Here is a 72,089-nt window from a genome sequence, read left to right on the forward strand (position 1 = left end):
TGTCCGCATCTATACCCCGCACATAGTCACAGTTGCTTCGCGGCGCTAACACTGAATTAAGAAAAAGCTTGGTGAGAGGGGTAGGGATTATCAGAAGTTTGTCGACATCATTATCATCTACCTCCACAAAAACTTGGTAGTGAACGATAACGCGCTTCCCGTCGTGCGTTCTGGATTGAATTTGGTTTCGTGCTGTTGTGTTGTTAAACCCTCATACCTTAGAATTAGGTCTACACAAAAAGGTGTTGGCTGAAAGGTTTTGCGGAAATTTGTCTGTGCGTGTTGAGGCGCCGATTTTCTTCCGTTTGATATCACAATCTCTCACATATTGCTCGCTGTTCGCTGAAAAATACGACCTTAACGAATATTAGCGGAAACTTCACCAGGATTGCGTCCCGTGGAACGCCGATATTCACTTCCGTTCTCCGTTTTCGAATGCTTTGGTTTCAACTTTGGTATGTTAGCGGTCTTGTCTTCTTTTCCTATGAGTTTATATATAAATTACATTGATAAGCACTGGAAACGCGAAAGTCACGGGTGCAAATACTATGCCGAGCTCTGCTCGCTGAGACACCGGGCGGGCCGCATAACAACAGGGAGGCCGATCCATTTTTCGATCTGCCCGGGCTGGGTCGGTCCCACAAAAGTCTGCTTGTACGGGGATCTAAGGTAGTTACCAAGGGGTCTGCTCGTTCCTGCTTCTCGCGCCCTCATGGTCAATGACGCCATGTGCAAAGAACACCTGGGAGTGCCCTGGAGTACCCGCGATGGGCGAAATTGACGCAATCCACGGGAGATATAGGGAAAAAAAAAAGAAAAAGTGGGCGTGCTGATACGTTACGCTTCACCGATGATTACGACAGACGTACGAGTTTCGAGTTTTCACTTATGGTGGTGTAGGAAGCGTATCAATGCGCGCCAAGTCGCTCACTTATCTTCCGTTTTTAAACATTGGAGAAGGTTGCTGACATTTTGGTTGAAGGATTTTTGACACATCATTGTTGTCTCAACATAATTTTGACGGATGGTGCAATGATACAGTGGCGCATTATGTATAGATTTTTGGGCAGGAAATCTTGACCATCGTGATACACACTGTGAAAATCGCACAAAATCCTCGCCATTCTTGCTGAAATTGTTTTAACCGCCATTTCCGATAACAGCGACAGGTACTAATACATGCGGAATATTTGAAATTCTAAATGAGATGCCTAAACCACCCTTTGACATCAAATTACGCGAGCTGGAAAACGTCTCGTTATTAGCCTCTCAGCATGTAATCGCGTCGTAAGCCACGCAAATGTCGCGGTGAACTATGTATGAGTCGCGAACGTCTTAGTAAAGGTATTGGAAGGTGACGTGCTGTTCAGACAAAAAGTCGCATCCTGTAGCAGCACTCTGTGTCTTTTATGCCTTTTTCGTACAAGCCAACACGTTCGCTTACGAGTTCAGGACAGGGCTTGTACACTATGTCACTGCTTCCCCTCCTCAAGCTTTTCTCCACAAGCTTTCGCTTGCAGTGCATGAACAGCAATGCACAAAATTGACGCCGAAATTCTATTTGACAGTTAATATAATCATGGTGTGTCAGCTGTGCTAGAAAACATCACACCAAGGGAAAAAAGAAAAAGACGTGCCAGCAGAAGTGACTCCTCCCTCTGGCTGAAATGAGGTTGTTTGGTAGAGAACAGTTTCTCGAAACGAGGGCACAGTTTCGATACAATAATCCTCGTGCCGGCTCCTTCATGCTGTGCAGCGCCCTGTACTTTGTTTTCATCGACGCCACCACAGAGAAGCCAAGTTCGCAAAATACATCAAGGCACAAAAAAAGAGAACTTTCATGACCTTAGTGCTCAGGAGTCCTACTGCTGCTGTGCAGGAGTTGTACTGCCCTAGCAAACCCGTCCAAAGTCTGGAAAGTGGCTTGAGCAGAACCAGCAGCCCAGAAGTCAGTTATTTATCTCGACGCCATCTACCCCTTAAAACACCAAATGTTTGGCGACTATCAACTGGTAGGGTGCAAGTCGCTCATACACTTTTACTCAAGCAGGACCAAAAATTTTGAGAACGATAAATTTGACAACACTGCCGCAAGTATGTACGAATCCGCCCATTTGTTTGTTTGTTGTTTGTTTGTGTCTTATAAAGGGGCGTTAAATACGGTGTGTCGTGTGCTCAGCTTTGGGTGCACATTAAAGAAACCTCAGGTGCACAAAATTGATCCACAGACCGACCATTGCCGCGTCGCTCCTGATTATAGTTGTATCAGGATATAAACCAACATCTTATCAACGCAAGCAACGACTTTGTACTGCGCAAGAGCTTGTGATTGCACGCTTGCCCCCCCCCCCCCCCCCTCTCGGAAAGAAATCCTGGGAATGCCCATGGATGCAAGTATGAGGACGAAGAATCAATACAAGAACACTACTTTTTGGGGGGTTCTGTGAGGGCTTCGAAACATATCGGAAAGGTGATTGTGTGGCAGAGTACCCCCGTTTGCGTGAGGCAATCTACAAGGCATCTTTGAGGACGTTAGAAGTCTGTATTTGGAAAGTACAAGGCAAGGCGTGGGTTCCTAGTTTCGTTACACAACTGCACAGGCTGGCTGAGACCTGTGACTTTGGTTCACACAAAGATAAGCTGATCCGGGATCGTCTAGTGGTCGGACTCCGCCACAAGGCACTCAACGACAAATTGCAGCTCGACACTCAGTTTTACCCTGGACAAGGCGGTCACAATGGCGCGTAACTCGGAAGGTGTGACGCTACTGCAGACAAGACAAGAGCAGTGATGAGATTGCTGGCACATTGCTCGATCCGTTATCAGCAGAGATGTCCCATGCCAAGTCCCGCAACGGGAAGGATGCTACGAACAACGTTTGATCTCCTTGTAGATGGTGCAGAAGCACTCAAGACCATCTAAAGTCACAGTGCCCTGCACAAGGGAAGAGGTGTAACTTACTCAGTCAAAAATCTGAGCGGAAATCCGAAGTGGATCAACTTGTGAAATATGTGGAATAACTTGGGAAATAGAATGCAACCAGTTTGTCTTTCAAGTGGATCCACTTGGTTCCAACTCAAATTTCTGCCTGGGTATGCAAGAAGATGGGGCACTTCGCATCGGTATGCCTGTCGTCAAGCGTCCGCTCGTCCGCAGGGGCCCAAGTGATCGTCAGCCGCAGAAACAGCAGCACTCTCGACACCCAGTCCACCGTCGACCAGGCGCAGTTGAGGAGGGCCGAACTAAGCAGCAAGACATATGCGCAATAATCGTCGTTCACGCAGCACGCCCTTCTGGGCCGGCCTGCAATCGTGGAGCTTGGCGTCTTGGCTCATCTCCTACAATTGAAGACGTTCCGGACAACGATCCGATTGCATCCAATTCCATCAATTCCTCGATTTACGGTGAACTCGGACGGATGAAGACTGCCTACCACATTAAGCTAATCCCCGTGGCAAAACCATATGCTTTGGCTGACCCCAGCTGTGTCCCCGTTCCTCTTATTCCGCAGACCCAGTTAGAATTGGAAAGAATGGAACGGCTCCAGGTAATTAACAAGATGGTCCACGCGACCTAATGGCGTGCACTTATGGTTGTCGTGATAAACAAAGATGGCAAGCTACGAATCTGCGTAGATTTCATGGAACTTAACAGGCAGGTCGTACGAGGACATGTCATCATTCCTACCGTAGACGAGAATCTTGCAAAGATTCATAGCGCGAAGATTTTTAGCAAGTTCGGCGCTAATGCGGCCTACTGGCCAGCTTCCCTTTTGCATGCCGGTCAAGAGCCAACCACCTTTACTATGCCCTTGGGTCGGTACCAGTTCCCCGGTCGCCGTTTGACATTGCATTCGCACCGCATTTCTTTCAGCGCCAGATGTTCGGAATCCTGCATGGTCTGGTCGGCGTTTTTTGTCACATGGACGATATTTTGGTCTATGTAGAAGACGTGCAGAAACGCTTTTGGAAACGTTAGAAGTCTGGGGCTGTTATCAAAGCTAATTTCGTAGGAACATACGGTTCTAGCGAGTTCAAGTACACCGTTTGCATTGCTTTTGAAGTAGAGGGAACCGCTGTCGTACTTCACTGGAACCGCTGATGGCTTGCACATAAATCAAACCCATATGTTGCTCGAGACCACCAGTTGGTGTGCTCCACCGTTAGCTCACACTACTGTAGTATTGTATTCAATACGCCAGGAAAACTGCTCAAGAGGCATAGATATAAATGAATTTGACCAACTTCCACGAATAGACGTTCCGCAAATGCACGTTCGTTTCACTTCTATGGCGAAGTTAGGTATGAGGTAGATAATCTTCTTTATTTGTGAAACTACCAGAATCTACATTTTGGAAGCGCTAACCCACACATAACCTTTCGCTAGGGACGTCGTGCCTACTATAGCATAGCTAGCGAAAAGCAGTGCGCAGTGCTGTATTTTCAGTCAATTAGGGCAAGTTATTGAAATGCTCTCACGAGAGCGTGATTCTATTTATTGATTTTCTTGTTTCTCCTTCGATTAACATTCATCACTTTCGTTTTGTCAATTCCAGTAAATTCCAGTTGAAACTGCTACGTGCCCGCGTTATGCTGTTTATCTATTTGTCGTTGATAACGCCAGATTCACGCACTGACAATAACTAAAAACGACGCTGTGGTCATTCATTGTGATGTGTCAACCACTTGTCATTGTATGTTCAAGATAGCAGACACCTGTCGTTTTGCTTATAGCTGTCGCTCTTTCTTTGCAGAACAAGAGTAAGTACAAAATCAAGGCAATCAAATAGTACCGGAGCTTGAAGTTTCCAGCCTTCAACAGTGTCCTTTTATATAACTACAGTTCATTAATGACCGATTGTGTCGTGCTCTCATTCTGTGGGTGCTGCAGAGCGTTGGTGGGCTGGATTTGGCCATGGACCTAAGCAATTTTGACAAAGAGAGGTCGAGTGTCCAGTTGATTCAGAGACATGGAGCGGTTATTTGGGAAGGTCGGTAGTCTATGCAATGAAGAAGTACGTGCACTAGCCCTTCCAGATCACCGCAGTGACGAACCCTAGGTTAGTGAACTGGCTCAAATGGTAACGCCACTGAGCTGCAAAAGCCGCATTGGGAGCCGGTGGTGGGAGTGTGCGCCAAAACACACGGGACTTGCAACTGAAGTTTATTGAAATCATGTAAGCGTTTAAGTACCGCACCTTATCCACCAACGTTCAACCCTGACCTAGCCGTACTGAAATCATTGACAGACGTTGGACGATACAGGAGCGTCTCTTCGTGGATGAGCATAACTGTGACAGCATCAATACATCTGCCCTTGCCGTTCTTCACGACTAGATGCGCATCTGCTATCACTCTAACCTCTCTAGCCTGTGTTTTTCTGCGATGTTTCAAGTGTTGCCTGTTTAAACAACCGCATAGAATCACAAGTATGACAATAGGTGGCAAGACGCGCTGCCTTGTAGGGAAGTGGCGTGCTCCTTAGGCATAACATTTACGGGCCCTCTGTGTGGCAAACAAACGCTTGTCCACAACTGAATCGAATGTATACGTATATGATTTCGGCACTTCACAAAACGCTTGTTCTGAGAGATTTGGCACCTGGCATTTGATTAGGCCTTCTATACTCAGCACGCAGGTTTCCTAACTTAACAGGAACGGTAATGACTACAGGAACATCGAACTTATTCCGTAACCCTTTTAGATTGCGGGTTAACCTGTGGATGTAAGGTAGGCGACAGTGCTCTCCGTGGCCAAAAACTTTTCGCTTTACCTGAAAGCCTTTCCAGGACACTCGTGACGATGTCCTGCCAGTATCACCCGTGGCGATGAAACTCCCAATTCATCACGATTCAAATAATGTTGCTGTTGTACTGGGGTAGCTTCCCTTCCACAATGTGTCTATCTGTCCCTGGGAGCTGGCTTGCGCTTTGTATGTACAGGTGTTGCCAAAAGTGTTTTTGCAGTGAGCAGAATGATACGGTAGCAACCCTTTCTTGACGAAAAATCTGTATTCCCGGCACACATGGTTACTTCCTTGAGCTATGTGTAGCTCCAGGAATTGTAACTTGTTGCAGGTGGGTTGGTCGGACGTGTAGCCTAGGCCTAGGGGATTTTTTTAAAACATGTACAGGTTTTCCCGCCCATTTTTGTCCAAGTGCCATTTAAATTAGTCCAGGTGCCACCCGAAATAATCCAGACGCCATTCAGTTTAATCCGGGTGCCATCTGAATTCATCCATGGTGTTGTTAAGCACTATAACCGTATATTCCGACAAGGGACGTCCTCGGGGAATATTCCACAGACATGTAGTGTCAAGAAAAATAAAAAGCTGCTGATGGGACTGAAGTTCTGCAGCGTCTTATGTTGAGCATGCGCCGAGATATCGAGAGTTGGGGAGCAGAAGTATAGCAGAGGACACCATTGGTCATGTCGTCTGCTACGGAATATCTTGTGACTGATCTGCAGGATATTCCCCGCGGTTAGCAGAGTGCGAAAAGGCATGATGCACATAGCAGACGACACCATTGGTCCTGTCATCTGCGAATGAATATATTGTGACTGATCTGCAGGATATTACCTGCGGTTAGAAGATAGCGAAAAGGCATGACGCACATAGCAGACGACACCATTTGTCCTGTCATTTGCTACGGAATATCTTGGGACGCCCTGAAAGACATGACGCGCATCCTGCATCTGAGTCACAAGATGTTCCGTAGCAGACGACAGAACCAATTGTGTCGTCTTGACGTCTTGTCGTCAAGTTGACGACACCATTGGTGCTGCCGTCTGCTACAGAATATCTTCCGACTGAGCTACAGGATATTCCCCGCGCTTAGAAGAGCACAAAAAGGCATAACTCATATAGCAGACGACAGGACAAATGGTGCCGTCTGCTACACGCGTCGTCTTTTCATGCTCTTCTAAGCCTGGGAATATCCTGCAGATCAGTCACAAGAGATTCCGTAGCAGACGACAGGACCAATTGTCGTCTGCTATGTGAGTCATGCCTTTTCGTGCTCTTCTAAGCGAGCGGAATATCCTGCAGCTCACTCAGAACATATTCTGTAGCAGACGACAGCACCAATGGTGTCGTTTGCCATACTCCCGCTTCAACTCGTCATGGGAATGCTGAACATAAGACGCTGCAAAACTTCAGTCCCATCAGCAGTTCTTTTTCTTTTTACTTTTTGTTCCTGTATAATATTCTGCGGGTGATGTCCCTCGTGTGAATACACGGTGCTTAAAATGATGGAATGATTAAATGAATGATAGCAATGGATTAATTCAAATGACACCCGGATTAAATTGAACAACACCTGGATTACTTCAGATGGCACCCGGATTAAACTGAATGGCGCCTGGATTATTTCAGATGGCACCTAGATTAAAATGGGCGGGAAAACCTGTAGTACGTCGTGTATTTCACCTCCTGACCGTTCGTCCTTGTAAAAGGTGAAATAGTCATGCACATAACAAATAAACATTGCGAAACTTTTATCTTCACAACAACGTAATCTTTTATCATTATGTCAGAGTTAAAAAAAAAATGCCGATAAACCTTGTACCACATTCATCGTCATGAAGTTTTAGAATTACCTACTGTTACTACTCAAATGCCTCTCTTCTGAATGTGTGCTTTGGGCTTGCGTAAAACGGCGGTACATAATAGATATTCCTTATCGTTCTGGAACGCAACCTCCCCGTGTCCCTTTTTTTCTGTTTTTCGACTGTTTTGAACAGGGAGTCATCTGGTACTGAATAACACAAATCCTCCGCATCGATATTCATGCTCTGCATAACACATTCATGCTCTTTGGTTTTCCACCCTAACGTACAAAATGATTCTCAGAGACTCTGAAGCGGGCACCCTTGGAGACTACCTTCTCATGTTTATCTGCCTCGTTGCTGCAATCGGGCTAGGTACGTGTTTCACGACAAGCATAAGCGTCTATCTTAAAGAAATGCGCGTTTCCTTTTTTAGCCGTGGCAATCCGATACTCATGGATGAGTGACGCCTACACGGTGGACGAGAATGGCGACAACTGGGAAGAATATGGAGAAGGCAACGAAGCATACGGAGTTCAATCGCATGATCCATCACCCGACACTGGATACTCACCGGCAACACTGCGTATGCTTACGACGACGGACACAACCAGCAACTTCACCACTTCTGGAAACGACACGTCATTGACAATCATCAGGATCGTTAAAACTATAACCGTAACGGTTACAACGATAACGTCGGGAATAACGCAGACAACAACGACGACGACGACCAGGACAACCACGTACCACTCGGTTGCGTTACCACGTACTCCTGGTAAAGGAATTTACTTACACAGTTCGGCTTTGCGGTACTAATAGCCCGTCATATTGCGAAAAATGTAAGCGTAAAGTAGATGTCGGCGCCTCTCGACACCAACTGAACGCACTCTCCGGAGTAATGAAAATTCAAACGCGTCACTGGTATCAAAATTGTTTTGCTTATTACCACGTACAACAAGTAGTAACCCATTACGAGGAATCGCATGTAGCCTCTTTAAGTGTAGAGGAGCTGCACGCACCCTGTACGTCCCATAAGAGCTATTAGTCCAAAGCGTTGTCGTAGTTTAAATCAGTTAGCAGTGGCATCAATTGAAAAACCCAAGTGCAACGCAGAGGAAAGTCAGCATGTAGCGTCATCAATTGCACCAGTGTCATTTGCGTTTATCATTTGTCCTACAAGCTCTTGTATAACATGCAGATACCTTTTATTACAGCCGTTGCGCAAAACCCTCTGGACTGGACAACACTTTCAACAGTTCTCTCTTCGGAAGATCTGTGCAAGTTCTCCTTCTACCAGAGCTATGTCGCTGAAGGTTTTGACTTGGAAACCCTCATTGCTCGCATTAGGGAAGCGCAAAGGGAGACAAAGTGTAAACACAGTGGAGCGTGAGTACCCTTACCACAAAGCAATACAGTACGTAACAACGCTACCACTATGTTCCCTAGAGCTGCAGCTGCTTCAGAGTGTAGCACCGCTGCACCTTAAATTGGTAGCAGAAATGTACTAAAAAAAAAAAAGACTCTCTCAGTTATCCTAAGGCTACCTAATAGATGCCCACCGCCTGTGTTTGCGTACGCTGACGATGTCTCCGTCATACTACCGCGCGAGAGTTCCCTAGAGCCAGTGTTCAAAGCATTTGAAGACTATCGTACAGTTTCTGGGGCACGATTGAACAGATCCAAAAGTGTCGCTCTTTTTATAAATGTTCAGTCAACCTGTGCTGCACCGTTTCAAGTCCCTGTCAGACCTTAGGTTAAAATCCTAGGAGTAGTGTTTGACAGTGCAGGAGTCTCAGCTCTCAGCTGCCTCGAGTATTCAGCCGCTGTAGTGCTGTGCTGCGGGAGCTTAAATTTGTTGATCAGCCTTTTCGGGCACGGCTGTTAGCAGTATATGGTGCAGTCGCTTGTGGTTTTTAGCGGCTGTTTCATCCCCACCAGCGGTAATACAAGCTGCAATCACACGACACGCGTTCCGCTTTCTGTGGGGCGGACGCGTTGAATCGATCCGTAGGTCTCAACTCCATGGAAGCCGTGATCTGGGTGCATTGGTAGCAGAAATGTACTCTCGTTCAATTCAATATCGTGCAATATCACAAAGCGTGATCCTTTTTTCCGCTACCAATACAGCCACTTTACACGAAAAGAAGAGAGAGAGAGAAAAAAAAAATGACATGCAGGCAAAGTTGCGTTTTCCTTCTGTCGTTTCTTTTAATGCAGAATAAATAGTGAACAGGTCAAATACAACTTAACCACACAGCACGCAATTTGTCACATTCCAAATGTTTTTGTTATATCTCCTGGCTCATCTTAAGATCTTCGCAATTTTGGACACCTTGAATTTTGCTTTAAACGGATAGTAGCGTGCAGTGACTCGCTTCGAGAGATATCACCGTCCGATTACCCGTAGCTTGAAATGTAAGCCTACAAATTATTCCGCAACAAATCGGCATTTGTATCAAGAAAATCAATACGAATTATTCACAGCGCGTTCTCAGCACAAACATCTGCTTGTAACAACAGCCACCAGTTACGTTCTAGAGAATCACCGCTGATTGGTTGTTTGAAAGATCCCGAATGGTGCCCAGGCAGATGACGTACGGCTAGTGTTTCCGTCTGCTTATGTGCTCCTTTCCGAAGCTTGAAATGCTCCCCGATTTTTCTATGCGGCATTTTTCTTTTTTTTTTCAAAGATGTCGGATGATAATGTCTGCAGAGTGCCTACGTGCAAGAATACCTGAATGAGTAATTCGAACATCTCGTTTTACAATACCCAGAACGACGATGTACGGAGCAAAAGTGCCAAGCGGCAATTGTGTGCTACCAACCGCATGGGATAAAACTGAAAACAGTGTCCCGCGTGTGTTCGATGGGCTTCTCAGAAGACGCGTACATAGTACGAGGTAGTGACATCTTCAGAGCAAGAGTGAGTGTGCCATCGACAAAGAAGAAAAGAAAAAGTCTCTAAAAGTGTATGCTTTGCCAACCGTCTTTTTACCAATCGTGTGGAGGAAAGATGGAGGTAAGATTACCGTACAATTGTGCATAATCCAGGGCCGCTTGCATTAACGAAATAAAGATGATGTAGTGTGGAAGAAATATAGTAGTTGTAATCTGGTGTTGCGCTTTTGCTTTTAGAATGAAGCCCATTCCAAGCACATCGAAGGAGATTCGTGTTTGACACAATGGCAGGTATAAACGTTAGACTTTCTGAAGTACATGCGTTCGAGGTTTCGCGAACACTAACTGAATTAAAACCACTACGGCAGTTATGATTCAATTGTCTAGCTCTTTTCGTTTCCCGGCGCATCAAATCATTATTTTACGCCTCTTATTTTCGTTTTCCTGTGTACGTTAAGTTGTAGCACTGGACGAACTATGTCTGGAGCCCTTAATATGCCCTACCAAACTGTAAGTCAGTATGGATTCCTTTTAACACTTGTGTCACATCAGCAGCGACATGAAAAAGCTAAGCAAGTGCATAAGACAACACAAACAGCAGTCCCAACTTGCACTGTTGGTGCCAGCCCTCTAATATGTCACAATCGTTCACATTTACCATTCGCTTGTGATTTATGTATCATTTACAACATGTGAGGCTTTCTTTCAGAGCTGCTCAGAGTATAGGTTCATCGAACGCCTCAACACAGACTGGATTGGGTCTCAATCCTTCATGCGCATCAGCTCAATGACCTGGTATGGCACAAACGACACCAGAATACAGGCAGGAGTGCTGCAGCTGGAGACAACTGCTACTCACAACACATCAGCACTACGCAGTGTCAAGCAGCGCCTTCTGTATCTACATACTTCGATACTACTGTACAATCTGAAGGGTAAGCTGTACAGGCCTTGTAAAGGTTTGATGATACAGATAAGCCAGAAAAAAGTCTCAAGAGCGGAACATGTGCATGCATGCTTAATATAGGATATTTATCACTCATCATTCCATATGTGTTCACTTGTTTCCAATGTACAGCACATGTGACCCAAGGGACATAACCTTTCACCTCTGTGATGTGAGTGACATTGATGAGCAAGCTCAGAAATTTAGGAAAGTGTGTAATAATTTCAAGGGTACAAATATAAGATGTGTATTTCAGTAATGTCTACCATTGGGAGGGTACACTGAAGCCAGTGGGGAGCACTGTCATACGAGTGTATCAAAAATGTTTGCATGTCAGCCACCTGCTTTTCACCTGTGCAGTCGTACATGTCTTCCCAGTCAGACCATGTCAGGTGTGGTGACTGTACTCTCTCAGTTAAGTAAAAACATAATGGGCCATCGTCCCTGCGATGGGGCTGCCTGCTGGACACACTGAGCTTGATGAGTACTCTTGGCAGCATAAGGTGGTAGTAGCACCGATCATACGCTATAGGTCACATATGTAGCCCCGAAACTAAACCTGAATAGAAAGAGGCAGATTTTGAAGAGAAGTCAAAGTACATTAGTTCACAGAAGCTAACAATATTTGAGCATGAATCGTCATGGTCATCTCATACTAAAGTAATGTAGAAGACACTTGGGCGATGAAGGAAAAAAATACACAGTCCGGACTGGTAGTAGTGGGTAGTTCAACTTTGTCAGTTTAAGATACACACAAAAATATGTTGTGTGTGTTCAGCTGATGAAGTGCACGTTCTGCACGAAAGCTTGTGGATATTAATTTTATTCCAAAGAGCGCTTCATTCCGTGGACTTAATGTAGAAGACATAAGATACAGACTAGATGGTTATACATGGTGGATGAAAACTCCGAGACTAAGGAAGACGCAAAATCGTTGCCTTGTGTTGCATCTTGCTCTGTCTCGGAGTTTCCTTCCACCATACCAAAGTAAAGTGACGAGGGAGAGGAAAGATGCATATCTTTTTTTAAATCGGCCTGCTCGAAATGAACTCGTTGTATGAAAACTCTTTGTGAATTTGCTGGAGTAACTAGGCATTACACTCATTCATGACGAGTGCTAATCCTGTTGTCGCAGCACAGTCTTCCGTGGTAGTGTCATCCTCGTAAAACGAGAAACTGCTGTGTGAGTTTCAATATGCTGTGCGTTTCAGTTCAAGACTAATTTCAATACTGTCCACCAAAGTGAAACAATGTACATTATATTGCAGCATGTCAATAAGCACAGCACCACAAAGGATACTGACCTGAGGACTGTTTTATAGGCCGTGCACTGAAAGACACAGCCCACCCGGGGGCAGACACGTTATCAAGCGGCCTCTCTCCATTATATGAAGACCGGCTCCCCTTTGCCTCCCTTCGCCGCGTATGCGAATTTGAAGGGAGACCAGAGCATAAAAAATTAGTCTGTCTTGCACACGACATGATGCAATGCACAAACTTTCTTCTTCTTTTCTTTTGCTTTTTTGTAGGCTACACATAGGTGCTGGGACTTATACGGATGCGACCTAAGTTCAAGATGATCAACGAAGCTCTGGAGTTTGAAGTGCTCCTTGCTCGTGCATCTGGTGGCAAACTGATTCATGGCGAAGCTGTGGAGAAACAGAGCGAGGTAGGGTCAAACGAATGACACATACACGCCCAAAAACAGAGAGAGAGAGAAAAAAAAAGAAAAGGAAAGGTATTATCTAACCATTTACAACCAATTGCGTTTAACCCTCCTTGTAGGGTTACATAGATGAAGAGTCTAATACTGCTGACCACCTGTGCGTGCCACTCTGAGACCTACCAGCACAGCTATTAAAAAAAGGTTCCTTTCGTGCCACCCCGCAATTCTACATGGAGATAGCGCTGCAGGAAGAACCTAGCTAAAACCCATAAAGTGCATTCAGTTAAGCCTTGTGTCCGTCTCTTCTTTGTTCAATACCTGCATACCTGCATTTTCCCTACAGTAATGAAAGAAGCTGCAGTAGTGACAGCCCACTTGAGTGCTGCAGCTGGAGAAATATGTCGGCTTCAATTCGCCCTTTTGGTCTCAGGAAGCAGATCCTAACAGCATCTATGGTGACCTAATGTGTCTCTATCCCAATAAACTGTACACCCTTGTATACTCAATTAGGTGTGTACACTCCGCATGCGAAGGAAGTAACAGGCGACAGCTAATGTCACTTAGATGGAGCACTAGGGTATTGCTAATAAGTAACTAAATAAATAAGTAACCAACCAAATCTCGTTTGGGAAACTGAAATATGGATGCGCAAAATTTCAATTCTCCTGAACTTCTAGGTTTACACAAGGGCGGTTTTGATTATGACCTACTAGCTGCTATATCTCTGTGAAATTAAACTGTCATTTCTGTTTTGTTGTTTTTAGTCCTCTTCAATTGCAGCTGCACTTTTACGTTTTGATTTGTCCTCTCCGGTTAAAAATAAAATAGAAAATCGCTTTTGCACAGTTTCACAAGCCTGAAAATTCTTAGAACCCCTCATTGTGTAGATGCTGCATGCAATACATTTACGTTATACGTAAGATAACACTTTTCTATAATGGCTGGAATAGCAGCACAGAAATTGGGCTCTCCTGTAGATTACCCTTCCTTCAAGGGAATACCGCTTGGGATATAACTTTGAAAGAGGTGTGTCATATCTCTTCAGCTTTGTTTTCTGTGCATTGTCAAAATACTATATTGTTTGCCATGCAACAATAGCAATTTATGGTTTGAACCAAACTCTCCCTTGTCAGGAACCAAAAGCAGCTTTGTGTCTGTCTCGAGTAGCTATTTTGAACCGCATTAACCTGCATGTGAGAGCACAGCAAGGGAGATATCGAGATTGCGAAATTTCAAGGGGACTGGTCTCCTGCCTCATTTATTTATTGCCATTCATGTTGATATCAGACTTTGTGGAAAGTGATTCAGTGCCGCGGTCCACTTTAAGTTACTGAGAACTTGATTCATTAGGCGCTGGATTGTAGCGGGCGCATTTCAGAGACCAAGGGGGAGCCTTTTGAACTCGTACAATCCGTCTGGGGCTGCGAAATCATTTTTTTCGGCGTCGTTATGGTCGAGTCCGACTGCTAGTCTGTTCAAGGCGTCATCAAGGCTAAGCAAAAGGTAGATATCCATTTCTGTAACGTTATTTAACTTGCGGTAGTCAACGTAGAAGTGCCATCCTTTTTGAGCATCAGGACAACTGGGGACGACCATGGGATGGTTGACTCGGAAACGGCTCCTTGTTCCAACATCGGAGCAACATGGGTGCGAATGATTTCCCTTTCTGAGGGGTGTACGCGCCGTGCGTGCTGACGAATTGGTCCGCTAGACCCTGTGTTGATGATATGACAAGCAAGGGATATGCAATCGATATCCGTCGGGCTTGTTGCGACGCATTTACGATACTTCAGGAGGAACCGTTGTAAGTCTTCTCTTTCGGAGGGTGCGAGCTGATTCCCGAATTTGTCTTCGTGCCATGGAATTGGCTGAAGATGTTCCGCGGAAGGCTCCAGCGTCATATCGGACGTCACCGTGGCTACTGCATGTCCATGCGAGAGCGATAATGCCTCGCCGATGGTTTCGCGGCGTGTAAGTGGGATTCGCCCTGTGTGGAACGTGCTACGAGGAACGCGCTAATTTCACTGTTGGCTCACGTTAGGATAGCCCCGGTGCGGGTACGAATGCTTCACCGGCCCTGGCTGAATCCTGGCTGGGATGTGCATTACGTCCCCGTTTTGTGCTGGCATTGTAGCAGTCACCAAGGTGGCTACTAAGGGAAGACCTGTTTGGGTTTCCCTGACGACGACTGAAAGTGGTCTGTCTGTTGTTGGCTCGTTGTCCGTCGTTGGCGTAAGCGTTCGCAGAGTCGTGTGGCATACCTCTGCAATTTGCCATCTTTTGGGAAAGGGACTCCGCCAAAAACGCAAAGCTTGGAACACCCCAAATACTCCATGAATGAAGCATCTGACACGTATGTACACTGTGGTAGCATTGTAATTTCGGGATCTGGGCGTCTCACTCTGAGACTGTACAGACGGAGTGACTCTGAACGATATCGACACCTGTACAAGACGAAACCCATCGCAACCCAGCAACAGAAGGTACAATGGCTTCGAGACGACTAAAACTCAATCATTACAGTTCTTCCCGCGGCTGTCACTGGCAGTGTGGTTATGCCCTGCGGCATCACAGCAGAGGTTGAGGCTGTTATAGGTGGACCAAGACTGGGCCGTATTTGGACCTGAGCTGGAACGTACCAGGAGGCTGACTACGCTGACTACCGCACCAGTGCCCACAACAGCTCTTGGTTTGTTTCCTGTAGAACAGCCGGGATGCACGGGACATGGTCGTCGGTAGAAGTGGTCGGCGAAGTTGATGCACCGAGGATGAGGGGGACCTGTGTGTCTAGCCCCCTGGTTTGCCCGCTCTTTTCGTTTCCCGCGGACGGTACTGTACAGTGACAAGAGTAGTGACCGTATGCTCCGCAACCGTAGCATTGGACTGGCCGCAAATGATGTTGCCACAAAGTGCAGTTTGATGCCACACTACCTGTGGGGTTATGAGCAGCTTCATGTAACCGTGGTGACCGACAGGATATGACAGCCTGTGTAGACTGTTGGGCTGCGTCGATTTCCCACGCTGGAGCAAGGGCTTGGCGTAGCGTAGCTGGTCGCGCGAGGCGAAGAAGGTGTTCAGTCACTTAATCCTAGAGAGCATCCGTGAAAGCCGTTACACCTATGATGCCAAGGCTGCAGGGCGGACAGAACGGGAAACCCTTACTGGTCGAGCCATCAAGGTCAGCTGCGAGGGTAGCGAGTGCTTCGCCAGGTTGCTGACTGCGATAGAGAAGTTGAGCGTGGTGGATGTGCTGTAGACGTTTGTCGCCGAACTTCTGGTTCAATGCGTCCATTAATGCGCCGAAGGTCAATGTATTGACTGCATCTGTGGCTGTAAGCCGAATTTCGGAGGCTGATCCGTGAAAATGTGCCGCTAATGCCGTCACGAAGTCTCTTCACTCCAATTGTTCGCCTGGGCAACAAGGGTGAACTGTTCTAGACAAGCATCGAGCGATCCAGGACCGTATAACGTTGGAAGCTTCGATGCGGCGCTTAGCTAAGACTGGGATGCAGGATTCGCTAGTTGGGGACGTGTCGGCGATGGACCACCTCTGTGCTGTCCGAGGGCATCTGGGCGATGCAACCCCTTGACGTTGTTCGACGGCATCTATCCGCTGTCCCATCTCCGATAATGCGTCCGTGAGGACCGCCGAGAGCCCTGGGAATTGTCGGGCAAAAACAGCTGACTGCGCTGCTGTGCACTGCGATACCGTTTCTTGGACACTGCTCACTCATAGGCCACCCTCTGTCTGTGCACCCTCTTCCTGTGCCGGCGCTGCCGTAGCCGGGGCGCCTTCCGACGAAGGGATTTGTCGTGACTGGAACCTCGTTGTAGGGCCTCGCTCCCCAGTGGGCTCCGCTGGGTCTTGTAGATTCATCCCACCGTTGCCACCAAAATCTTACAGGCCGAAATACTGGACAGGAACATCCAACATCCCAAGGTGCTCGCGCTCCTCATCCTTATCTACGGCGATCGCCAACGTTGTAACAGTCTCCCCCACCTGGGTGACAACCGTCCGGTGGCATTTAGATCACGCGTACGGCAGTGTACAAGGTTCATATCCGGATCAGATACGGCTTCAGGTGGCCGACATGAGCCGAAAATGGCCGACGTGGCTTTACCCCGGATCGTCGGCCTTCTTGGGATTTTCGCACTTGATAGGTCGTAGGTCGGAGTTGGCTTTCGACGCGAAACGGGAATCAAACGGCTTTAAATGATTACGCAGAGACGGCACTGAAAGAACCAGCCGTTTAAACCTGTGCAGTTCATTGGTTTAGTTTTGTGCCTCTGTGTCATCCTTTCTCTTCGATGCATGCTTCCACGACAGCAAGTAGTTGCATCAGTGACACTTCAGTTGACCCAACTCAATATCGTATCTTTAGAAACCTCTCTTTCATCCTATGCGGTGCTTTGTGATTTCAGCATGCATCAGTTTTCCAACAGCTCAAATGTAATACGAACAGAGAGTCAAGAGGTTATGTCCAACTTGCACTGTGAAACACTGCACTTAAACTGCAACACAACCTCCACATTTCATGAAATGCGAGAAACAGAATAAGAAATAACGGGAATTCATTGCCAGCGAATTCCTCCAGCTCTGTCCCTAGAAGCACTGCGATCTAGCACCTAGACAATTAAAGGTCACCAATGCCGATATCCCAAATAGTCGAAACGGTTGTGATATTCTGAAAGCCCGCATCCACCTCTCCCCAATATGCACTTTCTTTCTCTCAATTCGGTACAGTAGCATGTCGAAAAGATAGATAATTCATTCCGAAACACACGTGGGCGCAGCCATTTTTATGACGTAGATGCACGCGAACGGGCATTGTGACGTGTACGCGCCTTCGTACTTGTCAGTGGATTCCAGCTACGCCAGCTACGGCTTCTCGCGGCCTCACGTATCTGTGCTTGAAGATGGCGGAGAGCCGGGTTCCACCGTTCCGCGATAAGTAAACAGTGCAGCAGCTGCGAACTCATTCGCGAACCAACCTCTGTGCGATGTTGTGACTGGAATTCGTCGTTTGTGTTTTGTGAGCACGCACAATTTGTATCAAGTCGCGTCTGCGTTAGCCCCTTTACAGCACTTGCCCATTGTAGAGACTAACGTTTGGACAGCCGTTTTAGCAAGAAAATGCCGACAGCGTTTTATTCTTGCAGGAAAAAATTGTGCTATGTATTTAAGAAACCGCATACTGCTATGGGCCAAGTTTTACGTACGATTTATCAATGTGCAACACCGTCGACGATGGTATGGAACGACGAGCGAAGTAAAACGAAATACAAGTCACATTTTAAACTTTTTGTGGGATTCTGTGCATTTTCCAGAAGCTTTCTTTGAATAACACACTCCCATGTCACGCTGCGTTGTGTGGCACGCTACAGGCTACTGTATTTCATGTCTAACATCTGGATATTGTTTATAATGAGCACTGTAGCACAAAAACATGCACACGAAAGCTCCAGAAGCCATGTGGTCGCACACTATGCAGACGCAAAAGAAGTACCAGAGCACATATTGCCACTTAGAAGTGGTGTTTTTAGAAATGTGGGATCTGAAGAGTTAGGGCATAGCATAGATTCTAGAAATCAGGTGCACCTTATCCTTCTGTAGAGTGCTGTTTCAATTCACAACTCAGTCCATGGGGTGTAAAAGTGTTAGAGGCAATTATGTGACTTGTCATCCTGGGTGACATCACTGGCCAGCCTCGGAATTAATTCCGTGCTCAGGAATTATTGTACAAATCACTTTGTATTTCATATTTATCATGTAGGACATGATGAGCAATATGTAAGTTGCAACCCTGTCTGCAGCATTCTCGATTGCCTCTTACCTTTACAGTTAGAGACACGTTACCAAACCATTTGCAAAGGGCACTCTTACAGGGGCTGTGTAACTTGAGTTTTCAATTTATAAAATTTATAAAAAATAAGTATACAATAAGTAATATAAAATTTATATAAAATAAAAATCAAATTTATAAAAAATAAATAAAAAGGCTTCATGGAAGCAATGCGTTAGCATACCCATTGCACATGAAGCACAATTATATATGCCTGGACATCATCTAATTGTGGCTGCATACAAAATTTTTTATGCGCATGCTCTACCTTCCTATTCCTACATGTGCGCACGAATAACAGTGAATATATGTGAAGTGGCAAAAAGCAATGCTAGACTCTACCATCATTGTGCCCCTTTAACTTTTCCACATTTATGTCTGGTGAACAGGGAATATCTCACTAGAAAAGAAGACATTTGTGCATTGTTTGGCAAGCAAATAAATATACTTATTTACATTTTCCATCAATCAACAATGTTGTGACCTGGTGCAAATATTAATGTCAACAAGGAAAGTACTTACAAATTATTCCTATGTACTCAAATGCAGATATGACAATTTTCTTTTTGTACCTCAGCACAGTACAGTTTCAAAATTAACAAACTGCACAGCATCAGCAATCTTAAAGTATCTAAAGAAGGGAATCACATAAAGCTCCAATAATAGACTGTGCAAACAAAGCTAAAAAAAAAGTACTTCAAGAAAAATCTGAATAATCGGTTACCATTGTGATATGTACTACTATGCACAGTTCATTAATGGCGCATGTTACCTCATTGCATTGCCTCCGTGTGAGCACTAGAAGAGGCAGCTTTTTAGGTCGCTCTTTTCGTGTTTTTCTATGGTCTTTTTTTGTTTCCTGTTTTTGCAATAGCAAGCATGCCCTTAGTGAAACACAAGCAGCCAAGGACAGGATGAGACATCTACAATGCGACTGCTAGCTCTCAACTGATATATTTATTAGCAGACTCTGGAATATACACATATATGCTGCTAAGCAAGTGTCAATTTAACCAATAGAATAACAGACAAGAAAAAAGGGTTATATATCTCCTCCTCTCCTCATTCTATTTCACAGGCAGCCCTAGTATCATTCTGAGTGTGCCCGTGCGTCCTCTTTGAGATAACGTATGTCGTACAGAAGCAAATCCCACAGCGGACTGCTTACACATGCAACTGTCTTGGATTTCTCTAACCACTTGTTGTCTAACCGCTGCCTTGAGCTCTGTGTTCTGGAATTTTAGGCAGCATCCAGAGTCCCTGCAATGTGTTGCCATGTTTCTCGAGGGCATCAAAGGTCTGTCATTGGCTGCCTGTGTTTCACTATGGCTCTCAGATACAAACTATCCCATTTCAACACAGTAGGAAACACAGATTTGTAAATAGCATCTGTTGATTGCACTGTACATACCCCCCATATAAAGGATCATAGTGGATGCTACATTTTGTGCGATAATGTCAGGAAGACAAAAAAGCTAGATTTGAAAGCACTCTTACGTCGTAGTAGTAGTATTTGTGTGAAGCTACGCAATTCCTGTCCTGCAAATAATTTAAACCATATGTTTCATCTGCCAGGGTGATGATCCCCTGAAAAGCAATTCATACTTGGCCGGAAATATCGGTTCTGAAACCTATCCCTGACATGTGTAGCCATCAGGGAGGAAACTCAAGGGCTGCGGTGGAAAAGACAAACACACACGGGCTATGTTCTCACTGTGTATCAGCTGCTCTGGCTACTAAGAACATGTTCCAAATTAATATAACATGGCTTGACATCATACGCCGGCGAAAGCTAACCAATAAAATTAGTAGTTAAATGTACAATACATAAACACTTGCCATAACATGACAGTTTCCTTTCTGCATTCATGTGCTACCATTCAACCCACAAAAAGAGTGTACTGAATTTTTTTATAGCATTACACGCTCGTTTGACAGAACTTGAACAATATTACATAGCACACGATAAAAGTAGAGTGAACATAATGTGCAGAAAAAATGGCTAGGAAGCAAGCGAGCTGGTGAAGATGATGCATGATGTAAAACCACAAGACTAGGGAACACAAAGGGACGTGTTTGTGTCTGTCCCTTCGTGTTCCCTAGTCTTGGGGTTTTACATCATGCATAATGTGCAGCTTTCCATTCACGCTTAATGGCCGTAGCAGTAATGTATGAAGGCCACTGCTAAGTTGTGTTCGGAAACACCACTTTATGTTTGCCATGTCTAAATGAAACGTACCTGACCTGATCCAAATTAACCGTTCTGAGTCTGGAACACACAAAGAGAAAAACGCAACACACGCCACAACATTAACAGATAGGCAAATGAGCTGTGGCGAGCTCCACCTTGGGACAATGTCAACAAGTAATTCACCAAAAGTCAATGAGTGCCTGAAATGTAACATCTCTGACTGGTAGCAGGACGGTCCACATTCAATTCCTGATCCTAGCACTGACTGGCTTTTCATGAATTATTTGTTGAAGTTTCGATGTGCTTGAGAACATGAACCATTCGTCAACCATTGTATCCTCATGAGGTGATGAGGGTTTGTCATCCCAAGGAGACTCCCTTTCTGGCATGTGCCCTTATGGTTGCTCATCACTGCAGAAAAAAAAAGCATTTAATGACAAGAAATGGATAGTCATATTTACTTTATAATGACTGTGCACAACAGAAAGACGACTTTCCCACAGAAGGCTGTACTTCTTGTGGTCTAACACAGGGGTCGGAACCGGAACTGAACCGTAACCGAAAACCGCAAAAAAACTTATTTTTTGCCGAACCGAACCGTAAACATTTTTTCTCCCTTCTTGAACGAACCGGAACTGACCCGAAAAAAAATATGACGCGGTAGCCGGTTCGCGAGACGGTAAAAACGTCTATACCTTCTCACTCGACTGTCGCGCATAAGCTCCCTGCATCGCTCGGAATCTTGCCGAATTTATAGAACAGACAAATAAATAAACTAAGAACTGGTTAGTCCATGCACCATCTACAGCTTCACCTCCAAAAGGTTCACGACATCCCTGTAGACTTTTGTAATTCGAGGTGTAAAAAAAGATGTGCCACAAGACAGCAACATTTTGTATTATTGCCTCGGCGGCTTCCTTTCATTCAGCACCGCAGTGTGAAGGCGGCATACATTTTAATAGTTCACAGTGACATCCACAAGCAACGCAGACCTCTAGCGACGAAGGGAAACAGGCTGGCGTGTGGTCCAGAGCATGGAGGAAGGGAACACAGGAGCGGCTTCCCGCCTTCTTTTCAGCGGGGAGCGTGCTGGCCTGCGCATGGGACTCTGAGATACTCCTATCTACCACATGACTACTTTCTTCCTTTTTTTCTTGAGAAATTGGCGATAGCCTTTTGCAATGAAGTTCAATGGTACGCTGTGCGTCATTTCCGAGCACTTTTCAGTACAGTAAAGGATGATCTTCTGTGAACTGCATGGTTCTCTGTCGAGGGAGTAAGATGTAGGAACGAGGAGCAAGCCGTCGCCGGAACCTGGTATTACTTCTCACATGTGATACACTAATTAGCATAGATAGAGAAGTTACCCGTCAAAAAGAACTCGTTAAGAGTTAAGTTACCGTATGAAAAACGTAACTAAGGTAATATCCAAGTTCTTCAGCCTGAAATGTAACCCGCAGTTCCTTAGAAAAAAGAACGAGTTACTTCCAAGTTACTTCGGACACAAAATAGCACTACAGAGCTGCTGGGCATGTGAGCAGTTGAGTTCAACGTTCAGCTGCCTGCGGAGGAGTGCAACACGCTTCGATTGTTTTCATTTATGCCCAACAATACGAACGCTTTGCATCTTAGTCCCTGTGGGTGCACAATGGTTCACCTTCATTTCAATGGCAGCGGCTCTTACTTCCTGAGTAGAGTACAATCATTGATTAAATATCACGTTTTATGGCCTAAAATGCCTTGAAAGAACTGGAAAGAAAGCAAGAAAATAAGTGTACGCGAGTGAAAAAAGAATTAAAAGTAACTTGCAACTTAGTTCAAGTTACTTTGATAAAGTTACCTGAAAAAGAAACGAGTCCCTCTGAAAGTTACAACGGCGTAAAAGTACCGAGTTAAGTTACAAGTAGGGTTCCGGGTTTTATTTCTAGGCTTTACCGAATGATATTTTTCGGAGTTTAGTGGTTTTTCGAAGAACGAAGTTTTTCGGAATGTATGGTTTACAGCTCAGTTAATATACGAAATTTGGAGAAAACTTGACGGCGCACGCACGGTTGTGCAACTAAAACGCAACACTAAAGAGACATAGGTTTAAGAATACATTTTGTGCTACGCGCACTAAAGTGTTCCACAAATCCAAATGCACCCTTTCCGTGTACTGTAGTCACCGGCATAGCAGTGCTTACTTACGACAAACTCTACATTGAGATCTCGGGACGATGCGAACTCCTCGAAATCAGAGTACTGCTTGACGTAGTCTCAGTGCAGCTTTCTTTTGCGCCCCATCTTCCCGTCAGCACTGCAACTAGTTGCCGTATAACCTCGGTTCGATGCTCATTTTAGTGCTTAGGTCAATGTAGGACAACGAAATACAGAAACAGACTGGGGAAAAACCCGGGCTGTGAATCCTCAAAGTGGCCGGTATGACCGCGGAAGAAAACGCTAGGTCGCGGAGACCATTATCATATTCCGGCGGGGACGGTATCCGAGGGCAGAAGAAACCCAGGACACAACAGGAGGCCAAGAACAATAACACGGCTATCAGAAGAAAAAAGTTGAAAGAAACATCTGCCAAGAAGAGTTTTTCGGATTAATGCGAATTGCTTAAAAGTTTACCGGGCTATGTGTTTTTCGCATTTTTTCGAATAAATCCGACAACCCGGGACTCTAGTACAAGTCACTAACAAAAGAAACTTAGTTAGAGTAGCAATTTACCTCGCACTCTGCTGATTAGTACAGCAGACGTCACCCGGTTCGAACCGATATTTATCGGTTGAAACCGTTATTTTGGCTGCGCTGAACCCGAACCGAACCGATAACCTTGAACCGAAACTTGAACCGAACCCCAAAAAATAACGGTTCCGAGCCCTGGCTCCAACATCAAGTTACAAAATTCCAGAATATATAAGACATGTTGTCAGGTAGAGAACAAGTAGAGTTACTGAGTTGTTGAGTTGAGTCGTTGAGTTGAGGGGGGAGTTGTACCCCCTTTCTATTTTATTATATATGATTGTATAATTATTTTTATGTCTGTACCAACCCTCGCTCTCTGCATTACAACATGTTCTATATATTCTGTGATTTTGTAACTTCATGTTAGACATTAACAAGAGCAGCCTTGTGCACGCAAGTCCCGTCTGATTAAAATTTAGATGCTCTCAACAGCCTTCTTTCTGTTGTGAATCTCTATCGCAGCATACTTGCACATTGCTGTTCTACGTACTGTGACTTTGCAGTAAGAGTATGGACTTTGGGTAAAAAGAGTACGCAGCACTGCTCAAATATTTTTGCCTATCGAACAGTATGTATGTATGCAGTGTGCACACAGTATTTGTGCAGCGGACCCACTAAAAATGTAATGAATGTGGCATTGCCCACGGTAATGCACCAAGTTCAACACAAGTATTGTAGATTCCAGGTATTTTAGCTGACATGTCAATCCAGTATCACATCCAGTGTGAAGTTGTGACAAATAAATAGTTTCCATTTTTCTTAGCTCTCAGATCACAGACAGTGAATTAATAAGAGTAGACAATGTTAACATGAATTCTGGGCTATTCTTCAATTAAAGATTCACAGATAGTAAAGGCACCTTCCTCAATGGACGTTGATGACACTGAAAATTCTAAAACGTTATCAGAGGCGACATCAGCTTCTGCGTGTCAGAAAAGATTGTATGTCCAACAGTAATCCAGCTAACAGTAACAAAAATGTGCTAAAGACAAATTAACTGAACTAATGTAACGTACCTTCTATATCAGACAGTGAAGCTTGTAACACCCCATCCACAGGAACGAGTGTCCAGACAGCAAAAGTGCTTGAACTGGGAGATAGCAGCTAACCGGAATGGCGACCTTTGTTTTCCACCTTGAAAGCACAGGTTGTAACTTTGAGGGCAGATTTAGTGGTGTCAAGATGTCTGCATGCCAGCGCACATGAAAAGTTGTACATAGGTGAATACTCAAATTATAACATCACATTGTCATACCTGTTGGTGGAGGTAGACTGCAACTAACGTGTCAGCAATTATGCACCAGATGCAAGCCAGATCCTGCTTCATTTCCGCCTTCACCGTGCACCTGTGATAGTTCAGAAGTTCAATACTATTGTGTTGTTAATCGTGGTTATATCAGAGTAGCCGCAGTAGGACAACTGCACAATCGATTCATTAAGCTTGCTATTTTTTTATATCTGAGCCTCGACTTACCTTTTCTGCTCTCGTTTTTTGCCTTTATCCTCCGTAGCACGTTCAAAATGTTGTGCGTCGGCACCTCAGATTTTCATCAGACGATTTCGTGCCGAGATTCCAAATTGCCTCTGGAGTCGCGCGTAACCTATGATAACATTCGTGGTCGAAATCCTTGCAGTGGAAATTAGCAGGCACCATTGTCAGCCAAGAGCTTCGCACTGCTTGGTCTTTTGACAGCTTATAATAGGTAACACTTGAATGCTCCGATGAATTGTTCTAACAGCGTAGCACCGTCGCATCTTCGACAACTTCGCCGTGGCATATCACGTATCATATCGCTCCAGCCGATAAAAGGCAAGGTCAGAACAAGGAAGTGCACTTTGCAAACGACGCCGTGCCAAAAAAATATTCACATGCTTTCTTTCCGGCTTAGCAATAACATAACAGCTGTTCGCTTATGTACGATGCGAGGGGACGAAACGAAAGAAGCCGAGCGGCCAAGCCAAGAGTCCATGCCAAGCCAAAAACAGATAAACCGAGAGCAGTGACGTCGGTGCGCCAGTGCGCAGGGATTGCCGACGGTCTGACGGGCGGGCTTGAGAACTAAAAAAAATGTTTTCTAAACAACTACGAACAGTTGGACCAAGATATTTCGCACACATATTCAGTCTTCGCTAACGAACACACAGCGCGAGTATCGCTCAGTTCTGCGGCACTTCAAAATCGGCATATTTGACCTTTAATGGCGGAGGAATGCGCTCAGGCGACGCAATAGTACGTAAAGAAATAGGTTCGGAAAAGAAAAACAGTGGAAATTAGTGAAGCTTCACTAATCGTGTAGCACTTGGTTGTGCGTAGAATGTTGAATTGGGGCTGGTGGTAGGACGCAATAACAACAACACACAGTTGTTCTTCACTAAAACGTTTCTGTGGCCGTTGAAATGAAGAGAATATGGAACACGGCACACATAGGCATGCACGCACTCGGATTTGCATAAACGCTTATAAATATGTGCTAGGCGTATTGGCCAACTTATGACGATTCCATGTCCACTCATCTGCTGTGGATTGGCTAGAAGGATGTGAAGCACACAGTCCGACTTTTTGGTGCTAGGGTTCAATCATGTACTGCATTGAACTGAGTGTCATGCAGTGCGCAACGTCTGCTAAAACTTAAGTAGCCGAACAAGTAGAGAGTTGTCTTTCGGTTTCGTTACCACCTCCGTTACTGACCCATATTTCATTCTGTTTTTGCTTCGGTTACTACCATTGCTGTTTAGTTTACGTTTCTGTTGCGTTACGGTTTCGGTTTTCGGTACCCTCCTCCACACATTTATTCAAAAATATACAAACGTCGTTTCCTTGAACAGCTTATATGAACATGGTTTTCGCGACTTGCGAGTCACCATACGCGTATAACCACTAAGCCGCTTCTGTTTACTATATAATATTTACATATACGCTCCAGGTCGATAGTTCATTTTAGTTTTAGTTCCTCAGTTAATTTTAGCTCGCTTGATTCAAATTTATTTAACAAATCTATATATATGACACAGGTAAATAGCTGTAATAATTGGGGTACTGCTTTACCATGCAATAAATCATTTTCGTTTATGTTTCTGTTTATTCTGAGTATGCGATATCCGTTTCCATTTCTGTTACCCCGTTACCCTGCTATATTTTTCGGTATAATATCCTTTCTGTTTTCCTGTTTCTAACCTGTCTTACATACTACAGGTGTCTTGGGATGTCCATTACATCCATCGCTGAAGCCAGCAAGGCGGAACTGATGCACGGCTTCTGGGATACGAATGTTTGCCATTCCTTCGACGAGCATCACAACGCAACCAGCGACGTCATCGAAGCCCCGTCAATTGATTTGCCATCCATTAGGCTTTTAAGATTGTTTTTATAATAAGTGGTGACTTGTGGTGTTAGTGGATGATTTTGCTTTCGATTATTACCTCGATTTGCTACCTTTACAAATGCGTATGTGCTTTTCAACTCAATTCACATTTCTTATCAATAAACCAGGTTGTTCAAGTACCGCACTCGTATCCCAGACATTCTCCGCTGCTAAGCAGCTGTACCACTTATTAATTAGTGGCAGGACCGTATCCGCTCCTTGCAGTAAAGTTTCTCCAGCAGCTGGAGCGCCCTCTACAAGCCACGTGTTAACATTTGGGTAGTAACTTTGGGGTGGCTCTCCTACTTTCCTTCTGTTAGACTTGTCTTGCTACATGGTATCCACTAAAGCAAAGCTTATTACAATCGCTCAGTACAACGCACTTTTATTTAGTGGCTCTAGGTTAGACAATGTTACACTGCGCGTTCGTCATTTTTGTAATGAAACATGTATCAGACGCGACAAGCTTGCCAGGCAAACCTCACCGAAATAAAGGAGGAGTCGAATACTATTTCCAATTTCTCCCGTGGATTCGATATTTTTACGGTTGCTGTTTCTTTTTATTTATTCATCTATTTATTTTGTGTTATTTTTTGCGGTTTTGCGGTGGGTTCTATTTTTTCTGGTTTCTGATGGATGGGTTTGATGTTCTCTTTTGATACATTCTTCGTGGAATTCGAGCGTGAGGTGAAATTGCGGTGCTACATGGTCATCCTTATAGGAAGGGGCCGTAATAAATAATATAGTGAGTTTTAGCATACTGTACGCTGTCGTCTTTGCGTAAGGGGCAGCATCTTGGTTCTGCGCAATGCGCAAAGCCCTGCTTATGTCTCGTGCGTGCAATGAACCACCAACGCTGTCCCTTATGGGCGCAAAGGCGACAGCATACGTTGTACTAAAACTCGCTATTAAGTGTGCAGCAAAATACGCGGAAATCCACCCCTCTCATTACAGGGCTTTCTAAATGACAAGCTGAAAAGACCTTACATAATATTAAGGTAAAGGTGTCGTCATATCTACTGTTCAATTAAAAGTCTAGAAATTGCTGTGTAGTTCTGAATTTTCGAAATTTCATTTTCGTTTCGAACGTTTCTGCAGAGTGTACTATTAAAGTTGTGCAATGAGCTCTCACAGACATAATTTCGTTAATGTCAGACAGCCACCAGGCCAACGAAACGCCAGCTCAGTATCCATGGCAATTTTAATGAGAATTTATTATCACCTGTACCGTATGTGAATAGTTTATGTAAACCCAGTGACCAACGTAGCTGTGACCTACCTCTCCGCGTGTTTTAACTCTGCAAATCCCCCCCCCCCCCCCGCGTAACCATAATACCATAACCGTTCAACCATAACATAACAATTCAACAAACCGACAACTACTGAGATTACGTGCGTGCGGAAATGGAATTTCGCAAAAGTCGACTATTTTGGCATGGTTCCAAGCCAGCACACATTGCGACAATGCACTGGGATATCTTCAGCACCAGTCGAGTGATGTGCATTCACGGGTCATTGACCCTTTGACAGCCCTACTTTGTCAAAAACATTGTCCAGGAAGTTCATGGGCCAGAAACCGTATCATAACAATCAACAACTTTAGCTATTTCTAAGGCCAAGTATAGAGCAGGAACAGCCGCAACACAGCCAAATCGCGTAGTCCAAGCAAGCGAGGATACGCACCCTTCACTGCCCAACATTTTGCACAGCGCCGGTAGGGGACATACTACGCTGGTTCCACCTGCGTGGTGCAAGGAGCGGATACACGCCTGAACGTGCTCTTATGCCTCCCAGTCCCATTTCAGTCCTATATACGTTGCTCAGGTACAACTGCTTCGGCTAGGGATAACGGATGGAACGGAACAAAGGGGGGACGGATGGTATTTTTCATAATCGACATTATGCTTACGATTACCTCCTTGGGCGTGCACTAGGTTGCCGAAGGTTCATAAAAAGCCGCGACAAGAATATATTGAAGGAGGGAAGTGCCTCAGGACGCTGATATTTCTTCTGGGCGCCGTCATTATCATTGGTATGGTATTGAACGGGTTAGATATGTCGTGTTAAAGGTTGATGCGAATTGTGCGTCAACAGCTTGGAGGAAGAAAGGATCCGTTCAGGCTTTTACGACAGAGGTTAATAGCCGCTTTCTTAGAACGTGGAGGGGATTGTGTGAATGAAGGCATCTTTGCAGCGGACCGATTACAAAAATGCGGAGTTCACGAACAAGGGGACAACGGGTAGGAATGGGCTAGCATTCCGAAAGATAAGGAGGTTAATGGATACGTGGGATTTTTTTACTCTTAAAAAAAAAAAAAGAACTGCGGCATCTGCTGTCGGGGCAGCTTTACACCAGCGAGATGTTTCCGGAACATCTGTGCCGTTGGGCTTCTTCTCGCGCAAGCTTAAGCAAGCCGAGACACGCTGCAGCACTTTCGGGCGCGAGGTTTTCGTAGTCTATCTCGCCCACAGATGTGACACAAACCCGCCATTGTTGTAACTACCCGCGGGTGCTTTTGGCAAAACTGCAATCTTGTCCTGCTCATACGTCACAGAAAACGTAATTTTGAGGTCATGTGACTTTGTTTACATGTCGTTCTGCCGCTTACCGACATATTTTCGCCGTCATAACACCAGGAGATGACCATATTTTGCAAACGTAAACTATGTGCTATGTGGTGCTTTTTCTGCAACATGGTAGCCCATTTCACCTTAGTTTAAGTACATCGCATCGGCTCGGTAAGTCTTAACGCGCGGTCGTCATCACATCTTTGGAAGTTGTCCACAATACGAGGCTTTATGTGTAAAACTGTGCGTTTTACTGCGAGATTATCGGATAAAAATAATTACCGTGAGCAAAAAACAGCCAAAACGTCGTCCAGAAACAACAACCGCATTGTTTACAAACAGTTTGGCCGCCGATCACGGGCGCCGCCATCTTTAAGGTCACGTGTGCCTTGACGCTTGCTGTGACGTGTGACCAGGACTTGTCCAGGATGCATTGCGTTCGCTTAGCACGCCTTCGTCTATGGAGCAATACATTGGATGCCACCCCTGTGATCTCGCCATCAACCATTATTGTCATTTTCTGGAAGCAAGACAGTTCAGTGTTCACAGATCATAAGCCTTTGACCTTCGCCATCCTTTCGGCCTTGAGCCCGCGAACGAAATTTGTAGCGTTCGGCAGTTCTGTTGACGCTCGTCGTGAAACGAGTCCTTAGCTTTGTGACCGCAACGAAGTAAGGATCCTGAGGAGGAGCAGTATCTCCAGCAGACGCGGCATCAGGCTGAGGCGAAGTTGTAGCCGATCCCGTGCTCCTCTGAATAGAAATATCCGGCAAGTGACGATACTGCTTTTGGCCTTCCGCGCCAAGACAGTTTAGCAGGATAGAAACTTTGCGTTCACTGGGGAAAAAGTCACCGCGGCAAGCCGTAAGGTAAGTTTCGAAGAGTAAGTACCATTCCTCCCATGGTATTGACGGCTTACCAGGAACTGGTAGAAACTGTGGTGGAGGATGCAAATTCATCGCAGCGGTTCAGCGTTGAGCTTCGACTGCGCCAATATGTGGTATCGTAACCCTTTATTCCAGAGCCTATACAAAATGATCCTTCTTCGTCGTTGCCCGAACTAGAATGTTCTTGCCACGTCGCGCTCGAGCCTAGCCAGCAAATCGTCTTCCTTCACTTCACTCATACAACACAACACAACAAGACCTTAAACAGGTAGCTGATGCTTTGTCTAGACATGAAACAGCAACGGTGTGTCTGGTTCCCCTTTGTGCCTGAATTGGCGAACCTTTCCAACCCAGGCACCCACTTAGCCATGTCCCAGGTACATCTACCTGTCGCGACGCAACTTCTGTCCTGTGACACGCCAACCAGCACTCCACGACCATACATTCCCCCCATCTTTCCGTCGACAATAGCCGTGCTTCTGGACGGTCCCATCATTTGTTGACATTACTCTCGGAAATAGAAGGAAGAAGAATAGAGACCCAGACCCGCACCACACAAGGTATCGCCGATCTGGGCCTCATAGAGAAAGAAAAAGCTAAGAATAGAAATAGAACTGTAGATGGGGTTAGTTGAAGGAAGACGAAAAAATGAAATCAGAAAAAGCATAAAGTAAAGAGCCAGCGAAACCACAGCCAGGGGGAGGGACCAGACAAAAGCGGCGGCTTAAATATTTTTATAATCCATGTACAAAACACACAACAAACAAAGACTAATCCACACCACAACGCAATGCAACTGTCATTGTGAACAAAAAAAACTTTAATTACAAACGGGCAGTCTCCCTCAGCAAGTTCAAGTCCGGGCAGCCCCAATCCTGCAGGCGACACTGTCCACCACACACTGGGCCAACTTCACACCATCAGTCAATGCACACACAGACTCTACCCGCTGGGCTGTCCCGGCGCCACAACGTCCTGGCACCAAGTCCGAAGCGTGCAGGTCCGCCTTCACGAGCCGCTCCCCGGCACCATGTCACAGCTTCTCTGAGGCCAGCTTCTCCACTTTCGCCGACGACCATGTCTTGCTGCCCTCCTCCAGCTCCCCCGGGCAACCGTCCCCCGGCACACGTCTTCCAACGCCCCACGGAATATGTCATTCACACCGACTAGCCCGCTAGGCATACTCCCCACGCTGCAGCCCGAAGGGCCGCCAAGGCGCATCAAAAACAACGAAACAGTACGCTGACACTGCAGAGCCGTCCTGTCCCTACCTACTCACCCCCAGCGGCAGGCTGCAGCTTTCGCGTAACCACCTACCACTGGGGTGAACGCCTCAGCCGAAGGAACCAAACACCAGCTCACAGCACGAAACCCACATCCCAGTCCAGCAGTACTACATAGGCCAGCCCCCCCCCCCCCACAAGGGAGAGGCTGCAGCGACTGCGTAACCACCTCCCCCCCGTGGGGGGCGCGGAGCGTCAGGCTCAAGAACAGCCCGTAATCCCCAAAGCCATATGTTTTCGTCTATTCACCCCGGCAAGCATCCAGTCCCCAGGCCACCACCAGCCCAATGTCGTGGAATGCGCTCAACCCTCTATTGTGCAGGAGCAAGGCGTCGTCTCTGCCAAACGGATAATTATGCGGAGAGATGGACAGGAGATCCCGACAAAGCACATCATCCTGTCGTTTAAGCTGCACACACTTCCTTCTACCATCAAAGCCGGTTATGTCATTGCCATGTCAGACCATTTATTCCTAATCCTCGTCGCTGTTTCAAATGCCAGCGGTTTGGGCACAGCTCCCAAGTCTGTCGAGGACAGTTGGTGTGTCCCAGATGTGCTGGCAAAGAGCATACTCCTGGATCATGTACAAAAGACTTCCACTGTGCTAACTGTGAGGGGGGGCACCCTGTCTGTTCTTGGTCCTGCCCACGGTGGAAAGAAGAAAAAGAAACATTGAAAATAAAAACAGAACAGAACTTAAACTACAAAGATGCACGAGCACAGCTCGAGTTCAGGAAGAAAGGAAGTTTTTCCGACGTGGTGCGAGGGGAGTGGCGCCACCGAGGAAGTCCGTGGAGACACAGACCTGTTTTTCGGGTTCTGAGTCCCCACTCTACACTCCCCAACCTGAGAAGGCTGGAGACACTTCGGTGTCTTCTGCCGTGACGGAGGCCAGCCGTTCAACTGGCCACAAAGAAACAGCCACGGCCTCCTCTAAGGTCGATGGCACACAGTCAGTTTGGGACGGGGTCGTAAAAACCCCTTCCCAAAAAGGCACCCAAACTATGGAGGTCAACGATGACGACTGCATGTCGCAGAAGTCGTCGTCGAGCCTCCCCAACATTCCTTCACAAGGGAAGGAAAAAGAGAAAAAGGACGAGGAAGGGGTTTCAAAGGGAATGACCAACAGAAACAATCCCCGCGAAGGGTCCAACCCCCCTAAATTGTACAAGTCTTTTCTAGTCAGTGTCACCAAGTGCTGCGCTTTCTTTTCCTCCTTTTTAGTGTGACCGTTATGAACCACTTCCTCCAGTGGAACTGCCGTGGTTTACTTTCTAACGACATTAATGATCTCTTCCACAAGTACAGTGCAGCATGTTTCTGCCTCCAAGAAACATATTTAAACACACACACACACACCAAATCCAATCCGTAGACACAACCTAGACCCTACAACCACAACCGTAGACACCCTGCTACATGTTGTTAGGCAGAAAGCAGAATGGTACAGAAAGCATAGAAGATGCCCTAATAATTTATTCTACTACTCCCAATACAAAAAGTTTCGAAACCAAGTAAGCAAGTTAACACGTCAACACAAACGAGACTACTATGCGAACTTAGTCTCTCGCGCTCAGGGTAACACACGAAAGATATGGTCAGTAGTTAATAGTGTAACAAAGAGAAAATGTGAAACGAAGACATATCCGGAGAATATCGGCTCTACTGAGGAGATGTGTGCTTTGTTTGGAAAGTACTTTTCGAGCATAGGGCCGAAGCTTGCAGAGGGAGTTAATAATATTCGTGCACCTCATCCTGAAGCATATCTGACCAATCGCATTAGTAATTCTTTCTTCATGTCTGCCTTCGTTGTACCTGATATAGTTAAAGTTCTGGGCCGTGTGAAATGTGACACAGCAGCTGGTTATGACGGCATTACCGTACGTGTGATTAAGGAATGTTCTAGCGCATTATCCATCCCGTTATGTTATATGTGCAACCACGCGTACTTCAGCGGTGTTTATCCAGACATACTGAAAATAGCACGCATTGTTCCCATATATAAGGCAGGTGACAAGGAAAAAGTTGAAAATTACCGTCCAATATCTGTACTTGGTGCAATTAACACTATCTTTGAGAAACTCGTCTGTGCTCAGATGACACGTTTTATCGAAAAATATGATGTTCTATGTAAAGCACAGCATGGTTTCCGCGCAGGCAAATCAACGAGTTCAGCTGTTTTCTCTGTTACTCAGAAAATCAACTATGCTCTAAATAACAACCTTGTGACTGTTGGTTTGTTTGTTGACCTTCGCAAGGCTTTCGACACTGTGAACCACGGCATTCTGCTAAGCAAACTGCATCACTGCGGCTTTCGTGGTCTTATGTTGTGCTTTCTGCAGAGTTATTTGTCATCAAGGTGTCAGTTTACGTCAATCAATGGAATGCTCTCAGACCCTTTCCCGATTGTTATGGGGGTCCCCCAGGGGTCTGTGTTGGGTCCTCTGCTATTTTCCTTGTATGTTAATGATTTGCCGTTCGCAGTGCCTAAAATGTCCACATGTATGTACGCGGACGACACTTGTTTCGTTATCAGTGGTAAGACAGTTGACGAAGTTAAAGCTGCTATTTCGAGTGCGACTAACTGCATTGCACGCTGGTTTAGAGCGAATCATCTGTCGTTAAAGGGTCTCTGACCAGAACCTGGTCAATGTCTTTGTTTGTATGGATAACGAACCTACATGGTGCCTCCAAGTTACAACTGAAACGTTTCGTCTCTGCGGAGCCGCCAACTATTCCAAACAAGAAGCCGAAAAGCGGTTTCGATTTCTGCCCTCAACTCGTGCGATCAGCGCAAAACTCTAGCTATTATGCAGTGGTTTTCTCATGTGTATGACGTCAAACGCCCGCGACGTTTATTGGTGGAAAGTCCACACCGGAAGTTCGGGTGGTTTCCGCAACTTCCGTATTGCTGGGTGCTTTTTCAATATGGACGCGGAAGCACAGCGGAGTCGACAAGTCAGCTTTTCAGCTACCTTTCAGCAGCTGAGAGGCACCTGCTACGTGCAGCAGAGTTTGGAGGCCTTGCTTTTGAAATGTTGAGCCGCGAATCGACTTCAGCATGAAGAGGAAGTTCCAACGACAGACTGTTAGATGAGCTTTCAGCATCCATCACGATGAAGCACATGAACAGTTTGTGTGAACAGTGTAAATTTCATGTTTGACGGCGCCGTGTAAAGGGGCCGGAGTGGTTCATTGCATAATAATGCCGAAAGAAGTCGAGTGCTTATGTTGCAAGGAGCTGCTCTTAAAGTAGCATATTTAGAACTTCGAGGGCAGCACGAACCTAGCGCTCATATTCACAAGTAAGAAGCGTACGTGTCTCGTGCACAATCATGCTGGTTGGTTTCAATACAAAATAGTTTTTCTGAACTTTTCGTTATTGTTCGTCACTTATTCAGAAAGAGTGCAGCTGAATTAATACTCGGCGTCCTACTAGCTTTAGCTTTGTTCAAAGCTTGCGGGTCTCATACAGGAAATAGATACGTACACTACATACCAACAGTTCGTGAGATGGATGTTGCACAGACTCGAAAAAAACAAGAGAATCGTTATACCAGTCTGCGCGGTGAACAGGATACGCAAAGCCTTTCCCATAGTAACTATTACATGCTTTAAATACCCAAGATACTAGGTGGAAGTACCCCCTACAGGGGGTGCCCTTGCAATTTCAGCTGTAGACACATGTTGGTAATGATACAACTATAATAATGACCCCCCTCCCCCCGAACTTTTTTCAACACTCCTGCATGCTTGGGATTCTGGATAAACTACTGTGCTGACCCCTGACACAAAGCACCATCTCATCAGCCTGCTCCGCCTGGTAAGAATTACATTGGGCTCTCAATTCCACCACAGACACAAATCCAATCCTGTTCTGACGCATCCTTTTGTCCACCCATTCAGTCAATATGTCGTAAGTGTTGTTCGAACTCTGTCTGATAGCACCCAAATAGTATTGTTTAAGCACCAAGTATTTTAATGATCGTTATGTGGAAGTAAATCAGACTGTTATGCAGGTTACCCTATGTGTGGCCTCGGTTCCTGCTCTCAGTCCTCCAGAAGTGCTCACTACACAAGTTGACTATTGAAAACCTCAATCTTCCATGCATGATGTAAAACCTCCAGTTCACTTGCTTCCTAGCCATTTTTTCATTCTCAATTTTCCTTTTGTGTGCAAAGTGCACACCCAGTTCGAGTAGGATGTGGACCTTGAGGAACCAAGCTTTGTATCTTGGGCTGCTCAAATACTCAAATAGGCATGTTTTAGTCGAAGATGATGTAATGTGAAATGTGGTTCATATAGTTTATTGTGGCACTCAGATAATATCTTCATAATATGTCAGCAGAGATTGCTCCAAAATAGCATATGTGATGCAGCATTATACATTATTGGGCTTCTGGGAAAAATCATGATTCACCTGATACAGACGGCAGCCTTTGTAACGGTGTCCGACACATTTTTAGCAGCCACTGTTTTAAAATATGCATTAAAAATGCTCCAACTATGAAAGCATCACGAAGTTCTTCATTTCATTTGTTTACTTAAAGACCCTTGTGAAGGGATTTACATAAATGTGGGAGGTTTTTTTATCCAAAAAAGACAAATACCAAAATGATGCAAACAAAATTCGTTCACTCACCACAAAATTCGAAATTCATTCACCACGAAATTCATTCGATCTGAAAACGATCATAGCACTTGGAAATAAATGACGATACATTTTGTTCTGATGCTATGTGGGCAGGAACGTCATTCCAGCTTGACACCATCAGGCTGGTGCGGAGAGTAGAGGAATTTTTTTGTTTGTGTAGGTGGAGCAAGTACTTTGTGCGAGTCATCAAGTCTTGGAAGTAACTTGTGAGGGGATTGACAGTAAGTGGGGTGGGGAGGAGTGTGACTGTAATATAACTTATGAAAGAACGCCAGGCCTGATACCTTTCATCTGGTAATCAAAGGAGTAAGAAAGAGTTTGGCTTTAATGGCTGAGACGCTGGAAAAAGGATGATAATCACGAGCAACAAACCATGTGGTTCTGTACAAATTCTACTTTGTCGATTGAGAGATGTTGGGATGGGTTCCAGATTGCAGAGGCATATTCCACTTCTTTTGAACATGTCAGTTGATGTTCTGAGACTGGAACACATAGAAAAGGCAAGTACATACAAAGCATCAAGTGCCTAAGAAATGAATGATGAAAGAAGGCAGTCACTGGAAAGGTTAGCGAGTAGTAGGACTTGAACCCACATCTTCTGTATTACCGATCCAGGGCCCTTACCAATTGAGCTAAGCTAACACACCTCTCCAGTGACTTCCAAGGGTGCAGATGTACCCTAGGAATAGGTTTATGGGCAGGAGAACATTAGTCACTGCTATTATACAGGCATAGCTATCTGTCCAGTATGATCACAGCAGAGCACATTTACAGGAACTCACAGGCACAAAACTTGCATAATAAATATGTAATGACCTCAAACAGCTATTATATATAATAACTGGGACATGGAACTCCAATAGCAGATAGTCTGGCAGTACAACACAGGTAATCTTGCCATCACTATATTTTTCCCAAAATGCTGAAAATAAATCGATAGAATTACTGCAGTGAACTGCTCAATTTTTCACCTCAGATATATTTTTAGCACTCTATCTTTCATGTTTCAAAATATACATGCATCGAACCTGCAGAAGCTTGTGTGTTTAAGTAGAGTCACACATCTCATGTGCAACAGGCAGGTCTAAGTTGTATTGAGATATGTCAATTCCTTACGCGTGCTCACCACCTGTAGATTCCTTTAAAGGGAACAAAAACTTTTGGTTAGTAACAACTTCACGCTATATACCACATTTATAAAAGAAATTGGTCCCGTACCTGACGGACAACTGTCATGACCATTGCCAGATGTCTTCCTCTCCTGTTCCTTCCACTTCCATGAAGTCATCACCCTAACATTAATAAAAAAAGCCATATAAATGCGATAACTGAGATATTACCACTACGAGCATACAGCAAATCACAACCACATAAAAAAAATACACAACTGCACCGAGCTGTCCACATTTTCACACACACACAAAAATACATAACAGAGTGGACTGTCTCTTATAACACTTCAACAAGTTAGTGTAACTCTGTTTTGAAACTGGACACAGGAAGGCCATTTCCAATCAGCTGAAAAAAATTGTTCGGAAGAGGAACAGTTTCTGCTGATTTCTGTAGTTGGTCCGTAGCAGTGGAACCTTGTAAGGTGGTACAGTGATAGATTTCATACCGTAATGGCAAGTGTTTGGTATGTCGCTAAAAGATCCCGAATTTGCAAGGCAATTTTGTGTAAATGTCTGATCTCCAAGTGAACGCTTTGTCTACTGTATTTTGCATGTCTTGAAGGAGCTGAGGGGCTGGATGGATGGATTGTAGTGGCACCCCTGCTGGGCCTCTTTGCAACGAGGGTCCAGCACATTGCACCTGTAGACAACCTGTAGACATGGTTGTCGTATACCAGGCATTCTTTCTTTCTTTTTTTGTGCACTGCAATTTTATCGTAGTTGCCCTCTGTGGTGTTTCCCCAGATTAGACAACAATAGTACAGCTTGGGGTAAACTAAGGATTTCAACTGCATTGGTTTAGAATCCAGAACCCTTCTTTACTATGTGCAGTATGCTGCATATTATTTGGAAAACAAATAGAAGAAAACTTGTACCTGATCCCTGCCTTGTATTTCCAACATTTGGTTCCACACCTTGTCCAAGGAAGTCATGAACTACATTGGTGCACACTGCTGTGACAATTATAATGTTACATCTAGATGCGGAATACACAGCTTCATTTTACGTACTGTGAATGTTGCTTACTGCACTGGCATGGCTGCATTCAACAACACTCGGAATTGTACAGTAATCTTTTGATTTAGTGCTTAAACTTCAATTTTCTTGAATCCGTATTTTTCTTTGTTGCGTAAATGGTCTCCTAACATCTGCATGCCACACCGTAATTCTCACAAGGCGAGTAATCACTGTATAAATTATACAGAAGACACTAACCTCGTCACGTCCAGATGCAACAGTCTTCGAAGATAGATTCAAGGAAAGCACTGTGGACTGCTGTAGGCGGAGGTTCTTTGTACTCAAACTGAGGGGTCCGTCTCATAGTCTGCATTCTTCAAATACGATTGGCAAAATCCGCCGCGGTATTATCCTGCCGCTGCGGTTGAACGCGCAGTATCGTACGGAACTGAATTCCCGCCGAGAAATCTCGCTTTGACGACACAACCGAGGCACGTCAAATGAAGTAAGGGCTGTACCTCGATAAATTGGTCGTTGTTCCAAAAGATATAAATAAAGAAAACTTAGAAATACGCACACTACGCTAACGCAGTGAAATAGCGCGCTGGATCCCGAAAGTCGTCGTAGCTCGTAGCCTCGTAGCTCCTCTTTCCACGGAAGTCGCTAATTGGATTATCGCAGTTATAAAACAGGTCGTAGATTTCGAAGTATATACATACTTTTTATTTCCAGACATTGTGACAACAGTATATCGGCGTAAAAATGTTGGTTCTTGCTGAAAGTTGTTGTTGTAGTGCTCGATCACGTGACGGCATTCTGCGCGCTGATTGCATGGGCGATTGACGTCATCCCAGTGGGATGACCAGATGAGTTTTCTATATATGCGTACGTTTTCTTGGTTTGACGCTAGGTGTGCCAGCGTCGGCGTGAACCGCGATGTTCAAAATTCGAGTTCACGAAAACTACGAGGTGTTGAGGCATGCATTTTCGTATGTGAAGTTGCTTTTGTGTATTCTATCGGTAGCCACTGCGGAAAAGGCTCTCCAGCTTCTGGTCAGAGACCCTTTAAATATAGATAAGACATGCTTTGTTGTTTTTAGAAAGCCGTCCACAGTCGGCACGCAGATTGAGTTGAGTATTGAAGGTCAATCTGTTAAACAGGTAGGGGAGTTTAAATATCTTGATTCGTCTCTCACCTGGAAACCGCATATCGATTACATTGCGAGATATGTAGCGCGGTCTTGTCACGCTCTCTTTTTGGCTCGTCAGTGTTTTTCTATTCATGTAACTAGACAACTTTACTTTTGTCTCGTTGAATCTCATTTGTCCTATTGTATAACCTCATGGGGAAATACATTCCCTGCTTATCAGGAAATTCTATTTAAGTTGCAGAAAAGAAGCCTAAGACTGATAACTTTCTCTCACACGAGGCATCCATCGGTAGACCTTTTCACGAGACTTAACATACTACCGTTACCTGATCTAGTTCGCTTTTGGTACCTGAAGCTAGTGTATAAAATAATAAATACCGGGGAATATCATGGCACAACAGGGTTTAATTTGTGCCCTAGAAATAACAGGAGTGTACAACGTCTTATTTTCAAACCTTTTCGAGCAAACAATGTTTATGGGAGCCGGTTGCTAGAAAGCTATGGTATCAGATTGTGGAATATGCTGCCATCCGACTTAAAATATGGCAAGCATTTTGTGCGCAGCTTACGTCGCTATGTGATGAACAGCTCAACCATTCTTTCATCTTAATTATTTTGGTGTAAAATTGTAGTGTAAGTGTATGTGGATAATATTTTTAATGTCGTTGCACTGCTTCTCAGTGTCTTTCTATCTGACTGTGAATTAATGTTATTGAGGATGAGCTGTGGGAGTCAATACTAGCCTGTGCTAATGACACCCATAATTTCATCCCTAAGCTTTGTATTTAGTCATTTTAATTCCATACTTCAATAAATAAACAAACAAACAAACAAAGTATTTCGAAGAGATCGACCAGACGCCACTCGCGCATCTGGCGGTGTGGCTATCGTCACACGAGGAACTGTTCCGTCCAAAGAAGTCCACTTGGTTACAGACTTGGAAGCCATAGCCGTGCAGATGTGTCTGGACAGAATTGTCACCATTTGCTCGGTCTACTTGCCACCATCAGGAAGTTTTGCACAGAAAGATATAGAACACTTAATCAGCCAACTTCCAACTCCAATTATACATCTAGGCGACTTTAATGCCCACAATCCGCTTTGGGGCAGTGCAAGAACCGACAGCCGAGGGAAAATGTTGGAAAGGGTTTTGTTATCAACTTCCATCTGTCTTTTAAATACAGGAGCACCGACGTACGTCCACTGCTCAAGTCAGTCTTTCTCGGTCTCAGATTTATCGCTTTGCCGTCCATCTCTCTATCAAGATACGGAATGGAGCGTGGAAGAAAACCCACTTGGGATTGATCACTTTCCAGTGGTCCTGAAATATATGTGTGCAGTCAATAGTCTGACAGCATGCCCCCCTAGATGGAAGCTCCAACATGCTGACTGGAATGCGTTCTCTAAAAAATGTGACCTGTCGTTAATCCCTGTGGAGAGGATGACGATTGAAGAGGCCAACAATGTAATTACCAACGGCATCCTCGATGCAGCAACACAATCCATTCCCCAGACTTCCGGTCGTCTACCGAAACGACCGAAGCCATGGTGGAACAGCGAGTGCAAGGAAACTCGTAAACTTCGAAATCGTGCGTGGTGTACATTTCGGAGGTACCCCACATCACAAAATCTTCTTTTGTTTAAAAAGGCGAGAGCCAAGGCCAGATGGACGCGGAAACAAGCAATGCGATCATCTTGGTGCAACTTCGTGTCCTCCCTATCTCGCAGTACCCTATCCAAAGTGGTGTGGGACAGACTTCGCAAAATCAGAGGAGAACACCGTAGTTATACAATCCCTCTTTGAGAAGTAAACGGGCAGGTGTGCGGAAGCCTACAAGAACAGGCGAATGCGCTCGGACAACATTTCTAACGCATATCTGATTCATCCCATTACAGTCCCGAATTTCTTAGAGTAAAAACAAACGCTGAGAAACGAAAAATTCAAATGAGTGATGGTGATGAGTACGTATACAATGAGCCGTTCACGATGGTGGAGCTTCAGCGATCTCTATTCGCTGCTAAAGCCACTGCCCCGGGCCCAGACAGAGTAACGTACTCTATGCTGTGCCACTTGTCTGATGACTCAGAAAAATTGTTGCTCCTTTTCTTTAACCGCATTTGGGCAGAGGGAACATTACCATTATTATGGAAGACTGCGACTGTCATTCCCCTTCTCAAGCCAAGAAAGGAAGCATCGAATCCAGCCAGTTACAGACCTATCGCCCTTACGAGTTGTATTGGGAAGACGTTTGAGCGAATGGTCAGTAATCGGCTGGTTCATCATCTGGAAGAAAATAATTGCCTTTCTGAATTTCAATGTGGTCTTCGAATGGGGTGCTCCACTATGGATCACACTGTTCGGCTAGAAACCACTATCCGTGAAGCCTTCGTCAGAAGACAACATTGCTTATCCGTTTTCTTTGATTTAGAGAAAGCGTATGACACCGCGTGGCGACACGGTATTCTGCAGGATCTTTACTCTTTTGGCGTGGAGGGGAGACTCCTTAGATGCATTTCAAACTTCCTCCAGCACAGATCCTTTAGAGTGCGACTGGGAGCCACTCTATCCCGCCCCTTCGTACAAGAGAATGGTGTCCCGCAGGGATCCGTTCTCAGTGTTGTCTTATTTATTGTGAAAATCAACACTGTGACCAATGTCATCCCATCCTCCATATATTTCTCCTTGTACGTGGATGACATTCAAATACCTTGTTGCTCCACGAACCTGTCAATATGCGAACGACAGATGCAGGTGGCCATCAATAATATGGCCAACTGATCCTCATCAAATGGATTTAAATTTTCAGCTGAGAAAACTGTGTGTCTCCATTTCTGTATGATTAGAGGACTGTTTTCACCACCTACGCTGCAGCTTAACCGACAAGATATCCTTGTTCAACCAGAAGCCAAATTTCTTGGCATCACTTTCGACTGGAAGCTGACCTTCAAGGCTCATGTCCAAAACCTAAAGATAAAGTATGTCAAGTCATTAAACATTCTAAAAATCATTTCTCACAGATCTTGGGCTGCAGACCAGGAAACACTGCACCAAGTGTATACTGCATGTATTCGCTCAAAACTTGATTATGGGTCCTTTGCCTACGGCTCTGCTCGCGAGTCGGGCGAGTGTTGAAAGCCCTGGACCCTGTCCAACACCAGGGGCTCAGGCTCGTGCTTGGCGCCTTCCGAACGTCTCCAGTACAGAGTCTGTACGTTGAATCGAAGGAATGCCTATTGAAAAGACGGCGTTCTTATCTCGGTACGTCGTACGCACTTAGAATATGTAGTCTACCCCAGAATCCAGCCTCGACTTGCGTCAAGCACACACGCTTCAAACAGCTGTTTATTAACAAGCCCTTTGTTCTCCCTCCATTCTCTATACGAATTGCATCAGAGTTTGATTGTCATGGTTTCTCTTCCTGTGACCTACAAGTTGTAGAGTGTAGCAGAAAGCTCCCACCATGGGAACCACCTCCAAGGTCTGACGTCTCTTTGGCAAAATACAAGAAACAAGACAGTGCCTCATCAGTACTTGAACAAGAGTTTGCACACTTGAAAGACAGCTTTGATAACCAGACTGAGATTTACACAGATGGGTCCAAGTCTAGTGCAGGAGTGACTTGTGCCATGATTGGTGGCGCGCACACAAGGTCTCATCGTATAAAAACATTTGCATCAATTTTTACTGCCGAGGTTTACGCCATTATCTTGGCTCTCAACTACATCCTTCAAGATTCCATAAAGTCCTCTGTTATATATACAGACTCCTTGAGTTCCAATAACGCAATTTGTAGTCAGCACACAACAAAGAACTTTCTTGTGCAGCGTGCAAGATCTTTAGCCAGTTTGATAAGAACAAAGGGGTAGTCCCTCATCCTATGCTAAGTGCCCAGCCACGTAGGCATCAAAGGCAATGAGTTGGCAGATCAAGCAGCTGCAGCTCCTCTCCAAAATGACATCACACCTTTTGAGATGTCCGTGCAAGACATGAGATCGGCACTCAAGAAATCACTGCACAGATTGTGGCAAGCCTTTTGGGACACAGAGACATATAACAAGCTCCACTTGGTTAAACCTCACATTCAGGATACTGGAAACCGGCTGGAAAACCGCCTGTTGTGCACTTTACGAGCAAGGTTACGTATAGGCCATACGTACCTTACACATGGGTTCTTACTTCGGGGAGAGGAGCTACCTCAGTGTGCGCACTGTGGTCAGCTGCTGTCTGTTGTACACATACTCATCACATGCACACATCATGAAATACATCGCAAACATCACTTCAAGGAATTTTATAAACACTTCTTACCTCTTCACCCAGCCCTATTGCTTGCTGACGAGGCTCTCGTCCCTTTTACAAGCGTCTTTGATTTCCTGAGAGACGTTGGCGTTATTAGCATTTTGTAGTCTTACACGTATACACTCATCTTTTATTAGTCATCGTGTTTACTCTTAAATACCCATAACATCACCACTGTTTCAACCATACCTCAGTTGTATGGCGCATTATGATCTTTGTTGTCAACGCGCCATTAAACTCCCAATCATCATCATCTATCTACATAGATGGAGCAGGTTTTTCCCATCTACGTCACAAAAATGGCTGCGCCCATGGCTTGTTTTAGTTTCTTTGATTAATACATTTTCGTAATAGGTAGACAAAATTGAGAAACGAAGGTGCGTTGCGGGGGCAGTTGGATGTGCTCGTTCTGAATATCACAACTGTTTTAACACATCGGGAAATCTGCGTAGCTGACCTTTAAGGGACAGTCTATACCAGCTAGATTCGTTGTGATATGACTCGGCCTTACGGCAGAAAAGGCATTGGACACATCCGATGCCAATAGAGCCGCACAGCGGCCCTCCTGTCTAGCCTCCACAAGGAGTGAGATCATCCTATCCAGCGCCATGGTGCAGGACCTGTTATGCATAAATCCAAAAAAATATTCTTCGTTAGGAATGCTTCCAATCTGCAATGGAGGAGCCTCTCGTACACCTTTCCGATCCCCGTGGGTATGCTTATCGGTCTGAAATCTTTTGGGTCGAGTATAACATTATCTCTCTTAGGAACCACGATAACTTTGCCCACCTCCCACTCCCGAGGGAACACACAGTAAACTTTCTTACACTTTTTTGATGTAAATGGCTTGTGCCATGGCGCACACCTTTTTGATGTTGCCTTTACACTCAAATGATGGGTGTTTTCTAATACACCCTTTACTGAAGTGTATTCCTAATAAAACACTTATAATGGGCGTTCAAAAACAAAAACACCCTTAAAAGGGAAGTATTCTATTGAAAACACATTTTATGATGGAATTGTTTGCTGGCAAATATTCCCTCGCGAATAGCTAGTGTAATAGAAGCTTCTGCGGCAGCATGCCGAGACAAGTGGCCGAGACATACTGTTTGACGTTCTTGCTTCTATGGCAAGCAACACCTTGAACACGGCAGGCTTCCAGCCGTGCTTCCATCGTAGAACCTAAACCGGAGCGCAACGCGTCGCAGGCACGCCTCGTTAGCTTGGTAACACTGTGGGACCAACGTGAGTGCCGAGGCTTGAAGAGACCTGGGGCACCCTCACTAGCCTATACTGGCGTGTCGTATGGATCATATACTGAAATATAATTTGTTTGGGCACGTTCGTCCCATGGGGTGGGGCGGGAAACGTTTCTAACGGTGACGGGAATGCGGTTTTGCAATTAATACCCACGCTTGCAACGAGTCAAAGATATCATCTAAATACCTAACATCCTTACCTGTCAAATACTGTGTTTTTAACTCAGGTTATGGTCTATAATGTGATTAACCTGCCGAGCGGAGCTGTGAAACCAGCATAATTTTTCTCTCACGAAATAAAACATTTTTACAAACAAAAAATAATCATTTTTAACACCATATTCCCAATTCAAGTGGGGTGTAAAAAGGGTGTATTAGATGGTAAACACCTTTTTCAACACCCCACTTTACACCCTTAATCATCGACATTGGATAAAACGTGGTGCATGTCGATATTACAGCTTTAGTAATGCTCTTCTTGCACCCTTTGCGGAATAGAAAATGGTGTTTTTATAAGAATACACCTTTTTTGAGCAAATAAAGGTGTAAAATGATTTACTGTGCACCCCCAAAACAAAACACATGTTAATAATCCATGTAAGAAAGCACCCATTTATACTCTGCAGCGTTTCCAGTATGTCAATTCCTAAATACCTATCCCCTTATCCGCTGACCTGTTTAGTGATTTAATGGTGTCAGTAACTTCATCAACCCCAAACGGTCTGTCATAGAGTTTACCCTCTCTGTCCCTCCCATTCTCCCCAAAGTCCCTATCACCGTCATACATGCCAAAAGCTCTTGCTCCCCCCCATAAATGGTGTTCAAAATGATACTGCAACTCTCCCTAAAATCATTGGTAAGCGTACCGTCTCTTTTACGGATGGGAGGAATGACTCTAATCCTCTTATTCTCCCCCATAAACTCTTTATACCAAACGGATTAGCTGGATTAATACTTTTAATTCTATTGTTGATCGCCGTCTCTTTGGCCTTAATTATTTCTTCCTTACATACTTTAATTAAACTAAAATATTTATCCTTAAGTTGAACTCTGATCGCGCCCCTGGCCTTCTAATATAATCCACAGTCTAAGAAAAAAAGGTACAATTTCCTACCCAGAGTTGCAGCGGGACGGTACTGCTACCATTTCGTGACAGTTCACACGCGACTTCTATAGGTATAAGCGGCGGTGCCCCTTTCCCTTGCTCCTCTCTCTCACGTTTGATCTAAGAGAAAATGGTAGAATTTCCTACCCAAGGAGAGAACGACAGATTCTGCTCTGCAGTTTGTTTCTACTCTGCAGTTATACCCAAAAGGTAAAACTGTTTGGAGTAGAAATGTGGTTGCAATGCAGCTCTACCGAAATGGGTAGAAAATCATACCTTTTTTTCTTAGAGTGCACGCACGGCGCGCACTCTCTTCCTAAGGGATCCTAGCTCCGCCGACCACCAGTCCACCATCTTTCACCCATCACAATTCTTTCTTACGGCAATCTTCCATGCGATTCTGCATAACCTTAACAATAGACTCAACACAGTAAATCATTTTACACCTTCATTTGCTCAAAAAAGGTGTCTTCTTATAAAAACACCATTTTCTATTCCGCAAAGGGTGCAAGAAGAGCATTACTAAAGGTGTAATATCGACATTCATCACGTTTTATCCAATGCCGACCATTAAGGGTGTAAAGTGTGGTGTTGAAGCAGGTGCTTACCGTCTAATACACCTTCTTTACGCTCCATTTGAATTGGGAATATGGTGTTAAAAATGGTGTTTTATTTCGTGAGAGAAAAATTATGCTTGTTTCACAGCTCCGCTCACCAAATAATCACATTATAGACGATAACCTGTGTTTACGACGATAACACAGTATTTGACAGGGAAGGATGTTAGGTATTTAGCTGATATATTTGAGTCGTTGCAAGCGTGGGTGCTAATTGCAAAAACGCATTTCCGTCACCGTTACAAACGTTTCCCGCCCCACCACATGTAACGGACGTGCCCAAACAAATTATATTTCAGTATATGATCCATCCGACACGCCCATATAGGCTACTGAGGGTGCCCGAGGTCTCTTCAAGCCTCGGCACTCACGTTGGCCCACAGTGTTCCCAAGCTAACAAGGCGTGCCTGCGACGCATTGCGCTCCGGGTTAGGTTCTACGATGGAACCACGGCTGGAAGTCTGCTGTGTTCAGGGTGGTGCTTGCCATAGAAGCAAGAGCGTCGAACTGTATGCCTCGGCCACTGGTCTCGACATGCTGCCGCGGAAGCTTCTATTACACTAGCTAGGGAATATTTGCCAGCAAACAATTCCATCATCAAAGGTGTTTTCAATAGAATACTCCCCTTTTAAGGGTGTTTTTGTTTTCAAACGCCCATTATAACAGTGTTTAGGAATACACTTAAGTAAAGGGTGTATTAGAAAACACCCATCATTTGAGTGTAAAGGCAACACCAAAAAGGTGTGCGCCATGGGACAAGCCATTTACACCAAAAAAGTGTAAAAAAGTTTACAGTGAAGTTGTTCGGCATTCCGAATGCACTGTTTTCTAATTAAGTATAGCAATTTATCCCTAATAATCGCCTCCCTCAATCCACGCCTACCGGTTTTAGTCAATTTCAATATACCATTACACTTGCCAGCAAAACCCGTAAAAGTGATGAAACGATGATCGCTACAGGTTACTAGATCATTAGCTATCCAATTGGTTAGAAGTTGAAAATGCTTTTCGGTTACCATGGTTATATCGATCCAGGAGTGCCCGTTACGGGAGTGAAACGTAGACAAAGTCCTCGGCTGATTAACTATCGCCATGTCATTACCAAGTATATAATTGACCAAAGTGTCACCTCTATCGTCGTTAATAGTACCCCCCTCCCAAAGCTGATTTTTCGCATTGAAATCCCCAACTATGAGGATCATCTTGTCAGTAAATACCCTATTAATATGCACAATAACTCCTGCACCACGCGCTGGCATGATGACCCAGGGCTTATGTAAATGTTAACCACCACAATCTCCTGTCCCCTCACCGTAATGACTAAGATCACTACAGTCTCAATGACTTTATACGGGAACACCTCTCCCTCTATGTTGGCTATTATGGCAGCAACCTTTGCTGTAGTTGCATTGTAGACCGTGTAGGTTCCATCCAAGGACCCATACAATTTGTAATTGACAAGGTACGGCTCCTGTATCAATGCGATGTCAATACTATTCTCTGTGTAAAATTGATAAAGTGCCTCCATGGCGGCCCTTCCGTGCCCCGCGTTAAATTGCAAAAAATTTTAATTGAACCATATTTGAAAGAGAGGTGTTTTCATGCTAATACTATAATCGACATAACCGAAGTTAATTTTAAAGAAATAATCTATTTCCAGATCCCCCCACGCACCTTCTCCAGTTCCCTCCTATACAAGGGACAGCGCGACGTGTTGAAAGGGTGGCTGACCTCACGCGCCGTTCCTCTCAAAGCGTTGTCCCTTTGGCAGGCGGCACACAGGTCTGCCCCTCGTGCCCGGCCACATTGCTTAGCCAGTTGCCCCACGTCTCCACACCTGAAACACCTTTTCTCTTTTTCTGTGCACCTACTTGTGCCGTGCTGATACGTGAGACACCTGAAGCAAGCCCGTACATTCATTATCTCTTGTACCCGGCATGAGGACCAGCCCGTATGTAGTCGCCCCCTTTCCAGCAAAGCTGCGCCTTTTCAGGAATCACCTCTATGGTGAAATTGTTCACTGCACCTTGCTTTACCAGATTTAAGATCTTAAATTCCCCCTCCAGAATATTCAGGTCATTCTTCATATTAATGACCTCCCTAAGCTGGGCCAGTTCGATTCTTTTTTCTACGCCACATAACCTTAATCGGGCATTCCTCTTTTTCGGGAAAGTGCTCTTCAGCATTTTCTCCAGCTCAGCCTCTGCTGCGATGGCCTCCGCCATCGCATGCAGTCCTACCAGGGAGTTGGCCTTCACGAGGATACCCCCGTTTCAAAAAGTCTCTCAGATCTACCTCTGGTATGCCCAGCTGTTCCGGGTCCATGTAGAGATCCGTAGCCTTCGGAAATGCTATGAGGACTTAAATCTCTACCTCTAAACTAGCACCTACTATCATTGCTGTTACAGAAACACGGCTTTGAGATACCGAAACTGGTATTTATAATATCCCCGGCTATCGTGCAGAGTTATGTTGTCGTGAAGATAGTCCACACGGTGATGCTGCTGTATTCATTTTTTCGTACCTGTCATATTCTCACAAAAAAGATTTATACATTGCCGTTGCTATGTGCGGGTCTGTTTGGGTAGAGGTAGATAAATGTTCGCTCACTGGTCTGCACCGTAATCTTATTGTTGGAATTGTATATCGTTCCCCAAGTGCTCAGTAGTAATCATTCAACCAAAGTTGTATACAGAAAATCCACGGCAAGTATTGCACTTTTTACTTTAAAATTACTTTTTTTTAAATTAAAAAATTAATTTTTAAAATTTTAAAATAGTGCAAAATCTGACTCAATGCAATACTTGTCGCCATCTTGAAAAATCACTCCTGTGCGATCATCGTTGGGCACGACGGTTGCAGAGGCAGGTAGGAAGCTAGTTGCAAGACATCAGACCAGATGGCGCCACCGTCATGTCGATATGCAAGAGAGAGAGAGAGAACAACAAAGTACTAGTGGCAAGTAAAAATGGCAACACTGCTAAACAAGTCGAAATGCGAGATCACGTAGAAAACGCTGCCCATCAGGAGGAAAAAGGCTTAAGACTTAAAGCTTAAAGGCTTAAGGGGCGCTTATACAAGCAGAACAAGAACACACAAAAAGTACTAGCCGCGGGCAAATATGCAACAGGACACCGCAAATCAACTACAAACGTGTGGCAGTGTATACACTGGCCATGTTGGGAAAAGGCTTAAGACGTGCAGAGAACTAGGTAGAAGCGCCTAAAGACCAGACACATCGGGGAAAAGGCCTAACCGCTACTGCAAATCACTCAGCTTTCCCTTGCGGCGACGGAGCATCCGCTTCCGTCGACAGCCAGTGCTCAACTGACGCTGCGTCCCAACAGCGGAGCGACCGACCGCACGTCTTCTCCCCACGAGAGCCAGAGCTGGACGTAAGCGCCACTCTACGGATGCTACGCATGCATGCGCGCTCCTAGTGCCACCTGCGGCGACCACCAGTGAGAAGTAACACGACCGTACCTGCGAGAGGTTAAGAGAGAAGTGAACCGCCCTCTGCGGGCCTTGCTCATTGGTCGTGACGTCATCCCATTGTCCCAAGCCTACAGTGTTTTTTTTTTTCATTAGCGGCCAACACAACTTCTTGGGACAAGGTCCACCTGCAATGAAGCCATGGCATGACGTCATCACTCAGGCATGCTGCTACATGATTCAAGGACGCGTACGGCTGCACTCTATAAGGAGACCTATTATTTATTGAATCACCATCCCAAGATTCTTTCCTTTTTACAACTATAACGATTGCATAAAAAAACAGAAAACCTACTGCAGAAGAGCACCATGCATGAAACCTGATCATAGCAAGCATTCTTATGTCAATGACTTAGTAAATGCGGCTTAGCAAAATCAAGAAAGAACAAAATAACCCAACAAGGAACTCCATCAGTGACTAATAACAAGGACTGGGTACACAACAGATCAACACAGAGCATGGTTAACAAGGAGCGCAGAACGATGTGCCCGTTCTATCCGAGAGTCAGACAGAGAACTGAATAATGATGCTTTCTTCCTCCTGAATAAAGTCACACGTCTATCCCCTCGCGGTCCTATTGTCTGTTTGTTTCCACTAATGCCCAACCGAACTGCCCTGGACAAGGTCCACCTGAAACAATAGAGCCGCGGCATGACGTCATCACCCAGGCGTGCAGCTGCATGATTCAAGGACGCGTACGCTCTAGACAGGGGACCTTTTATTTACTGAATGACCATCCCAAGATTATTTCATTTATTCTGCTATAATGATTGCATACGAAACAGAAAAACTATCACAGAAAAGCACTATGCATGAAAAGTGATCGTAGCAATTATACATTTTCATCCCAAAGACTTACTAAATGAGACTTGCGAAAATCAGGAAAGAACAAGATATCCCAACCAGTAACACCATCAATGGCTAAATACGAGGATCCCAGTGAGGAATGTCCACTCCATCCAAGCGCCAGACAGATAACTGAATAATGACGCTTTTTTCCTCCTGAATGAAGCCACGCACCTGTTCTCTTGAGGTTACTTTCCGAACTAACTGAATCGCAAAATTAATAAGAATCATGTCAGCGCTACTTCCGTAAAGAACAAGGGCGTGGCAGCACTATCATCATCGTCAAGACACTGCTGCAACAAAAATGCTCCTGGTCAAAAAGAAAAAATACTGAACTAGATGCAAAAGCATGCATGCACCATAAAACAGAACTGGTCTGGGCATGTCAGGACATAGCTCAGCGAACAGTGTCACACGGGGAAAAATCGCTGGTTTGTCAGACAACAAAAGAAAGCAAGCACAGAGAAACACTTGAACAAACTGGAAAACACCCAATCTCCAGCATCAAACTATTTCTAAACACACACACAGACCTCTTATTCAAAAACAATGCTCATCGTAAATCCACCCAGGAAAATGCACACCATCGACCAACCTCCCATTTTCTATTGCTACATTTTTTCTCCACTAACAGTCAACGCATTGCTACAGACACCTGAAACACAGATCCACTGCATGACGTCATCACATCCTATCTGAAGAGGTTTTCAGCGGGGCTAGACAGCGGCAAAGACAAACCTTCCTATTATTTATTGAATCGCAAGGTTATTTCCTCTGTCCTACTCTAATACCCCTGTCACACGGGCATTTCGATCCTTCTCGAATCCGATCTGCATCGAACTTCCCGAGCACGCTCGAGTTTTGACGCTGCTACACAGCCACTTTCAATGCGCATGTCCGTCTTAAGTTATGACAGTTCACCGGGGTCGAGGACGCAAATGGCGGCCGTCGAGCCGTCTTGAAATTCTCAATCCTGTTATGGGAACTGTCTTGAGTCAAGCAGGATCAAAGTTCGATCCTGCTTGGAAACGGCCGTGTAGCACCATCCGATCTGCATTGGGTTCAAGCAGGTTCGGTCGAGCAGGATCGAAAATGCCCGTGTGACAGGGGTATTAATGATGTTCACTCCTAAAATTCAAATACAAAAAGAACCATGCATGACATCTGATCGTAGCGATTAAGCGTTTTCATCTCAAAGACTTATCAGAAAACACCCTTGGTACTTTCAATCATTAGAATCACAACAGGGCGATTCCACGCGAAATGATCCAGCGGACCTGCTCGTCCCTCAGAAAACGATCGCGAACTTTTACGATTTTTTTTCTTTAGCAGTCCCTAATACGCTTCGTGCAAAACTCTTGTCGCGCCGCGGAGCGGGAACTTCTGAAAGTTCATGCGTAAGTCGGGCCTGCGTCGTTGCATTGGCCGCGTTCTCTTGTGTTGTGTTCAGGGATGTGTGAGCACATTTTTAGGCTTCGTGACATGTTGCAGTAACTGCTAATCGTCTCGCTCAACCTCCGCAATCCGTAAGTGATGCCGTCACGCACGAACTGTTGCGTAGTAGGTTGCACAAACACATATGGAAGTGCACCGCGAAACACAAGGTTCTACAGTTTCCCTTCGAAGCCGCACGAGATCGCCAGGCGGAAGAAACGGGTTTCAGCGGTCAAGCACGTTACAAAGTAAGCTGTTTCAATCCTAAAGCGGGTATGTGTGTTTCCTTATTCTGGCTTTATGCTTTTCAGAGATGGCAAACCGTGGACACCAACCAGGTTCAGCCGCATATGTAGTCAGCACTTCGTGGGTGGATCAAAATCTGATCACCCACATAGCCCTGCCTACGTACAGAGCCTGTTTCCCTCTTGCTACAAGAAGCGGACTTCTCAGAATGCGTTGGAACGTTTCAGCAGGTGGGCGCAACTCCGCTATCTTGTATTTTTCAAGCTAACGAAATTTTCGCCAAGCTTAATTTACGATACTGATGACGAGCCTTTCATGCTGAATAGCAACACACAGAAAGGAAGAGAAATTGATAATGGAATTAGTGGTTCCTTTTTGCCTCATGTTGTGTGCCATTTGGGAAGTCGGTAGGTAGAAATAATGAACTGTCCCTGCTGGCTTCGCGCAGGCTACGCCAACGGAGCCTCGGAAACCAGAGCACAGCAGCCACTTGCAACAGTGAACTTGATGCTCAAGATGCACCTGCTTTGAGTGAGTGCGATGAAGGTCATGGCGAGCAAGATTTTGAAGCTGGTGCTAAGGACGTAAGCCTTGCATGACAGCATAACTTCATTATTACTGACATATTTGTATGTCTTTCAACAGGTCGGCACTCAGACTACTGAATGCTACGAGCAAGAACCGGATGTGCCAATTATGTTTTGCACCATCGAGGCATGCGGATCAAGCGTGCTTACATCGCTGCCTTCGAAGGCACCAACAGAAATCTGTGGCGTCACCACCGTGTCAGTTGGACTTGATCCAATCAACGTAGAAGTGCTGCGTGAGGACGCGTCTTTCAAAGGATTCGCCTCAGTCAGCTGCAAGTCCTTGGCCAAGCAGGAAGATATACTTCGCAGTCTGACATCTGTGCAGCATAGTGCATTCATGATGCTTCTGAACATTGTACTGCGCTCACTGGGAAAGTCTGAAGACATTGCCGACTATGTCCTCTTGTTTCTAATGAAATTCAAGTTAGGACTGAGTTTCTCTGCACTCGGGGTACTCTTTGGCATCCACAGAACTACAGCAGTGCGGCATTTTTATGCCGTGCTAAAATGTCTAACGCAAGAAACTAGGGGTTGGATCTTCTGGCCGTCTGCTGCAGCAGTGCGCTCGCGTCTGCCAAAAGCCTTCCGTGAGAAATACCCAAACTGCAGAGGAATAATAGATTGCACAGAAGTTCCCATCTGCAAGCCTACAGAACCAGATAAGGCTCATGAAGGAAGTTTTTCACTCATGTATTCCAACTAAAAGGAACATACACCATGAAGTTCCTTGTGAGTGTAACTCCCTGTGGGTTCAGATCATTTCTTTCCAAAGCTTATGGCGGGAGAGCCTCGGACAGCTTTGTAACCTCTGATTCTGGGTTTCTTGAGCTAATTGAGCATGGCGATTTGATTCTTTCTGATAAGGGGTTCCCTTCGATAAAATCTTCGCTTGAAGAAGGTGTCATTGTAATGCCTCCGTTTGCAAGGGGTGGTGAACAGTTTTCTGCAGAGGAAGTGGATGAGACCTACCGTATTGCTTCAGTACGAATCCACGTGGAAAGATGCATTCAGCGAATGAAAGTATATGGAATCCTGACGCATAAGATGCGTAACGAGATGCTTTCTTGTGTTGACGACATCATTCACATGTGTGCCATACTAGCAAACCTCCAGCCACCTATCATTCAGAAGGAAGCACCAGAATGTGCGTGAAGTTTTACTGCATGCATGCTTTTGATGGAGTCTCAGTGGGTCTGGGGTGCTATCTCTTTGCAGCGGACCATTATCTTTTATGTGTAACGTACTGGCTCTAAACTTGTTAGTGTGCTATTTGGTGCATGCATGTTCTTGTTGCTTTAGTTTTGTAACAATTCGTGTTCGCACTGCCAACTGTCAAGCAGTTGATGCTTCTCATGACATACATGTAATGCCAAGAACACTTTAATATTGCAACATAATTTCCATTGTACAATGCATTTAGATCCCGGTTTCCTTTGTAGGACTTTGCCATGTCCTAGTTCATGTCACTGTTCTTTTGAAGGGCTGGCAAGTAGTGGAGGAAATAAAACATTTCGAGCCTTGGAACTAGTTCAGACAGAAATTTTTCGTCACTTGGAATGACGACTGCAACACGTTGTTTGGTTGAGTAAACGAAGAAGCAACATCTTCTTAAACCTGTGCAGTACTAATGACAGCTGAACTTGTGTGTAGTACACGTGCACAGTTTTTAGCTTGAGTTTCCCAGAAGCTGTAAAAAGCAGGTATGGCACGAATGACGTCATCTTGTCGAAATCTACTATCTCCATTTCTTTCCGCGAAAATGGACACTTGATTTCCACAAGAACAGTTTCTCCGTCTTTCACAAAAATTCCGTCAGGAGAGCAACACAGCCATGGCTGAGGAAACAAAATGACAGTTCCTACTCTCTGTACACATACACTCATGTCATGCTCCAGGGCTCCCCTTGCAGCATTCTCCATCTTCAAACCATACTGAGTAGCACACGACGAGAAGTTCCTCTCGTGGAGGAAGCTTTCAGCCAATGCAGCCATATTATTTTGGCATGTCTTTATACGATGTGCTTTTGAGCTTGCAGATATCCTTTCACGTCTAACAGAGTGCCACAGCTTGCATGAGTACTGTTGCTTTGTCTTTTTCTCGATCTCTACACACTCGTACGGTTCTACCACTACTCTTGTCAGGTAATAAAATATGCATTCTTGCGATATTCGGCACAAGTACTCCACTTTGCGTAGCACAAAATGCCCAGGATACACAGCAGCGTCTGTTTCATAAGGGGAGAACAAATCAACACCACGCAGGCTTCTCATGTGAGGAATGGGTGATAGCTCGTGTTCCCGAGGTTCCTGTTCAGACTGAGGCTTCATCTGTGCTTTCAGCATCAGGCTGAATGAGCAGTTAATATCCAACGCATCACTTGGGAGTTTTTGGAGGATACTTGCAACGTCTGTCACAGGTGCTGAACATGGCAGCTGGGCTGGGATTTCTTCAATGCTTTTGGTTAGCAGGGTATCGATGCGCACCCCCTTTTTGTACAAGTTCGGTTTATCAGCAGATGGGACGCCCCATCTTCTGACATCGGATGTACACGACTGCGGCTCTTCTGTGTTGATGTAGTGGGACACAGCTGCGATGTGCTTGCATACTCCACGCTTCCCAGCACGGCACTGGCAGTAAGCACTCTTCAGAATCTGCGTGTCCGGGCACACCTGGTATGAGAATGGATAACAAAATTCAACATTCTAAGCTCCGCGCATTGGTACAGGCCTGGACGAAACCTTGTGGAACGTTCAAACGGTATATCTACTACGCGATATTTACGGGAAATGAGTGAGCGTGCATTGACACGTTTACGCGTAACTGTATTTTCACTGCATGTCCGTTTACCATTCGCGTTCCACAAGCTTCTGACCGGCTGTTTAAAGGAAAGGAAAAAGAAGGCAAGCACGGTCGTACGTGCTTACTTCAATCGTAATCCTGTAAGGCTTTGCGGTAACACGTGTCTGCGGCTTGCAGGCCCCGGTGATCGTCAACCTACCGTTCGACTTCGTTTCAACAACATCGCTTACGTGACGACTCCGACACAACTGTATGCCCTTTTCTGTAGTTGAGGTCCTGAAATATTTGCGTGTTGTTGACGCGGACTGAAATCCGCAATGCTGCACAATGTCACACATTTTCAACCGCGGCTACAAGCATCCAAATTGGCCGCGCTTGGAGTGACTCACGCAAGAAGTTCTCTCCCCGGTCGACAGGTGGCCTCAGAGCACCACCTACAGGGCGTGCACGAAGCGTTTAGTGCAAAACGATATACCACGAAACATTTCTTCCCAAATCTAAATGGTGCGGGTGCTAGACACGAGCAAAGTTCGGAGCGCTGGCGAAAACCGTGCCTGGCGTGAACGGCAGCTGCGGCTCATAGAGAGCACCTAGAACTGTGCGGTTTTCTTTTGCTTATAGAGGATACCATGCTCTACACATCATTCAAATCCTGGTTGTCGTGCTGTAATCGGTGCTGGTATACAAAGGCCGGAAGGTACGAAATTTTCCTCCTACTTCGCGCTTTTTTTTTTTTTTTTGGAAAATCAAACCATTAAATTTTCATGAATATTTTTTCCTCACAAGGCGTTATAGAATACTTCAACAGGAAAAAATCGCAAGACACGTAACTTTTGTAGTCATTGTAGGAAAAATAGGGGAAATATGCGATTTTTCCAAAATTCGCTACAATCGAGCGTAAAACACGCAATGAAGAGGTCGGAAGAGAAGTCTGAAACTAAAGCTGTTTTTTAGAACGAGCCTTCCTCTACAACATATTAAAAAATCTCGAGGGTGTTTTTTCGTATGTAAGAGAAAATCATTTTTTTGTAGTAGAGGGTACTACGGCCACACTGACCCACGTTGCATGTATCCGGTGGGGTGCTATATTTGTTTCTTTGCCCCTGTTTTAATTCCTTCTATTTCCAATTTTTCTCTGGTCTGGTTGGGTTTTAATGAGCAAGCAATATGCTGTGGCACATACTGCTGCAAGGTTACCGTAGTCTTTTCTTCTGTAACATAACGCGCGTATTACAATCCTGGGTGGTTAAGTTTATGCTTCCGGCGTGCACGATGCCGGCGACAGATATTGGGCTTTAGTGGCTGGTGACCGGCAGGTCTAAGTAATACTTTATGTCGTGTGAGCTAAAGCCTTGCGCGGATGAGCTTTTTGACATCCGCATCCTACCCGAAAAATCCGCGTCTCCCAGGGCACCCAGCAATAGTTAAGTTTCTCGATATATCAGGCTAATTTCCCAGGAAATAAACGTTATTTCCCGTCAGCACAAAACAGCACACACACACACACACACACACACAAAAAGGCTAACAAAAACAGCTGTCACCAAACTTCATCCACACCGTCTCTTTCATTCTGGCAGTGAAAACCCCGGAGCGGCATAGCTTTTGTAGCGAGGACAGGTCCTGAGCGTCCATGATGCTACCAAAGGATACACGACAGCAAGTACAAATTTAGCTGCCATGGAAGAGTATACGGTACCAAGAACAGCAACACATTTTGCAAGAAACGGGATAAGTAGAGTTTATTGCAAGTGAAACGCAAGATTGGCGCCGAACGCGCACCTCGACTCGAGACGCCAGAGATCTCTTCCAGACGCGCGAGCGGCTTGCGTACACATTGTACTCTATATTCGGTACCTAGTGTGAAGCAAATTGATGGCGCAGTCTCGCGGTTTATCCGCATCTGATCCGCTCCTGATTCAGCGCGATCCTCCAATCATCCGGCGATCATCCAAACCGCTACTCCACGCGAGCTGGTACAGAAAAAAGTACGTGCCGCTCTTATGTTGATGTTGATGTTGATGAAGAAAAATACTAGGGAGACGTTAATTCCCTCAAACCTGAAAGGATAGCTGTGTCATCAGGCCTAAAATCTAGTCTCAAAATCCCGGCGTTCTGATTGCACAACAGTCAGTACCACGTCACGCAGGATATACTTCTTAGTACAAGAAGAAAGAAACAAAATAAGAATATCCCAGCCAAGTGTTCACGTTGTATCAACGAACTTGACAATTGATTGCAATGTATTCGCTACTATTGAAATCGTAAGTGAAAGTAGGTAAGCTTTCCAAGTAAAAACACTTAGTAAGTGTTAGGAATTTTAGTATTTATTTTTAGCCCGAGGACTTCCAAGACCTGCAATATCGCAACCGGGGATTTCGCAAAAATTCCACGCGTACCAAAAGTGGATGTTTCTCGAGGGGACATTTTTTCCGGGGGACATTTTTTACAGGGGACATTTCTTCCGGGAAAAATTTTTCCGGGGACATTTCTTTCGAGGACATTTTTTTCCGGTTCCCGCAGCCGACAGTCTGTGCTTCTTCTGGGCACCCTTCTCATTGCTGGCGGCAAATTTAAAGGGAAAGTTCTGAAATGGGATATCCATATGTGTGCGAAAGCCACTCGAAGTCTGTGGATACTAAGAAGGAAATTTCGTCATGGCACAACAAAACATATTAAATTAACAGCATATAAAGCGTTAGTCCCGAGTGGCTCGGGACTAACATCTTTTTTTTTCTTTTACAAATCAATCAATCAAAACATTAGTTCCACCTTATTTAGAGTATGCATCTGCAGTCTTGGATCTCTGCACATCCACGCTATCCGAGAAAAAACAAAGAAAGAACACAAAATGCAAAGGTCTGCTGCACGGCTTATCTTGTCTAAGTTTCGAAGGACTTATTCGGCTAATGTTTGTAGCGACCAATAAGTTTAGATTCACTTGCACACAGACGCAAAGTAAATACACTAAAACAGAATAGTCAGTTAAATACAAACATTTCGTCATGAATACAAAACGCGTCCGCAAAATGTTCTAGTGTGAGAACTCAGCGCCAAAGAAAAATCAGCAGGTGAATATAAATAAGCGAGGGCCAACGAAATATAACATTTGGACTCCACGCTGTGTCCAGAAAGTCAGACAAGCTAAGATAGCATAACACCAAGAAGTCACCAGATGCAGTCCACAAAGGGACAAAAGGGAATAATTGGCTTTCGTCGGGACCTCCTTCTTTCTTTCCTTCTTTTTCTGTAGCTGAGTTGACCTTGGCAACCCAAACATGACGTGAGATCCCTGCATCTCAATAGTCAAGGAGGTCACACGTATTTATGGGACTACACAATCCTGCGGAGGAGTGAGTTATTTGTACTAAGGGTAATGGTTACAGCTTCCTCCAGGCTGAGACCCGTATGTTCGTGTGGAGCCATCTACATGCGAAAAAATCGTGAATCGGAGATGCCGCCTCACTCGTATCCCCTCTTAAGGGGAACTTTCATCCACTGAACATGCATCTACGCGCCTAATATTCATACTGGTGAATTTGAAATCCACAGCGCTCAACTGGAGCCATGTTCCTTTGGTCCGGATGGTTGTCATATTGAAAACCAACCAGAAAAAGATCGGAAATACGAAAAATTAAAACGAGAGCCCAAGAAACAAATATAGCACTCCACCGGATACATGCAACGTTGGACAGTGTGGCCGTAGTACTCTCTACTAAAAAAAAAAAAAAAAAAAAAAATTCTCTTATATACGAAAAAACACCCACGAGATTTTTTTATATGTTGTAGAGGAAGGCTCGTTCTATAAAACAGATTTGGTTTCAGACTTCTCTTCCGACCTCTTCATTGCGTGTTTTACGCTCGATTGTAGCGAATTTTGGAAAAATCGCATACTTCCCCTATTTTTGCTGCAATGACTACAAAAGTTAAGTGTCTTGCGATTTTTTCCTGTTGAAGTATTCCATGATGCCTAGTCAGGAAAAATATTCATGAAAATTTAATGGTTTGATTTTCCACAATAAAAATCGCGGAGTAGGAGGAAAATTGCGTAACTTCCGGCCTTTGTATACCAGCACTGATTACAGCACGACAACCGGGATTCGAACGCTGTGTAGAGCATGGTTTCCTCTATACGCAAAAGAAAACCGCGCGGTTCTAGGTGCTTTCTATGAGCCGCAGCTGCCGTTCGCGCCAGGCACGGTTTTCGCCAGCGCTCCGAACTTTGCTCGTGTCCAGCACCCACCACATTGAGATTTGGGGAAGAAATGTTTCGTGGTATGTCGTTTTGCACTATTAAAATAAAAAACTACTAAAATCGTAAAAATTCGCGATAGTTTTGTGAAGGACGAGCAGGTCCGCTGGATCATTTCGCGTAGAATCGCCCAACAGCAGTAAACTGCCGCCGCTCTCTAAAATAATAATCGTGACCCTGGACACTACGTAACGCATGACGCACAAGCTTTTCGATGCTCATATATGCTCATTGTCTGAGGCTACACCTGCGAGCAAAGACGCGCGAAAATCTGAGGGCAAAGTTCCATTCGCGCTCGAAGGAGGACTAGACAGAACCCCGTTACGGGAACAGATATATGATGTGATTGCATTCCTACTATATTAATTGTCACTCTTGCGTTGCAGTTTAGAAAAATTATCACAAAAACCCAGTACCACTCTTAATAAGCTCAACTATAATCTTAGGAGCCTTACGATTCTACTCATTATGGAAACTGTTCTATAATTGCGCAGTTACTTAGATTACTATCGATCAAATCCTCTAAGTTTTTCTCTTTTCCCATTTCAGCTTACGGGGTCCTGTCATGCAGTGAAGCAGTCTCACATCCAAAATAATTAATTTACAGTGAGGGTACCGTGCTAGGAATTTATAGCCTGCGCTCGGATGGCGGCATTTCTGCTCAAATACCCATACCAGCAATCGGCTTACTTCATCAACATATCGAGCACCCGACAACATCTAACAAAACAAACAAACCCACTTCTCCTGATATAACACTATTCATCTGTTCCAAGTGGCTCTCTTCTGCATAAAAGCAGTGAAAGAAGGAAAGAGCAGCGAGAAATTACACGCACTTTTGCTCTAAAAGCTATAACCACAAAAAACCGAAGCACACGCTAATAAAATGAGGCACACACGCTCACTTCTACTATCAGAAAATCATAGCCTAATGCGATACACACAGCTGCATTGGCCCTGCGTAAAGAAAGCACAGGATAAGGGTACACAAATTCCCTTAAGCGATGAGGGAAAATCACTTCTACTCGGGCATCATAATACGAGATACGCTGAATTTTTACGGGTGAAAATTGCAACAAGAAAAACACTGCTGAACAAGTCTAGACATGCCAAGATGACGTCACAAAACAGATAAAAAGAAAGAACAAAAACAGATACACAGCAGCAGCTCGGGAATGCACAAGGAGACGTGCTTTATAGGAATTTCTACTCCATGCTCAGATACCAACATTTCTGCTCAAGTACCCATACCTGCAAACAGTTTACCACATATCGAGCACCCAGCAACATCTAACAAACATACAAATCCACTTTTCCTGATAGAACACTTCAACTGTACCAAGCAGCTTTCTTCTGCGTAAAAGCAGCGGAAGAAGGAAAGAGCAGCGAAAAATTACACGCACTTGTGCTCGAATAACTCTAAATAACTCCAAAAAAGCGAAGCAAACGCTAATAAACTGAGAAGAAAACACTCATTTCTGCTATCGGATAATTATTGCATAATGCTACATACACAGTCGCGTTGTCCATGCGTAAAGAAAACACAGAAGAAGGACGCACAAATCATCTTAAGCGAGCAGGGAAAGTCACTTCTTCTTGGACAGCATAATACGGTAAAGTCTGAATTTTTGCAAAGAAAACGAAGCTTGAACAGCGCTACGCGAGCGACAGACGCATACTAACGAATAACAGACAAACAAACAAACACTCCTATTCACTTCTACTGAGAAAATTGAAGCCAAAGGCGTGAACCACACGATAAGAACAAAGCACACCGCTTCAGGAATGCATCTCAAATGCAGTGCAACAGGACCGGCCTCGAAAGGTGATAAAATAGCCTACCCAAAACAAGGATTTCACCGGGTTCGCGAGGCAAATCCATTAAAAACGCTCGGCCTATCCTACAGATTGCTATGGAAATGCGATTACCCTTATTTTTTGTGACCAATATTTCACGCTATAGTACATAAATTTATCGCTGGAGACACACGATAAGGCACACACAAAGAATGTACTTGTCAACTGGGGTCCCAGCTTCACAAACGAGCACCCGCACTGTCACATTTTTTCTAGCCACATCGAGTGTAAACCCAAAGTCCATTCACAACCACATAAATCCATATTGTTCCTCAGGTCAATAATTATCGTTAATAACCATCGTCAAAACGCGGTACAGACATATGTAGGAACACGAAACAATAGGCCTTCGTTCCGGATGTAATACGATATCGCCAGTCGACCGTCGCGAACTAAAAAGTAAGGCAGCAGCTCAGGAATGCGTGTTTGCTTTATAAATCCAAGGAAAAACGGTGCCGTGCTTTTGCGGAGCAGTTAGAATACAGAGGGGGATTCGATTCATTTCATTTTACTTTGATTCGATTCCACCCACATATTTTGCAAGAATACCACTGAGCGGAACGTGTAAATGAGAACATCATTCGCTACATGCCGAACCTCTCATCATTTGAAACCAGACCACTACCCTTCATGACGGCCGTTCAGTAAATAGGTGAGTCGCTAATGACTGAAATAAAATAAAATCATTCTAGCATCACTGACTGCACGCTTGAGTACCCAATAGAGCAATGCACGTTGAGGTCCCTCCACACGCCTTGGGCTCACCTTGCACACCCGAAGCCTTTCTGAATACATTCTGCTGGTGCTGGAATAAAAGATTTAGGATTTAGATAAAGGATTTCATTGTCGCATACCGAGGGATTAAGCCATGTCTCAGTTAAGGCAATTACGTCGGCGTTAGTGTTGTCAACTAGTGATTGTAGCTGATCAACTTTATTGACAACGCTACGTATATTGCCACAAAGAACAGAGATGCCTGTGGACTGCGGTCATGTATTCGATACAGAAGTCAGGCGAGATTGAGATCTTGTGACACGAACTGCAGATAATGGGTCGTGTAGTTCATTATTTGGGGCATTACTCAAGGGCAGCGTGTGTTGTTGATGTGCGGCATCCGGGACCGAAGAACTGCCATTTACCTGTTCTCTTTGCTGAGTATTGTGATTCCAAATATAAATCAAATCGTTGATGAATAATTTGTCGTAGACTAAGCGCACTTTACACCCTCTTGATTTTTCGCCTGAAGCGCTAGCCATCAAGTTTTTACGAGCCTGCCTCACTCGTAGAGGTAAGTCCTCACTGATCGAGAGGGGAGACCCCTTCAGCCGCCAACAGTTTTTCAAGATCTCAATCTTTTCTGTATAGTATAGTTGAAGAGTTTTAAGATTACAGGGCGCCTTTTGCTTTGTTATCTACTACCGAGCCGATGGACACGTTCTATGCTGGTGGGAGTAACATTCAAACGGTCGCGAAAGATTTTTTCTTTGACTTTTTGCTAAGAGGTCGTTCTGCGATTCGCCAGTGGTTTCCTCCAAGCCGAATATTAACAGATTATTGCGTCGTGAACGTGCTTCAAGGTCTTCAACTTTGCTTGTCAAGGAGGCTACCTTACATTCAAGAGATATAAGCTTATCTGATGCCACCGATACCATAGCTTTTAATGTTTGTAGGTTTCGCACTTCAGATTGAATTTGATTAACTTTCCTACTCAGTTCGGTAAGCGACTTATCAGTTTGATTTTGACTTTGTCTTATGGATAGTAAAACTTGGCTGTCTGATGCTTGATTGGACAAAAGTGTAGCGAGAAGTTCCTCCGTTGTAGGGCCTGGGTTACTCTCAACATCCCCGGAAAGCATCAGTAGCGCATGAATAACATCATAGCAATCACACACAATCGCATACATAGCTTGTGGGCACGGCAGAATTAATATGCACAGGTTGTTACTCTTGAACGACGTGTAAGAATATTTTCGTGAACTAACCTGTAGAACGAAATGCAGAGGTGTAAGAGGACGCATGTTCAGCAGCGTGCCGTGCCCACGACTGAATGAAAAGGCAGCATAGTCGTCCTTAAACGCTGATGGCAAGGACACGTGGGTAGGTGGCGTTGATAACGGCGTTAAGCATGCTTCCACTGTAGGACAATCGAAGAGCGGAAGAACTGGTTCGGCACGCGGTGCTAGATGATCGTCAGATACAGGCAGGACGAACGGAAATGGTGTGTCGAAGCTTGCAAGATACAGTGTTGGGCCAAGAACAAACACCTGTAGAACGAAATGCAGATGTATAAGAGGACGCATGTTCAGCAGCGTGCCGTGCCCACGACTGAAGGAAAAGGCAGCATAGTCGTCCTTAAACGCTGATGGCAAGGACACGTGGGTAGGTGGCGTTGATAACGGCGTTAAGCATGCTTCCACTGTAGGACAATCGAAGAACGGAAGAACTGGTTCGGCACGCGGTGCTAGATGATCGTCAGATACAGGCAGGACGAACGGAAATGGTGTGTCGAAACTTGCAAGGTACGGTGTTGGGCCAACAACAAACACCTGTAGAACGAAATGCAGAGGTGTAAGAGGACGCATGTTCAGCAGCGTGCCGTGCCCACGACTGAAGGAAAAGGCAGCATAGTCGTCCTTAAACGCTGATGGCAAGGACACGTAAGTAGGTGGCGTTGATAACGGCGTTAAGTATGCTTCCACTGTAGGACAATCGAAGAACGGAAGAACTGGTTCGACACGCGGTGCTAGATGATCGTCAGATACAGGCAGGACGAACGGAAATGGTGTGTCGAAGCTTGCAAGATACAGTATTGAGCCAAGAACAAACACCTGTAGAACGAACTGCAGAGGTGTAAGAGGACGCATGTTCAGCAGCGTGCCGTGCCCACGACTGAAGGAAAAGGCAGCATAGTCGTCCTTAAACGCTGATGGCAAGGACACGTGGGTAGGTGGCGTTGATACCGGCGTTAAGCATGCTTCCACTGTAGGACAATCGAAGAACGGAAGAACTGGTTCGGCACGCGGTGCTAGATGATCGTCAGATACAGGCAGGACGAACGGAAATGGTGTGTCGAAACTTGCAAGGTACGGTGTTGGGCCAACAACAAACACCTGTAGAACGAAATGCAGAGGTGTAAGAGGACGCATGTTCAGCAGCGTGCCGTGCCCACGACTGAAGGAAAAGGCAGCATAGTCGTCCTTAAACGCTCATGGCAAGGACACGTGGGTAGGTGGCGTTGATAAGGGCGTTAAGCATGCTTCCACTGTAGGACAATCGAAGAACGGAAGAACTGGTTCGGCACGCGGTGCTAGATGATCGTCAGATACAGGCAGGACGAACGGAAATGGTGTGTCGAAGCTTGCAAGATACAGTATTGAGCCAAGAACAAACACCTGTAGAACGAACTGCAGAGGTGTAAGAGGACGCATGTTCAGCAGCGTGCCGTGCCCACGACTGAAGGAAAAGGCAGCATAGTCGTCCTTAAACGCTGATGGCAAGGACACGTGGGTAGGTGGCGTTGATACCGGCGTTAAGCATGCTTCCACTGTAGGACAATCGAAGAACGGAAGAACTGGTTCGGCACGCGGTGCTAGATGATCGTCAGATACAGGCAGGACGAACGGAAATGGTGTGTCGAAGCTTGCAAGATACAGTGTTGGGCCAAGAACACCTGTAGAACGAAATGCAGAGGTGTAAGAGGACGCATGTTCAGCAGCGTGCCGTGCCCACGACTGAAGGAAAAGGCAGCATAGTCGTCCTTAAACGCTGATGGCAAGGACACGTGGGTAGGTGGCGTTGATAACGGCGTTAAGCATGCTTCCACTGTAGGACAATCGAAGAGCGGAAGAACTGGTTCGGCACGCGGTGCTAGATGATCGTCAGATACAGGCAGGACGAACGGAAATGGTGTGTCGAAGCTTGCAACATACAGTGTTGGGCCAAGAACACCTGTAGAACGAAATGCAGAGGTGTAAGAGGACGCATGTTCAGCAGCGTGCCGTGCCCACGACTGAAGGAAAAGGCAGCATAGTCGTCCTTAAACGCTGATGGCAAGGACACGTGGGTAGGTGGCGTTGATAACGGCGTTAAGCATGCTTCCACTGTAGGACAATCGAAGAGCGGAAGAACTGGTTCGGCACGCGGTGCTAGATGATCGTCAGATACAGGCAGGACGAACGGAAATGGTGTGTCGAAGCTTGCAACATACAGTGTTGGGCCAAGAACACCTGTAGAACGAAATGCAGAGGTGTAAGAGGACGCATGTTCAGCAGCGTGCCGTGCCCACGACTGAAGGAAAAGGCAGCATAGTCGTCCTTAAACGCTGATGCCAAGGACACGTGGGTAGGTGGCGTTGATAAGGGCGTTAAGCATGCTTCCACTGTAGGACAATCGAAGAACGGAAGAACTGGTTCGGCACGCGGTGCTAGATGATCGTCAGATACAGGCAGGGCGAACGGAAATGGTGTGTCGAAGCTTGCAAGACACAGTGTTGGGCCAAGAACAAACACCTGTAGAACGAAATGCAGAGGTGTAAGAGGACGCGTGTTCAGCAGCGTGCCGTGCCCACGACTGAATGAAAAGGCAGCATAGTCGTCCTTAAACGCTGATGGCAATGACACGTGGGTAGGTGGCGTTGATAACGGCGTTAAGCATGCTTCCACTGTAGGACAATCGAAGAGCGGAAGAACTGGTTCGGCACGCAATGCTAGATGATCGTCAGATACAGGCAGGACGAACGGAAATGATGTGTCGAAGCTTGCAAGATACAGTGTTGGGCCAAGAACAAACACCTGTAGAACGAAATGCAGAGGTGTAAGAGGACGCGTGTTCAGCAGCGTGCCGTGCCCACGACTGAAGGAAAAGGCAGCATAGTCGTCCTTAAACGCTGATGGCAAGGACACGTGGGTAGGTGGCGTTGATAACGGCGTTAAGCATGCTTCCACTGTAGGACAATCGAAGAACGGAAGAACTGGTTCGGCACGCGGTGCTAGATGATCGTCAGATAAAGGCAGGACGAACGGAAATGGTGTGTCGAAGCTTGCAAGATACAGTGTTGGGCCAAGAACAAACACCTGTAGAACGAAATGCAGAGGTGTAAGAGGACGCATGTTCAGCAGCGTGCCGTGCCCACGACTGAAGGAAAGGCAGCATAGTCGTCCTTAAACGCTGATGCCAAGGACACGTGGGTAGGTGGCGTTGATAAGGGCGTTAAGCATGCTTCCACTGTAGGACAATCGAAGAACGGAAGAACTGGTTCGGCACGCGGTGCTAGATGATCGTCAGATACAGGCAGGGCGAACGGAAATGGTGTGTCGAAGCTTGCAAGACACAGTGTTGGGCCAAGAACAAACACCTGTAGAACGAAATGCAGAGGTGTAAGAGGACGCATGTTCAGCAGCGTGCCGTGCCCACGACCGAAGGAAAAGGCAGCATAGTCGTCCTTAAACGCTGATGGCAAGGACACGTGGGTAGGTGGCGTTGATAACGGCGTTAAGCATGCTTCCACTGTAGGACAATCGAAGAACGGAAGAACTGGTTCGGCACGCGGTGCTAGATGATCGTCAGATACAGGCAGGACGAACGGAAATGGTGTGTCGAAGCTTGCAAGATACAGTGTTGGGCCAAGAATACACACCTTTAGAACGAAATGCAGAGGTGTAAGAGGACGCATGTTCAGCAGCGTGCCGTGCCCACGACTGAAGGAAAAGGCAGCATAGTCGTCCTTAAACGCTGATGGCAAGGACACGTGGGTAGGTGGCGTTGATAACGGCGTTAAGCATGCTTCCACTGTAGGACAATCGAAGAACGGAAGAACTGGTTCGGCACGCGGTGCTAGATGATCGTCAGATACAGGCAGGACGAACGGAAATGGTGTGTCGAAGCTTGCAAGATACAGTGTTGGGCCAAGAGCACCTGTAGAACGAAATGCAGAGGTGTAAGAGGACGCATGTTCAGCAGCGTGCCGTGCCCACGACTCAGTCAGCTCAGTAATCAGTCAGCTCAGGAGGCTTTGCTGTGTTCCCAGCGCGACGTAGACGAAATTGCTAAAAACGGGCACACCAGCCCTTTAAAGTGCACCCTGCTGGTAGTTGGGTAGCTGGAACCATATCACGAAGTAATCAGTCAGCTCAGAAGGCTTTGCTGTGTTCCCAGCACGACGTAGACGAAATTGCTAAAACGGGCACACCAGCCCTTTAAAGTGCTCCCTGCCGGTAGTTGGGTCACTGGAACCATATCACCAACTAATCAGTCAGCTCAGGACGCTTTGCTGTGTTCGCAGCGAGACGAAGACGAAATTGCTAAAAAGTCGCACACCAGCCCTTTAAAGTGCACCCTGCCGGTAGTTGGGTCACTGGAACCATATCACCAACTAATCAGTCAGCTCAGGACGCTTTGCTGTGTTCCCAGCGAGACGAAGACGAAATTGCTAAAAACTGGCGCACCAGCCCTTTAAAGTGCACCCTGCCGGTAGTTGGGTCACTGGAACCATATCACCAACTAATCAGTCAGCTCAGGACGCTTTGCTGTGTTCCCAGCGAGACGAAGACGAAATTGCTGAAAACGGGCACACCAGCCCTTTAAAGTGCACCTTGCTGGTAGTTGGGTCGCTGGAACCATATCACGAAGTAATCAGTCAGCTCAGAAGGCTTTGCTGTGTTCCCAGCACGACGTAGACGAAATTGCTAAAACGGGCACACCAGCCCTTTAAAGTGCACCCTGCCGGTAGTTGGGTCGCTGGAACCAAATCAGGAAGTTATCAGTCAGCTCAGGATGCTTTGCTGTGTTCCCAGCGAGACGAAGACGAAATTGCTAAAAACGGGCACATCAGCCCTTCAAAGTGCCCCCTGCCGGTAGTTGTGTCGCTGGAACCCTATCACGAAGTAATCAGTCAGTTCAGGGGACTTTCTTGTGTTCCCAGCGCGACGTAGACGAAATTGCTAAAAACGGGCACACCAGCCCTTCAAAGTGCACCCTGCCGGTAGTTGGGTCGCTGGAACCATATCACCAAGTAATCAGTCAGCACAGGACGCTTTGCTGTGTTCCCAGCGGGACATAGACTAAATTTGTAAAAACGTGCACACCAGCCCTTTAAAGTGCACCCTGCCTGTAGTTGGGTGGCTGGAACCATATCGCCAAGTAATCAGTCAGCTGAGGACGATTTGCTGTGTTCCCAGCGCGATGTAGACGAAATTGCTCAAATCGGGCACACCAGTCCTTCAAAGTGCACCCTGCCGGTAGTTCGGTCGCTGGAACCATATCACGAAGTAATCAGTCAGCTCAGGAGGCTTTGTTGTGTTCCCAGCGCGACGTAGACGAAATTGCTACAAACCGGCACACCAGCCCTTTAAAATGCACCCTGCCGGTAGTTGGGTCACTGCAACCATATCACCAAGTAATCAGTCAGCTCAGGACGCTTTGCGGTGTTCCCAGCGCGACGCAGACGAAATTCTAAATACGTGCACACCAGCCCTTTAAAGGAGCTAGGAAAGCACTTTAATCACTAGCATTTTTTTGAACCAAGCGGTTAGTGAGCTTATTAAAATGCACCATGCGAAGTAATACTATCAACAGGTGCATAAATATCGCAGAATTCGATTTTGAAAATCGCGACCGTGCGCAACGGTGGCAATACCCGGAACGAGCCGTCGAGCCGCTTGCGTCATTTTGACGTCAGAAAAGTGGAGCCCATGATTGGTTTCGAAGAACGTCGTCTGCTATTTTTCACTCGGAACCCCGCTGCAACAGTGGAAGAGGTTTCTTTTGCTTTTTCTTTGGTTTATCAAATACAGTAAACGAAGATTGGTCTACAGACACTGTTCAAGGTTAGACCGTGAGATTGTAGAGGCCTCCTCATTGAACTCCCCGAGGGAAGTCAACCAAAAATCGGTCAACCTCTCCCCGCTTGACCTTGCTTTCCCTAACGCGACCTTCCGGAGCAGGTGGATTATGAAAATAAACTTCAGGTGCCAGTAGAACGCTGTTCTGTCCGTGTCTGTGTTTTGTATGCTGTTCGTTATCGTGGTGACTGTTTCTTGTTGTGCTGTTGATTGTAATACGTATAAACACAGTGCAGCACTAAGCGCTGCTTCAGTTCACGCCTCAAAATGATCGCTGCATCGCTATGACCACTAATTCCGTCCACTATGTCATTATATCAATATACGCTATATCACTAATTCGCTATGATCACTGGTGCCCGTCACTTTGACTAGCAACTTTGTTAGCGATTCGGTTAATCCCTTATTCAGCTGGAGGAGTGTTCTTGCCCATACGTCGTCAGATACAATCCAGTGGAATCTATTGCAATATGCCGTCGCCGGCACATCGTGGCATCAGGAGTTGAACATTCATTGCCTGAGTTACACACCAACATAGCCAAGCAGTGTTATAAGACCACCACAATTATGGTCAACCTACCAATCATCGAGCTAAACGAGAATTGGCCGATGCAGACTACAAATGTGGACGACGCAGACACGCAAGTTTGAGTTCATCCGTGCTCGGCGCTATTTGTTTTATCCACCATATAGTGACCGACAACGCCGGTTAAGTTTGCGTCCGACGACATATCAGCGTGCACTGAAACAACACGTGACTAGCGTAAATTTTAGCTGATTATAAAATGCACATTTTGCGCGCGAAAAACTACCAACGGCAAACTGTGACTAACCCAGCCATAATACTGCAAGCACACAACTAACAAACCAACATGCCGCCCTGCTAAGCCAAATGGCTTCTAAATGTGTCTTTCGTTCGCTAAGACGACTTGGACACATATAGAAAATTCCTGAATTTGAGTGGTTAAATAGTGATGTTATGTTCTTAATCGCGGCATATCATCTTGCGAAGCAGCATTTCCCCTCTTCCTTGTTTCCAGAACATAAATTTCGAGAACTGGAGGAGGAGGAGGAGGGGTGTCGTTGAGAGGAACCCGAGAGGTCTGCCTGCCTGATTAGGCGGCATGTTTTTGGGAAGGGAAAGGTGGTGGAGAGGTGGTGGACCAGCTACGGTGGCGCAGCGGTAACGCGTGCGCTTGGAGACTGGGAGGTCCGCGGTTCGAATCCGCGGGCCGGCTGTGCCGTCTGGGGTTTTTCCTGGGTTTCCCTCAGATGTGTAATAGGCGTATGCCGGCACAGTTCCCCTGAAGTCGGCCCATGGACGCAGCTATCCTCCCGCCGAGCGGATTCCGCTCGGTCTTCCACTTCAATTTCGAGAACTGGGGTTTCACGACCTGGAATATCGAGGTCCTCCCTTATTCATCCCTTGACAGAGGGAAAGCAGGGGGAAAGAAAGAGAACAGTCAGCACTGACCCGGATAGAAGCGCGGTCGCCGCTTTCAACTTTTATTACGTCACCAATGACGTTTTTTTCTTTCTCTTCCTCGTTTGACCCCGAGGAGCGAGTCGAGTGGGAACACGCGCGGCGATGTTC

The 72,089-nt window shown here is 45.5% G+C and overlaps 2 protein-coding genes and 1 long non-coding RNA gene across 5 annotated transcripts; 2 read left to right on the forward strand and 1 right to left on the reverse strand.

The window, feature by feature from the left end:
- The first annotated feature begins 7,577 nt into the window (after window positions 1-7,577).
- On the forward strand, window positions 7,578-27,305 carry LOC135400862 (uncharacterized). 2 transcript variants are annotated; one of them, XR_010424661.1, is made up of 8 exons: window positions 7,578-7,922; window positions 7,984-8,325; window positions 8,765-8,936; window positions 10,325-10,569; window positions 10,686-10,739; window positions 11,158-11,383; window positions 12,924-13,063; window positions 13,180-13,385. XR_010424661.1 is itself a non-coding variant. In XM_064632814.1 (4 exons), exons 1-4 carry the CDS (start codon window positions 7,841-7,843, stop codon window positions 27,193-27,195), a joined length of 774 nt encoding a protein of 257 aa, XP_064488884.1. In that variant the 5' UTR covers window positions 7,578-7,840; the 3' UTR covers window positions 27,196-27,305. The 2 variants fall into 2 exon arrangements, 1 of the variants encoding a protein (XP_064488884.1); XM_064632814.1 differs by lacking the exons at window positions 10,325-10,569; window positions 10,686-10,739; window positions 11,158-11,383; window positions 12,924-13,063; window positions 13,180-13,385 and adding an exon at window positions 27,018-27,305.
- On the reverse strand, window positions 19,243-25,728 carry LOC135378392 (uncharacterized). 2 transcript variants are annotated; one of them, XR_010418348.1, is made up of 4 exons: window positions 25,299-25,728; window positions 25,080-25,170; window positions 24,841-24,958; window positions 19,243-21,505 (listed from the first exon to the last, which is right to left on the reverse strand). It is a non-coding gene; the product is annotated as an uncharacterized LOC135378392 (long non-coding RNA). The 2 variants fall into 2 exon arrangements; XR_010418347.1 differs by having other exon boundaries at window positions 24,841-25,010.
- Window positions 27,306-52,929: 25,624 nt separating the features above from the next.
- Window positions 52,930-55,267, forward strand: LOC135400871 (uncharacterized). Its single transcript, XM_064632832.1, has 4 exons — window positions 52,930-53,161; window positions 53,225-53,389; window positions 53,608-53,743; window positions 53,805-55,267. The coding sequence occupies exons 1-4, from the start codon at window positions 53,013-53,015 to the stop codon at window positions 54,450-54,452; spliced, it is 1,098 nt and encodes a 365-aa protein (XP_064488902.1). The 5' UTR covers window positions 52,930-53,012; the 3' UTR covers window positions 54,453-55,267.
- The last annotated feature ends 16,822 nt before the right edge of the window (window positions 55,268-72,089 follow it).

This window comes from Ornithodoros turicata, chromosome 1, assembly GCF_037126465.1.
Source record: "Ornithodoros turicata isolate Travis chromosome 1, ASM3712646v1, whole genome shotgun sequence".
Taxonomy (NCBI): domain Eukaryota; kingdom Metazoa; phylum Arthropoda; class Arachnida; order Ixodida; family Argasidae; genus Ornithodoros; species Ornithodoros turicata.

Excerpts from the sequence above, each read along its gene's own strand:
- LOC135400862 (XM_064632814.1), top strand. The coding sequence starts at position 7,841 with ATGATTCTCAGAGACTCTGAAGCGGGCACCCTTGGAGACTACCTTCTC. Across the intron at positions 7,923-7,983 it reads CGTTGCTGCAATCGGGCTAG|CCGTGGCAATCCGATACTCA; the intron begins GTACGTGTTTCA and ends TTCCTTTTTTAG. Across the intron at positions 8,326-8,764 it reads TGCGTTACCACGTACTCCTG|CCGTTGCGCAAAACCCTCTG; the intron begins GTAAAGGAATTT and ends CTTTTATTACAG.
- LOC135400871 (XM_064632832.1), top strand. The coding sequence starts at position 53,013 with ATGCCGTCACGCACGAACTGTTGCGTAGTAGGTTGCACAAACACATAT. Across the intron at positions 53,390-53,607 it reads GCGTTGGAACGTTTCAGCAG|GCTACGCCAACGGAGCCTCG; the intron begins GTGGGCGCAACT and ends GGCTTCGCGCAG. Across the intron at positions 53,744-53,804 it reads TTGAAGCTGGTGCTAAGGAC|GTCGGCACTCAGACTACTGA; the intron begins GTAAGCCTTGCA and ends GTCTTTCAACAG.